Source organism: Narcine bancroftii, chromosome 14, assembly GCF_036971445.1.
Source record: "Narcine bancroftii isolate sNarBan1 chromosome 14, sNarBan1.hap1, whole genome shotgun sequence".
Lineage (NCBI taxonomy): Eukaryota > Metazoa > Chordata > Chondrichthyes > Torpediniformes > Narcinidae > Narcine > Narcine bancroftii.
Window position 1 is genome coordinate 32,565,896 of NC_091482.1, and position 72,089 is coordinate 32,637,984.

General features: G+C 42.5%; 1 protein-coding gene across 1 annotated transcript; it reads left to right on the forward strand.

Annotated features, from left to right (window-relative positions):
* The first annotated feature begins 18,183 nt into the window (after positions 1-18,183).
* Positions 18,184-53,548, forward strand: LOC138749324 (CAP-Gly domain-containing linker protein 2-like). The gene is made up of 9 exons (XM_069910540.1): positions 18,184-18,258; positions 19,970-20,073; positions 32,089-32,149; positions 43,154-44,068; positions 47,824-47,881; positions 47,976-48,059; positions 49,312-49,468; positions 51,045-51,204; positions 53,342-53,548. The coding sequence occupies exons 1-9, from the start codon at positions 18,184-18,186 to the stop codon at positions 53,546-53,548; spliced, it is 1,821 nt and encodes a 606-aa protein (XP_069766641.1).
* The last annotated feature ends 18,541 nt before the right edge of the window (positions 53,549-72,089 follow it).

Genomic DNA, 72,089 nt, shown 5'->3' on the forward strand with positions numbered 1-72,089 from the left:
TAGATCTCCAGTGAAACTGCTCATGTGGAATCCACATTTACATGTAGAACTCTAGTGAAACTGCTCATGTGGAATCCACATTTATATGTAGATCTCCAGTGACACTGCTCATGTGGAATCCACATTTATATACATCTCCAGTGAAACTGATCATGTGGAATCCTCATTTATATGCAATCTCCAGTGAAACTGCTCTTGTGGAATCAACATTTATTTGTAGATCTCCAGTGAAACTGCTCATGTGGAATCCACATTTATATGAAGATCTCCAGTGAAACTACTCATGTGGTATCCGCATTTAAATGTAGATCTCCGGTGATACTTCTCTTGTGGAATCCACATTTATATGTAGATCTCCCATGAAAATTCTCATGTGGAATACACATTTATAAGTACATCTTCAGTGAAACTGCCCATGTGGAATCCACACTTTTATGAAATCTTCAGTGAAACTGCTCATGTGGAATCCACATTGATATGTCGATCTACATTGAAACTGCTCATGTGGAATCCACATTTATATGTGGATCTCCAATGAAACTCCTCATGTGGAATCCGCATTTATATGTAGATCTGCAGTGAAACTGCTCATATGGAATCCGCATTTATATGTAGGTCTGAAGTGAAACTGCTCATATGGAATCCACAATTATATGTAGAATGTCCACTGAAACTGCTCATGTGGAATCCACATTTGTATGTAGATCTCCCGTGAAACTGCTCATGTGGAATTCTCATTTATATGTAGATCTCCAGTTAAACTGCTCAAGTGTATTCTGCATTTATATGTATATCTCCAGTGAAACTGCTCATGTGGAATCCACATTTATATGTGGATCTCCAGTGAAACTGCCATTTGGAATCCGCATTTATATGTAGATCTCAAGTTAAACTGCTCATGTGGAATCTACATTTATATGTTGATCTCCAGTGAAACTTCTCATGTGGAATCCGCATTTATCTGTAGATCTCCCGTGAAAATGCTCATGTGGAATCCACATTTATAAGTAGATCTCCAGTGAAACTGCTCATGTGGAATCCACATTTATATGTGGATCTCCAGTGAAACTGCTATGTGGAATCTGCATTTATATGTAGATCTCCAGTGAAACTGCTCATGTGGAATCCACACTTTTATGCAATCTTCATTGAAAGTGCTCATGTGGAATCCACATTTATATGTCGATCTACATTGAAACTGCTTATGTGGAATCCACATTTATATGTCCATCTTTAGTCAAACTGCTCATGTGGAATCCGCATTTATCTGTAGATATCCAGAGAAAATGCTCATGTGGAATCCACATTTATAAGTAGATCTCCCTTGAAACTGTTCATATGGAATCTACATTTATATGCAATCTCCAGTGGAACTGCTCATGTGGAATCCACATTTATATGTAGATCTCCCGTGAAAATTCTCATATGGAATACACATTTATAAGTAGATCTTCAGTGAAGCTGCTCATGTGGAATCCACACTTTTATGAAATCTTCAGTGAAACTGCTCATGTGGAATCCACATTTATATGTCAATCTACATTGAAACTGCTTATGTGGAATCCACATTTATATGTCCATCTTCAGTCAAACTGCTCATGTGGAATCTGCATTTATATGTAGATGTCCCGAGAAAATGCTCATGTGAAATCCACATTTATAAGTAGATCTCCAGTCAAACTGCTCATGAGGATCTACATTTATATGAAATCTCCAGTGAAACTGCTCATGTGGAATCCACATGTATATGTGGATCTCCAGTGAAACTCCTCATGTGGAATCCGCATTTATATGTAGATCTCCAGTGAAACTGCTCATGTGGAATCCGCATTTATATGTAGAACTGAAGTGAAACTGCTCATATGGAATCCGCAATTATATGTAGAATGTCCGCTGAAACTGCTCATGTGGAATCCACATTTTTAACCATCTCCAGTGAAACTGCTCATGTGGAATCCACATTTATATGCAATCTCCAGTATAACTGCTCATGTGGAATTCACATTTATATGTAGATCTCCCGTGAAACTGCTCATGTGGATTCCACATTTTTATGTACATCTCCAGTGAAAGTGCTCATGTGGAATCCACATTTATATATAGATCTCCAGTGAAACTGCTCATGTGGAATCCACATTTACATGTAGAACTGTAGTGAAACTGCTCATGTGTAATCCACATTTATATGTAGATCTCCAGTGACACTGCTCATGTGGAATCCACATTTATATACATCTCCAGTGAAACTGATCATGTGGAATCCTCATTTATATGCAATCTCCAGTGAAACTGCTCTTGTGGAATCGACATTTATTTGTAGATCTCCAGTGAAACTGCTCATGTGGAATCCACATTTATATGAAGATCTCCAGTGAAACTGCTCATGTGGTATCCGCATTTAAATGTAGATCTCCGGTGATACTTCTCTTGTGGAATCCACATTTATATGTAGATCTCCCATGAAAATTCTCATGTGGAATACACATTTAACAGTACATCTTCAGTGAAACTGCTCATGTGGAATCCACACTTTTATGAAATCTTCAGTGAAACTGCTCATGTGGAATCCACATTTATATGTCGATCTACATTGAAACTGCTTATGTGGAATCCACATTTATATGCAATCTCCAGTGAAACTGCTCATGTGGAATCCACATTTATATGTGGATCTCCAGTGAAACTCCTCATGTGGAATCCGCATTTATATGTAGATCTCCAGTGAAACTGCTCATGTGGAATCCGCATTTATATGTAGATCTGAAGTGAAACTGCTCATACGGAATCCACAATTATATGTAGAATGTCCACTGAAACTGCTCATGTGGAATCCACATTTTTATCCCTCACCAGTGAAACTACTCATGTGGAATCCACATTTATATGCAATCTCCAGTAAAACTGCTCATGTGGAATCCACATTTATATGTAGATCTCCCGTGAAACTGTTCATGTGGAATCCACATTTATATGTAGATGTCCAGTGAAACTGCTATGTGGAATCCGCATATATATGTAGATCTCCAGTGAAACTGCTCATGTGGAATCCACATTTACATACAGATGTCCAGTGAAACTGCTCATGTAGAATCCACATTTATATAGATCTCCAGTGAAACTGCTCATGTGGAATCTGCATTTATATTTAGATCTCAAGTGAAACTGCTCATGTGGAATCCACATTTGTATGTAGATCTCCCGTGAAACTGCTCATGTGGAATTCTCATTTATATGTAGATCTCCAGTTAAACTGCTCAAGTGTATTCTGCATTTATATGTGAATCTCCAGTGAAACTGCTCATGTGGAATCCACATTTATAAGTGGATCTCCAGTGAAACTGCCATTTGGAATCCGCATTTATATGTAGATCTCCAGTGAAACTGCTCATGTGGAATCTACATTTATATGTTGATCTCCAGTGAAACTTCTCATGTGGAATCCGCATTTATCTGTAGATCTCCCGTGAAAATGCTCATGTGGAATCCACATTTATAAGTAGATCTCCTGTGAAACTGCTCATGTGGAATCCACATTTATATGTGGATCTCCAGTGAAACTGCTATGTGGAATCTGCATTTATATGTAGATCTCCAGTGAAACTGCTCATGTGGAATCCGAATTTATATGTAGATCTCCAGTGAAACTACTCATGTTGAATACGCATGTATCTGTAGATCTCCCGTGAAACTGCTCATGTGCAAACCACATTTATATGTAGATCTCCCGTCAAACTGTTCATGTGGAATTCACATTTATAAGTAGATCTCCAGTGAAACTGCTCATGTGGAATCCACACTTTTATGCAATCTTCATTGAAAGTGCTCATGTGGAATCCACATTTATATGTCGATCTACATTGAAACTGCTTATGTGGAATCCACATTTATATGTCCATCTTTAGTCAAACTGCTCATGTGGAATCCGCATTTATCTGTAGATATCCAGAGAAAATGCTCATGTGGAATCCACATTTATAAGTAGATCTCCCTTGAAACTGTTCATATGGAATCTACATTTATATGCAATCTCCAGTGGAACTGCTCATGTGGAATCCACACTTTTATGAAATCTTCAGTGAAACTGCTCATGTGGAATCCACATTTATATGTCAATCTACATTGAAACTGCTTATGTAGAATCCACATTTATATGTCCATCTTCAGTCAAACTGCTCATGTGGAATCTGCATTTATATGTAGATGTCCCGAGAAAATGCTCATGTGAAATCCACATTTATAAGTAGATCTCCAGTCAAACTGCTCATGAGGATCTACATTTATATGAAATCTCCAGTGAAACTGCTCATGTGGAATCCACATTTATATGTGGATCTCCAATGAAACTCCTCATGTGGAATCCGCATTTATATGTAGATCTCCAGTGAAACTGCTCATGTGGAATCCGCATTTATATGTAGAACTGAAGTGAAACTGCTCATATGGAATCCGCAATTATATGTAGAATGTCCGCTGAAACTGCTCATGTGGAATCCACATTTTTAACCATCTCCAGTGAAACTGCTCATGTGGAATCCACATTTATATGCAATCACAAGTAAAACTGCTCATGTGGAATTCACATTTATATGTAGATCTCCCGTGAAACTGCTCATGTGGAATTCGCATTTATATGTAGATCTCCAGTGAAACGGTTCATGTGGAATCCACATTTATATGTAGATCTCCAGTGAAACTGCTCATGTGGAATCCACATTTATATGTAGATCTCCAATGAAACTGCTCATGTGGAATTCGCATTTATATGTAGATCTCCAGTGAAACGGTTCATGTGGAATCCACATTTATATGTAGATGTCCGGTGAAACTGCTATGTGGAATCCACATTTATATGTAGATCTCCAGTGAAACTGATCATGTGGAATCCTCATTTATATACAATCTCCATTGAAACTACTCTTGTGGAATCGACATTTGTTTGTAGATCTCCAGTGAAACTGCTCATGTGTAATCCTCATTTATATGTAGATCTCCAGTGAAACTGCTCATGTGGAATCCACATTTATATACATCTCCAGTTAAACTGCTCATTTGGATTCCGCTTTTATATGTAGATCTCCTGTGAAACTGCTCATGTGGATTCCGCATTTATTTGTAGAACTCCAGTGAAACTGCTCATGTGGAATCCACATTTTTATTCATCTCCAGTGAAACTGCTCATGTGGAATCCGCATTTATATGCAATCTCCAGTAAAACTGCTCATGTGGAATCCACATTTATATGTAGATCTCCCGTGAAACTGCTCATGTGGAATCCTCATTTATATGTAGATCTCCAATGAAACTGCTCATGTGGAATTCGCATTTATATGTAGATCTCCAGTGAAACGGTTCATGTGGAATCCACATTTATATGTAGATCTCCAGTGAAACTGCTATGTGGAATCCGCATTTATATGTAGATATCCAGTGAAACTGCTCATGTGGAATCCACATTTACATGTAGATGTCCAGTGACACTGCTCATCTAGCATCCACATTTATATAGATCTCCAGTGCAACTGCTCATGTGGAATCCACATTTATATGCAGATCTCCCCTGAAACTGCTCATGTGGAATCCTCATTTACATGTAGATCTCCAGTTAAACTGCTCATGTGGATTCCGCATTTATATGTAGATCTCCAGTGAAACTGCTCATGTGGAATCCACATGTATTTGTAGATCTCCAGTAAAACTGTTCATGTTGAATGCACATTTATATGTAGATCTCCTGTGAAACTGCTCATGTGGAATCCTCATTTATATGTAGATCTCCCGCGAAACTGTTCATGTGAACTCTACATTTATATGTATTTCTCCAGTGAAACTGCTCATGTGGATTCCACATTTTTATGTACATCTCCAGTGAAAGTGCTGATGTGGAATCCACATTTATATATAGATCTCCAGTGAAACTGCTCATGTGGAATCCGAATTTATATGTAGAATCCAGTGAAACTGCTCATGTGGAATCCACATTTATATGTATTTCTCCAATGAAACTGCTCATGTGGAATCCTCATTTATATACAATCGCCAGTGAAACTACTCTTGTGGAATCGACATTTATTTGTAGATCTCCAGTGAAACTGCTCATGTGCAATCCTCATTTATAGGTAGATCTCCAATGAAACTGCTCATGTGGAATCCACATTTATATACATCTCCAGTGAAACTGACCATGTGGAATCCTCATTTATATGTAGATCTCCAGTGAAACTGCTCATGTGGAATCCACATTTACATGTAGATCTCCCATGAAAATTCTCATGTGGAATACACATTTATAAGTACATCTTCAGTGAAACTGCTCATGTGGAATCCACACTTTTATGAAATCTTCAGTGAAACTGCTCATGTGGAATCCTCATTTATATGTCGATCTACATTGAAACTGCTTATGTGGAATCCACATTTATATGCAATCTCCAGTGAAACTGCTCATGTGGAATCCACATTTATATGTGGATCTCCAATGAAACTCCTCATGTGGAATCCGCATTTATATGTAGATCTGCAGTGAAACTGCTCATATGGAATCCGCATTTATATGTAGGTCTGAAGTGAAACTGCTCATATGGAATCCACAATTATATGTAGAATGTCCACTGAAACTGCTCATGTGGAATCCACATTTTTATCCATCACCAGTGAAACTGCTCATGTGGAATCCACATTTATATGCAATCTCCAGTAAAACTGCTCATGTGGAATCTGCATTTATATGTAGATCTCCAGTGAAACTGCTCATGTGGAATCCACACTTTTATGCAATCTTCATTGAAAGTGCTCATGTGGAATCCACATTTATATGTCGATCTACATTGAAACTGCTTATGTGGAATCCACATTTATATGTCCATCTTTAGTCAAACTGCTCATGTGGAATCCGCATTTATCTGTAGATATCCAGAGAAAATGCTCATGTGGAATCCGCATTTAAATGTAGATCTCCGGTGATACTTCTCTTGTGGAATCCACATTTATATGTAGATCTCCCATGAAAATTCTCATGTGGAATACACATTTAACAGTACATCTTCAGTGAAACTGCTCATGTGGAATCCACACTTTTATGAAATCTTCAGTGAAACTGCTCATGTGGAATCCACATTTATATGTCGATCTACATTGAAACTGCTTATGTGGAATCCACATTTATATGCAATCTCCAGTGAAACTGCTCATGTGGAATCCACATTTATATGTGGATCTCCAGTGAAACTCCTCATGTGGAATCCGCATTTATATGTAGATCTCCAGTGAAACTGCTCATGTGGAATCCGCATTTATATGTAGATCTGAAGTGAAACTGCTCATACGGAATCCACAATTATATGTAGAATGTCCACTGAAACTGCTCATGTGGAATCCACATTTTTATCCCTCACCAGTGAAACTACTCATGTGGAATCCACATTTATATGCAATCTCCAGTAAAACTGCTCATGTGGAATCCACATTTATATGTAGATCTCCCGTGAAACTGTTCATGTGGAATCCACATTTATATGTAGATGTCCAGTGAAACTGCTATGTGGAATCCGCATATATATGTAGATCTCCAGTGAAACTGCTCATGTGGAATCCACATTTACATACAGATGTCCAGTGAAACTGCTCATGTAGAATCCACATTTATATAGATCTCCAGTGAAACTGCTCATGTGGAATCCGCATTTATATTTAGATCTCAAGTGAAACTGCTCATGTGGAATCCACATTTGTATGTAGATCTCCCGTGAAACTGCTCATGTGGAATTCTCATTTATATGTAGATCTCCAGTTAAACTGCTCAAGTGTATTCTGCATTTATATGTGAATCTCCAGTGAAACTGCTCATGTGGAATCCACATTTATATGTGGATCTCCAGTGAAACTGCCATTTGGAATCCGCATTTATATGTAGATCTCCAGTGAAACTGCTCATGTGGAATCTACATTTATATGTTGATCTCCAGTGAAACTTCTCATGTGGAATCCGCATTTATCTGTAGATCTCCCGTGAAAATGCTCATGTGGAATCCACATTTATAAGTAGATCTCCTGTGAAACTGCTCATGTGGAATCCACATTTATATGTGGATCTCCAGTGAAACTGCTATGTGGAATCTGCATTTATATGTAGATCTCCAGTGAAACTGCTCATGTGGAATCCGAATTTATATGTAGATCTCCAGTGAAACTACTCATGTTGAATACGCATGTATCTGTAGATCTCCCGTGAAACTGCTCATGTGCAAACCACATTTATATGTAGATCTCCCGTCAAACTGTTCATGTGGAATTCACATTTATAAGTAGATCTCCAGTGAAACTGCTCATGTGGAATCCACACTTTTATGCAATCTTCATTGAAAGTGCTCATGTGGAATCCACATTTATATGTCGATCTACATTGAAACTGCTTATGTGGAATCCACATTTATATGTCCATCTTTAGTCAAACTGCTCATGTGGAATCCGCATTTATCTGTAGATATCCAGAGAAAATGCTCATGTGGAATCCACATTTATAAGTAGATCTCCCTTGAAACTGTTCATATGGAATCTACATTTATATGCAATCTCCAGTGGAACTGCTCATGTGGAATCCACACTTTTATGAAATCTTCAGTGAAACTGCTCATGTGGAATCCACATTTATATGTCAATCTACATTGAAACTGCTTATGTAGAATCCACATTTATATGTCCATCTTCAGTCAAACTGCTCATGTGGAATCTGCATTTATATGTAGATGTCCCGAGAAAATGCTCATGTGAAATCCACATTTATAAGTAGATCTCCAGTCAAACTGCTCATGAGGATCTACATTTATATGAAATCTCCAGTGAAACTGCTCATGTGGAATCCACATTTATATGTGGATCTCCAATGAAACTCCTCATGTGGAATCCGCATTTATATGTAGATCTCCAGTGAAACTGCTCATGTGGAATCCGCATTTATATGTAGAACTGAAGTGAAACTGCTCATATGGAATCCGCAATTATATGTAGAATGTCCGCTGAAACTGCTCATGTGGAATCCACATTTTTAACCATCTCCAGTGAAACTGCTCATGTGGAATCCACATTTATATGCAATCACAAGTAAAACTGCTCATGTGGAATTCACATTTATATGTAGATCTCCCGTGAAACTGCTCATGTGGAATTCGCATTTATATGTAGATCTCCAGTGAAACGGTTCATGTGGAATCCACATTTATATGTAGATCTCCAGTGAAACTGCTCATGTGGAATCCACATTTATATGTAGATCTCCAATGAAACTGCTCATGTGGAATTCGCATTTATATGTAGATCTCCAGTGAAACGGTTCATGTGGAATCCACATTTATATGTAGATGTCCGGTGAAACTGCTATGTGGAATCCACATTTATATGTAGATCTCCAGTGAAACTGATCATGTGGAATCCTCATTTATATACAATCTCCATTGAAACTACTCTTGTGGAATCGACATTTGTTTGTAGATCTCCAGTGAAACTGCTCATGTGTAATCCTCATTTATATGTAGATCTCCAGTGAAACTGCTCATGTGGAATCCACATTTATATACATCTCCAGTTAAACTGCTCATTTGGATTCCGCTTTTATATGTAGATCTCCTGTGAAACTGCTCATGTGGATTCCGCATTTATTTGTAGAACTCCAGTGAAACTGCTCATGTGGAATCCACATTTTTATTCATCTCCAGTGAAACTGCTCATGTGGAATCCGCATTTATATGCAATCTCCAGTAAAACTGCTCATGTGGAATCCACATTTATATGTAGATCTCCCGTGAAACTGCTCATGTGGAATCCTCATTTATATGTAGATCTCCAATGAAACTGCTCATGTGGAATGCGCATTTATATGTAGATCTCCAGTGAAACGGTTCATGTGGAATCCACATTTATATGTAGATCTCCAGTGAAACTGCTATGTGGAATCCGCATTTATATGTAGATATCCAGTGAAACTGCTCATGTGGAATCCACATTTACATGTAGATGTCCAGTGACACTGCTCATCTAGCATCCACATTTATATAGATCTCCAGTGCAACTGCTCATGTGGAATCCACATTTATATGCAGATCTCCCCTGAAACTGCTCATGTGGAATCCTCATTTACATGTAGATCTCCAGTTAAACTGCTCATGTGGATTCCGCATTTATATGTAGATCTCCAGTGAAACTGCTCATGTGGAATCCACATGTATTTGTAGATCTCCAGTAAAACTGTTCATGTTGAATGCACATTTATATGTAGATCTCCTGTGAAACTGCTCATGTGGAATCCTCATTTATATGTAGATCTCCCGCGAAACTGTTCATGTGAACTCTACATTTATATGTATTTCTCCAGTGAAACTGCTCATGTGGATTCCACATTTTTATGTACATCTCCAGTGAAACTGCTCATGTGGAATCCGAATTTATATGTAGAATCCAGTGAAACTGCTCATGTGGAATCCACATTTATATGTATTTCTCCAATGAAACTGCTCATGTGGAATCCTCATTTATATACAATCGCCAGTGAAACTACTCTTGTGGAATCGACATTTATTTGTAGATCTCCAGTGAAACTGCTCATGTGGAATCCACATTTATATACATCTCCAGTGAAACTGACCATGTGGAATCCTCATTTATATGTAGATCTCCAGTGAAACTGCTCATGTGGAATCCACATTTACATGTAGATCTCCCATGAAAATTCTCATGTGGAATACACATTTATAAGTACATCTTCAGTGAAACTGCTCATGTGGAATCCACACTTTTATGAAATCTTCAGTGAAACTGCTCATGTGGAATCCTCATTTATATGTCGATCTACATTGAAACTGCTTATGTGGAATCCACATTTATATGCAATCTCCAGTGAAACTGCTCATGTGGAATCCACATTTATATGTGGATCTCCAATGAAACTCCTCATGTGGAATCCGCATTTATATGTAGATCTGCAGTGAAACTGCTCATATGGAATCCGCATTTATATGTAGGTCTGAAGTGAAACTGCTCATATGGAATCCACAATTATATGTAGAATGTCCACTGAAACTGCTCATGTGGAATCCACATTTTTATCCATCACCAGTGAAACTGCTCATGTGGAATCCACATTTATATGCAATCTCCAGTAAAACTGCTCATGTGGAATCCACATTTATATGTAGATCTCCCGTGAAACTGCTCATGTGGAATCCTCATTTATATGTAGATCTCCAGTGAAACGGCTCATGTGGAATCCACATTTATATGTAGATGTCCAGTGAAACTGCTATGTGGAATCCGCATTTATATGTAGATCTCCAGTGATACTGCTCATGTGGAATCCACATTTACATACAGATGTCCAGTGAAACTGCTCATGTAGAATCCACATTTATATAGATCTCCAGTGAAACTGCTCATGTGGAATCCGCATTTATATTTAGATCTCCAGTGAAACTGCTCATGTGGAATCCACATTTGTATGTAGATCTCCCGTGAAACTGCTCATGTGGAAACCTCATTTATATGTAGATCTCCAGTTAAACTGCTCAACTGTATTCTGCATTTATATGTAGATCTCCAGTGAAAAATCTCATGTGGAATCCACATTTATATGTGGATCTCCAGTGAAACTGCCATGTGGAATCCGCATTTATATGTAGATCTCCAGTGAAACTGCTCATGTGGAATCCACATTTATATGTAGATCTCCAGTGAAACTTCTCATGTGGAATCCGCATTTATCTGTAGATCTCCCGTGAAAATGCTCATGTGGAATCCACATTTATAAGTAGATCTCCAGTGAAACTGCTCATGTGGAATCCACATTTATATGTGGATCTCCAGTGAAACTGCTATGTGGAATCCGCATTTATATGTAGATCTCCAGTGAAACTGCTCATGTGGAATCCGAATTTATATGTAGATCTCCAGTGAAACTTCTCATTTTGAATACGCATGTATCTGTAGATCTCCCGTGAAACTGCTCATGTGCAAACCACATTTATATGTAGATCTCCCGTCAAACTGTTCATGTGGAATTCACATTTATAAGTAGATCTCCAGTGAAACTGCTCATGTGGAATCCACACTTTTATGCAATCTTCATTGAAAGTGCTCATGTGGAATCCACATTTATATGTCGATCTACATTGAAACTGCTAATGTGGAATCCACATTTATATGTCCATCTTTAGTCAAACTGCTCATGTGGAATCCGCATTTATCTGTAGATCTCCAGTGAAACTGCCATGTGGAATCCGCATTTATATGTAGATCTCCAGTGAAACTGCTCATGTGGAATCCACATTTATAAGTAGATCTCCCTTGAAACTGTTCATGTGGAATCTACATTTATATGCAATCTCCAGTGGAACTGCTCATGTGGAATCCACATTTATATGTAGATCTCCCGTGAAAATTCTCATGTGGAATATACATTTATAAGTAGATCTTCAGTGAAACTGCTCATGTGGAATCCACACTTTTATGAAATCTTCAGTGAAAATGCTCATGTGGAATCCACCTTTATATGTCAATCTACATTGAAACTGCTTATGTGGAATCCACATTTATATGTCCATCTTCAGTCAAACTGCTCATGTGGAATCTGCATTTATATGTAGATGTCCCGAGAAAATGCTCATGTGAAATCCACATTTATATGTAGATCTCCAGTCAAACTGCTCATGAGGAATCTACATTTATATGAAATCTCCAGTGAAACTGCTCATGTGGAATCCACATTTATATGTGGATCTCCAGTGAAACTCCTCATGTGGAATCCGCATTTATATGTAGATCTCCAGTGAAACTGCTCATGTGGAATCCGCATTTATATGTAGAACTGAAGTGAAACTGCTCATATGGAATCCGCAATTATATGTAGAATGTCCACTGAAACTGCTCATGTGGAATCCACATTTTTATCCATCTCCAGTGAAACTGCTCATGTGGAATCCACATTTACATGTAGATGTCCAGTGACACTGCTCATCTAGCATCCACATTTATATAGATCTCCAGTGCAACTGCTCATGTGGAATCCACATTTATATGCAGATCTCCCCTGAAACTGCTCATGTGGAATCCTCATTTATATGTAGATCTCCAGTGAAACTGCTCATGTGGAATCCACATGTATATGTAGATCTCCAGTTAAACTGCTCATGTTGAATGCACATTTATATGTAGATCTCCTGTGAAACTGCTCATGTGGAATCCTCATTTATATGTAGATCTCCCGCGAAACTGTTCATGTGAACTCCACATTTATATGTATTTCTCCAGTGAAACTGCTCATGTGGAATCCGAATTTATATGTAGAATCCAGTGAAACTGCTCATGTGGAATCCACATTTGTATGTATTTCTCCAATGAAACTGCTCATGTGAAATCCGCATTTATATGTACATCTCCAGTGAAACTGATCATGTGGAATCCTCATTTATATACAATCGCCAGTGAAACTACTCTTGTGGAATCGACATTTATTTGTAGATCTCCAGTGAAACTGCTCATGTGCAATCCTCATTTATAAGTAGATCTCCAATGAAACTGCTCATGTGGAATCCACATTTATATACATCTCCAGTGAAACTGACCATGTGGAATCCTCATTTATATGTAGATCTCCAGTGAAACTGCTCATGTGGAATCCACATTTACATGTAGAACTCTAGTGAAACTGCTCATGTGGAATCCACATTTATATGTAGATCTCCAGTGACACTGCTCATGTGGAATCCACATTTATATACATCTCCAGTGAAACTGATCATGTGGAATCCTCATTTATATGCAATCTCCAGTGAAACTGCTCTTGTGGAATCGACATTTATTTGTAGATCTCCAGTGAAACTGCTCATGTGGAATCCACATTTATATGAAGATCTCCAGTGAAACTACTCATGTGGTATCCGCATTTAAATGTAGATCTCCGGTGATACTTCTCTTGTGGAATCCACATTTATATGTAGATCTCCCATGAAAATTCTCATGTGGAATACACATTTATAAGTACATCTTCAGTGAAACTGCTCATGTGGAATCCACATTTATATGTCGATCTACATTGAAACTGCTCATGTGGAATCCACATTTATATGTGGATCTCCAATGAAACTCCTCATGTGGAATCCGCATTTATATGTAGATCTGCAGTGAAACTGCTCATATGGAATCCGCATTTATATGTAGGTCTGAAGTGAAACTGCTCATATGGAATCCACAATTATATGTAGAATGTCCACTGAAACTGCTCATGTGGAATCCACATTTTTATCCATCACCAGTGAAACTGCTCATGTGGAATCCACATTTATATGCAATCTCCAGTAAAACTGCTCATGTGGAATCCACAATTATATGTAGATCTCCCGTGAAACTGCTCATGTGGAATCCTCATTTATATGTAGATCTCCAGTGAAACGGCTCATGTGGAATCCACATTTGTATGTAGATGTCCAGTGAAACTGCTATGTGGAATCCGCATTTATATGTAGATCTCCAGTGAAACTGCTCATGTGGAATCCACATTTACATACAGATGTCCAGTGAAACTGCTCATGTAGAATCCACATTTATATAGATCTCCAGTGAAACTGCTCATGTGGAATCCGCATTTATATTTAGATCTCCAGTGAAACTACTCATGTGGAATCCACATTTATATGTAGATCTCCAGTGAAACTGCTCATGTGGAATCCACATTTATATGTGGATCTCCAGTGAAACTGCTATGTGGAATCCGCATTTATATGTAGATCTCCAGTGAAACTGCTCATGTGGAATCCGAATTTATATGTAGATCTCCAGTGAAACTTCTCATTTTGAATACGCATGTATCTGTAGATCTCCCGTGAAACTGCTCATGTGCAAACCACATTTATATGTAGATCTCCAGTGAAACTTCTCATTTTGAATACGCATGTATCTGTAGATCTCCCGTGAAACTGCTCATGTGCAAACCACATTTATATGTAGATCTCCCGTCAAACTGTTCATGTGGAATTCACATTTATAAGTAGATCTCCAGTGAAACTGCTCATGTGGAATCCACACTTTTATGCAATCTTCATTGAAAGTGCTCATGTGGAATCCACATTTATATGTCGATCTACATTGAAACTGCTTATGTGGAATCCACATTTATATGTCCATCTTTAGTCAAACTGCTCATGTGGAATCCGCATTTATCTGTAGATCTCCAGTGAAACTGCTCATGTGGAATCCACATTTATAAGTAGATCTCCCTTTAAACTGTTCATGTGGAATCTACATTTATATGCAATCTCCAGTGGAACTGCTCATGTGGAATCCACATTTATATGTAGATCTCCCGTGAAAATTCTCATGTGGAATATACATTTATAAGTAGATCTTCAGTGAAACTGCTCATGTGGAATCCACACTTTTATGAAATCTTCAGTGAAAATGCTCATGTGGAATCCACCTTTATATGTCAATCTAAATTGAAACTGCTTATGTGGAATCCACATTTATATGTCCATCTTCAGTGAAACTGCTCATGTGGAATCTGCATTTATATGTAGATGTCCCGAGAAAATGCTCATGTGAAATCCACATTTATAAGTAGATCTCCAGTCAAACTGCTCATGAGGAATCTACATTTATATGAAATCTCCAGTGAAACTGCTCATGTGGAATCCACATTTATATGTGGATCTCCAGTGAAACTCCTCATGTGGAATCCGCATTTATATGTAGATCTCCAGTGAAACTGCTCATGTGGAATCTGCATTTATATGTAGAACTGAAGTGAAACTGCTCATATGGAATCCGCAATTATATGTAGAATGTCCACTGAAACTGCTCATGTGGAATCCACATTTTTATCCATCTCCAGTGAAACTGCTCAGGTGGAATCCACATTTATATGCAACTCCAGTAAAACTGCTCATGTGGAATCCACATTTATATGTAGATCTCCCGTGAAACTTCTCATGTGGAATCCTCATTTATATGTAGATCTCCAATGAAACTGCTCATGTGGAATTCGCATTTATATGTAGATCTCCAGTGAAACGGTTCATGTGGAATCCACATTTATATGTAGATCTCCAGTGAAACTGCTATGTGGAATCCACATTTATATGTAGATCTCCAGTGAAACTGATCATGTGGAATCCTCATTTATATACAATCTCCAGTGAAACTACTCTTGTGGAATCGACATTTATTTGTAGATCTCCAGTGAAACTGCTCATGTGTAATCCTCATTTATATGTAGATCTCCAGTGAAACTGCTCATGTGGAATCCACATTTATATACATCTCCAGTTAAACTGCTCATGTGGATTCCGCTTTTATATGTAGATCTCCAGTGAAACTGCTCATGTGGATTCCGTATTTATATGTAGATCTCCAGTGAAACTGCTCATGTGGAATCCACATTTTTTGTAGATCTCCAGTAAAACTGCTCATGTGGAATCCACATTTATATGTAGATCTCTTGTGAAACTGCTCATGTTGAATCCTCCTTTATATGTAGATTTCCCGCGAAACTGTTCATGTGGAATCCACATTTATATGTATTTCTCCAATGAAACTGCTCATGTGGAATCCGCATTTATATGTACATCCCCAGTGAAATTGATCATGTGGAATCCTCATTTATATACAATCTCCAGTGAAACTACTCTTGTGGAATCGACACTTATTTGTAGATCTCCAGTGAAACTGCTCATGTGTAATCCTCATTTATATGTAGATCTCCAGTGAAACTGCTCATGTGGAATCCACATTTATATACATCTCCAGTGAAACTGATCATGTGGAATCCTCATTTATATGCCATCTCCAGTCAAACTGCTCTTGTGGAATCGGCGTTTATATGTAGATCTCCAGTGAAACTGCTCATGTGGAATCCACATTTATATGTAGATCTCTAGTGAAACTGCTCATGTCGAATCCGCCTTTATATGTAGATCTCCAGTTAAACTGCTCATCTGGAATCCGCATTTATATGTAAATCTCCAGTGAAACTGCTCATGTGGAATCCACATTGTCCTTTACATAGTGTTACTTGGTTCTTGTATAGTTACACTCCAGTATTTTCAACCTCTTGTAAATTCATTGTCTCTTTTCTTTTAAAATTGTTTTTAATTGAGTTTTGTCATACAACCATACATGAAAATCCCAAAGAAATTAAATATAATATATATTTGGATTGGCATGATCATAAAGGAATAATAATACATGGACGTTTATTTCCAATGTAAACATATAATCAATCAATAGTAAAAAAAAAAGAAAAGAAGCAGAGGGGAAAAAATGTTGCTTTGAACCCATCCACTAACGAAGGTTGAAACTGGATTCGATCAGACTTGAAATCTGACAAAACACGCCCATTTACTGCATCCATATTCTCTTTTGTGGTGTAATTGTAATGTTCACAATTAAACCTCCTCCCTGGATTATGATAAACACAGCTTTTTTTTTACTCGTACCTTGAGGAAGGGCTCGGGCCTGAAATTTTGCTAACATATCTTTACCACCTAGGGGCTGAGATCCTCCAGCATATCTCTGATGTGACCACAATCGCAGCATCTGCAGACTTTTGTGTTACACTGCCAGACCTTTGGTCTTTCTCTATATTAGTTGACAGTTCCATTTATTATACTATCCCACAGCTACGTTCAGTTGTTTAACAAGTTCTGCTGGGGGATCTCAGCAGGTCAAGCTGCATCACTGGCAGAAAAGCCTTCGATCAAGACTAATTAGATGTAGTAATTAGTAATTAGGTGTAAAGGAAAAAGGGTGGGCAAGGTAGAGGTAGAACATGACAGGCAGAGATGGAGGCAAAGGCTGGCATAACTGGTAAGAAGGGTGAGTGAGAATGGTGTAACAAAAAAAGAGACCAGATGGAACTGAAGGGGGTGGAGACCAGATGTAACTGAAGGGGGTGGGGGAATCCTATGGGAAATTGGAGATGTGGGGGAATGGATCCAAAGAGGACAGGGATGAAAATGGGTGAGGGATGAGTGGGTGGTTGGGAAGGGAGGGTGTGGGGTGTAGAAAAGCATACAGAGGAAATTTAAAAATTGTATGTTCATACCATGGGCCGTCAGCTGCCCAGGCAGATCAAGGTGTTGTTCCTCTAGTTTACGGACAGACAGGCCAGTGTGGGAATGGGAAGGGAAGTTAAAATGGCAGTTCAGCATGGTCTTTGCGGATAGAGCGAGGTTAGGTTATGCTCTCAGTGAGCCACGAAAGTCTGCAGATGCTGTGATTATAGTAAAAATACACTGAAATGCTGGAGGAACCCAGCTGGTCTTTCAGCATCCATTGGAAACAAAGATATATAGCTGACGTTTCATGCTGGCCGGGGTGGGGGGGGGGGGTGAGGTTCAGGCCAACGAAAGGTGTGAATTGGATATGACGAGGGGAGAGGTTAGAATTGATTATATCTGTGTGAAAGGAGACCAGGAAAAGGGAGAGAGACAGAGCTGGGAAGGGGGTGGGGGTTTAACGAAAACCATAGAAGTCAATGTTAATGCTATCCGATTAGTCAGAAGATGACCTCCCAGTGGCCACCCTAACCCCATCCCATTCCCTTGCCGACAGGACTGACCATGGTCTCATGCACTGCCAGACTGAGACCACATGCAAATTAGAGGAACAGTATCTCATCTTCCGACCGTGCACCTTTCAACTGGATGCCATTGATATCGACTTCTCTGACTTTTGTTAAAATTAAACCCCCTCTCCTCTTCCCCCACCTTTATTTTGGCCCTTGCAAGCAGGGAAAACACCTGTCTGTAGAAGCGGAGGTTCTTCGCCCTTACACCTAAAGATGTACCTTTCTGAATACACCATGGCCAGCTCCAAGGTGCCGATTCCAATCCTTCTCGGGGAAGAATCATTGGCGGAGCACTCCGCCGCCTGACCTGAATATACAACTGTGGGCTGATGACGCTGTCAACCCGTGCCCCATCTCCCCATTCACCCTTCTCTCTCCATACCCCCTCAAGGGCAGCAGGGGGCTGCCAGCATTGGCTGTGACAGCCTCACCAGGCCACTTTGGCCTTTGTGGCCGCTCTCTGTGGCTCAAAACGCGGTAGAGCAATGGCCATCTTCCCTACCCATAATCCCCTATTCAGCTGGAACTGTTCTGGGAACCACAGAGCGGTTCCAGTTGCATGGAGAATTATGGGAAGGGAAGACGGCCATTGCTCTGCTGCGTATTTATGACAGGTGGCGCTACAGCACCAGTCGCCCCCACCTCCATCGGCTCCGGAGGGCACTATGGGGCACCTCTGGATATGAATGGGACTGGAGCAGCCTTTTAGGGCTGCTGTCTGAAAGGCAAGTTTTAAGTTTATAGCCGGCCTCCAGGTGGAAGCCTGACATTAAATGGCTTTCTCTCTCCCTTTTCACTGTCTCCTTTTGCACAGACGTAATCACATAATCAATCCTCACCTCTCCCCTTATCGTATCCAATTAACACCTTATGTTGGTTTTGATCCTCCTCCAGCCCAGCATGGTCTGTTATCTGAGATTTCCAGCTTTTGGCTCATTCTGCTTATTCCTTGAAGAAGGGCTCAGGCCCGAAAACACCGAATTTCATGACTTGTTCATGACGATAAATTCTGATTCTGAAATGTATCTTTGTCACCTATGTATACTGAAAGACCGACTATTGGGCTCTGTTACAAGACTCTCCCATAAGTTGACTCAGGGGTTCAAATTCATCTTCAATTTTTTGCAATATGATATATAACTAGGCTTCTAAAAGTCTGTTACAGTGGCATTTTGGAAGCAGTGTTGTGTGCAGCCAGCAATATAGGTACAGTTTGGCACAAGGGACTAGGAACAGACTTCTGTACATCTCTGCTAATGCCCCATCTTCTCTCAGCAAGACCAGGTGCAGAAGTGGTCACCTCGATTACTTCATTGAAGACCTGAGGGGCATAAAGTGACCTGACCTTTTTTTTTAACTTTGCAGTATGTGACGGAGGCTGAGGGGAATCTTCAGGTTGTACGATCCCTGCTGAACAACGCCGAGAAACAAAAACAGGAATTGCTGAACACCCTGGAAGAAGAGAAAAGGTAATGTCATGGGGGTGGGCGGGGCGAGGGGGAGATAGAGTTACTGACAAAGGAAGGTGGTATATGTAAGGAAGCACGTTAAAGGAAGATTAGGAAGTTAAGGAAGTGAGGAGGAGGTGAGTATCTGTTATAAAAGCCAGAAACCCCTCGAGGCTTCCGCAGTCTAATGTTTAATTATTGTTTCCTTTAGACTACATGTTCAAAGCAGTGAGTAGATAGTTTTTTTTTGTGTCAGGGATTCTGTAACAAATGGTGTACTGCTGGGATTGGTGCTGGAACTTTTGCTATATAAATGGAGCACAATGTAATCGATCTGATTAGCACATTTGCAGACAATGCAAACAATGGTGGAGCTGCAGGACTAAGAAGGTTGTTTAGAGATCCAGCAGGACAATTTTTTTTTAGACTTATGGCCCCCACCCCCCAATTAACCTGCAATCCCCATACGTTTTATTTTGAAGGGTGGGAGGAAACCGGAGCACCTGGAGAAAACCCATGTAGACACTGGGAGAATGTGCAAACTCCTTACGGGAAACCCTGGATTGCTGTTCTTGTAACTGCATTGCACTCTCCACTAGGCTAATCGAGCCATCATGGATCAGCTGGATAGTTGGGTGGAAAGGTGGGAGAGAAAATTTAATTTGGATAAGTGTGAGGTGATGCACTTTGGGAGGTAAAGTTCTTTTAAGTCGTGTATATACATGGCAGGGACCTCGGGTGCAAGTCCCTTGTTCTTTGAAAGTGCTGAAAGAATAGTGAAAAGGGCGTTTGGTTCATTTACCTTCATGGGACATGGGTATAAGCATTGGGGCATCATGTTGCAGCTGCACAAACCATTGGTACCGAAGTTCACAAGTTAAAGGAGCAGAAGCAGGCCATCGAATCTGTTATGTGACTGTACACTAAGCTGAATTATGCACACACCTAGTTCCAATTTCCAGCCTTTTCCCAATATCCCTTGATACCCTCACTAATGAGATACCTATCCGTTTCCTGTTTAAATACTCCCAGTGATCTGGCCTCCACTGCTTTGCGCGGCAGTGAGTTCCACAGATCCATAACCCTCTGACTATAGAAGTTCTTCTGTTCTAATTGGACAACTTCTAATTTTAAGACAATGACCCCTTCTCCTTGATTCACCCACCAAGTGAAACATCTTATCCGCACTCATTCTATCAGGACCTTTCAATATTCAAAATGTCTCTATGAGATCCCCCCTCATTCTCCAATACTCCAATGAATACAACCCAAGAGCTGCCAAATGTTCCCCATAAGCTAGCCCCTGCATTCTAGGAATCATCCTGGTAAATCTCCTCTGCACCCTCTCCAACAACATCGCATCTTTTCTAAGATAGGGGACCCAAAACTGTGCACAGTTCTCCAAATGGGGTCTCACCAGTGCCCCATAGAGTCTCATTAACACCTCTCTACTCTTATACACTATTCCTCTCGATATGAATGCTGGCATAGCATTCGCCTTCTTCATTACCAATCCCACCTGGGCATTAATTTTTAGATTATTCTGCACGAGAATGCCCAGGTTTCTCTGCACCTCCAAGGATTGAATTTTCTCCCCATCCAGATAGTTCTCTGCTTAAAATGTAGAACCGAACACTTCTCAACATTGTACTTCATCTGCCATATTTTTGCCTAGACTCTCAATCTGTCTATATCCTTCTACAATTTTATGGTTTCTTCAACAGTTCCTGCTCTACCATCTGTCTTAGTGCCATCTGCAAATTTGGCCACAAAACCATTCATTCCACAATCCAAATCGTCAATATAAATTGTAAACAACAGCAGCCCAAGACCGACCCGTGCGGACCACCGCTTGTTACAGGCAGCCAACCTGAACAGGATCCCTTAATTTCAAACCTTTGTTTTCTGCCTATCAGCCAATTTTCTATCCAGTCTAATAGCATCCCTGTAATTCATGGACCTCCATCTTATTTATCAGCTGAACATGTGCACCTTATCAAAAGCCTTTTGAAAATCCAAATATACAACATCCACAGCCTCCCCTTTGTCTATCCTACTGGAGATTTCTTCAGAGCATCTCTAATAGGTTAGTCAGGCATGATCTACCCTTTTAAGAAAAACCATGCTGACTAGGACCAAATCTGTCATGCATTTCCAGGTATTTCATAACAAAACATTAGTCAGACTGCACTTGTTAGAGTTTTTTGTGCCCTCTGATAGCCACATTGCAGGAAGGATGTTGTCGCAATAGAGAGAGTGCAAAAGAGAATCACCAGGATATAGTTGTAAGGAGGGATTGGATTAGTTGGATTTATTTTCACTGCGGGCTTAGGAGGCTGAGGGGTGACAGGAGATGTTTGCAAAATTGAGAGGAGGACATCAAAATCTTTTTCTCCAGGATGGGAATCTACAATTAGAGGACAAAGATTTAAGGTGAGATGGCAAAGATTTCAAGAAGATCTGAGAGATAGGCTTTTCAAACAGGAAGTGGTGAATATTTGTAATGAGGTGCCAAAGGAGGTGGTGGGGGCAGCTATTACTACATTTATAAGGCATTTGCATAGGTACTTGGAGAAGAAAGAAGTAAAGGAATATGGGGTTTTCATTGACAGTATGGATGTGGTGAGACAAACGGGCTGCTTTTTGTGTGTTGTCAACTTGGCCAGTGCTAAGTTGAAGCAGGACATTCAAATGTAAAAGTGGAAAGATTTTCCACAATTTGACACTAGTGTCCTTCATCTCAGAGAACACAAAATCCACTGCAGGAACTCCCCACAAAATTGTGGTAATTTTTGTAAGGTTTTTGGATGATTGCAGATGGAGGAGGTTGGTTGTATTTTGCAGAATGAGGAAGATTGTCTAAGACTAGAGCAGGATGCAGATCAGTTGGAAAGTTGGGTGGCATGATTGCACAGAGAATCTAACACCTACACATGTAAAGTGATTAACTTTAGGAAGTCAAATCTAGGTAGGGTGTACACTGGAAATGCTAGGGGCCTAGCAACATTGGTGAACAAAGAAATCTTTTGGTGCAAATCTCAGATTCTCTGAAAGTGGTGGCATAGGTAGATGGGGAGTGTTAGGTCTGCTTTGTTCATGAATGAGTGAGACAAACACCAGACTGAGTCGAAATCAGGGTTCTTTGTTCTTTATTACCGGATTGTAACACTTGCAACTAACAAAGTTAGTCGGAGAATGCATTCTGCCGTTATCAACAAAATGGTGTTTTTTTATACCTCAGGATACGTACTTAGTAAATTATCATACCATGACATTGTCCAATGAATAAACTGTTGCTACCCTTCTCTGTTAGTCTGCTGCTCATCATTATTGTTAGTGCAAAGCTTATCTTGAGTGTACAAGGTCACATCTGCATTCTGTTACTCCTTAGTACTGGGTGACTCCTTCTCCGGTCCCATCTCATGATGTTTTTACCTTACAATCCCTCCTTTGTCCTCTTTAGAGGACAATCTCGCCCTGACTATGCTACCACCGCGTTACATTAGTTCGCCTATTATTGCCAAGCTCTATACGGGTTCTGTTCACAGGGTAGTTCGGCTGGTGGGCGAGGGCTCCCCCAACCCTCCTTTGCGTACACCCCCCATCCATCACCCCGATCCCATTGCCCGTTTACAAGTTTCATCCCATTTGCCCCCAAGCAAAAAACTAGCTAACCCCCCGTACATTAGTAAATTCCCAAGTTAACATATGGTCTACAATCTAATTCATAATACTTGTTCTACAATCTGATTAATAATGTTTGTGTTACAATCAATGTTATAATATTTGTTCTACAATCAAGGTTATAATATTTAGGTTACAAGCAAGGTTAAAATTATATGTGTAACAATCTAATTCACAATCCCTCCTTCCCATCACATTCCCCTTCAGACTCCAGATCGATCTCAGCAACTTTCTCCGCCTCCTGTAATGTGAGATAGTCTTGCTCCACAGCCTGCACAGCTTGATATTTCGGAGGCAGTTCATCACGGTCAGCAAAGGCTCTCTCTATGGTCCTCGTGACCAGCGTTCGAATGCATGGAATACAACAACAGCCACAAGTGATAAAAATTGATACAGAAATGAACAAACCCAGCAAAAGTTGTCCTAACAATGTGCTCCATCTCCCAAACACTCCCTGTAACCAGGATAAAACAGGATTGGAGACTCCAGACTGGGCTTTTAATTCTTTCGCCAATGCCCTAAGTTTCGTTAACCCCTTAGTGAGTGATCCATCTGGCCCTGTGTTATTAGAGATAGAAGTGCAGCATAGATCTCCAAACATAGCACACACTCCACCTTTCTCTGCCAGGACCATATCAATCGCTATCCTATTCTGAAGTGTCATAAGGGAAGTTTCTGACAGTTGTTGATGTATTGCCTCAACAACGTCCCTGGTCAAATTTGCAAGGCGCTGGACATTATAGTGAATAAGGTTGATCCTATTAACATTTTTATTTACAGTGATGGGAAAAATTGCACTAAAAACAGGAAAGCTTTCAAACCCAGCTGCAATCTCATCGGCTAATTTAAATTCGTCCGGAATATTCCGGGCTTGGCCAATGGCATCAATCCATACCCCATCAGGGTTCCTTCCTCCCGGCCCCAAGAGTCCAACACTCCTCCTTTTTCTCCACAGCCAACTCTCTGTGTGGCGCAATTCTAGGGAATCCTCGTCTCCCTCCTGCCTTTTGACAATCAGCACTGGCGCATTAAGGGTTACTAGAGCACACCGACCATCCCAGTTAGCGGGGAGCCAGTTGTACAGCACTCTTCCTCCACAAAACCACCAAATATCCGCCCTAGCCTGGGTCAAGCGGGTTGCACTACTGCTATGTGAGAGATCAACATGAGTCCTGCACGAGTCGCTGGGCAGCCAACCCACATGGAAAACGTGCGCTGCTGTGTTGTTGTTGGCAAAACAAGTAACATTAGTTATGCCTGTGGATCTAAAGACAGGGGGAGCTACATTAGCCGGAGCTATGGGAAACGTCTGTTCCCATATCAGACACCTATTCAGTGGGTCGGATTCTGACATTAGGTTCAAGGCGCAGTCCATAGCATCTGTCTCCTCAAAAATTGATCTGCTCATCCGTAATAATGGCCTTCCTCGGGCACAGACCCAGCAGTTCCCATACCCTGCTTGGTCCGCATATTTACCCATCTGATCTATCCAGGAGTTTGACTCATCAATACCTGTCTCAATTGCTATCTTCTCTCCCCTGGTCATCTTCGTACTATCGAATTTTCTCACTTCCCCCTCTTTCGAAGTGGGTTTAATTATGTCCTTTGTGTATGTTTGTAAGTCGAACCTCACCACTCCCCAAGGATCTTTTCCATTAATAGACACTCCAATCATTAGATAGAAGAGGTCTCCGACACCATGTTCTCTCCCTGTGCCTCCCTCGCATGTCTTGTACTGTAGTAGGTTTTCGATACCCTAGTATCATTTCTCTATGTGCCTCAGACATGGCCGTACCGTTTTTACCCACGAGTCTTCCTAGGAAAGTTACCACCCTCCTTCCGACCTGACATTTCGACCTTTTTACTTTAAATCCAGCCTCGCCTAACCCCTTGAGTAAAACTGCTGTCCCTGTCAGGCACTCATGTGGCGTTTTCCCTGCTAATATTAGGTCGTCTACATACTGAATCAGTGTAACATCTTCCGGGAGTTTTAATTTCATTAGGATTTTGCTAAGGGCCTGATTGAACAGTCCTGGACTGTCCTTATAACCCTGAGGTAATCTAGTGTATGTGTACCGATGTGCTTGGTAAGTGAAAGTGAACCAGTCTTGGCATTCCTCAGCTAATTTCAAGCAGAAGAATGCGTTTGCCAGATCAATGACAGTATAGTATTCGTGCTCCGGACTCAGAGCCCTAAGTGCTACATATGGGTCTGGGACTGGTCTCCCGATGGTCTTGGTAGCCAAGTTAATCTCCCGGAGGTCGTGTACCATCCTCCAGTCTTTTCTACCCTGTTTGGGAACAGGCATGATGGGCGAGTTCCACATACTGTCAGGTGCCGCCCTTAAAACCCCTGACTCCATTAACCCTTCTATCGTTCCTTTAATACCCTCCTCCTGACTGGGCGACAAGCGGTATTGTTTTCTCCATATTGGTTTCTGCCCGGGGTTGGCCAATTCTAGAAATACCTCTCCTTTTATTACTCCCACATCATAGGGCCCCGTTGTCCATATATGTGGACTCAGATTAGAAAGATATTTGTCTGAGTCTCTGTGATCAATATTTTCTCCTTCTATGGCTCGGTCTCTTTCTACTTTCTCATTCACAACCTGGTCCCATGCTTCAATATTCAGTCTGACAAATTTTCCTCCCTCCGAGGTGGAATATCCCGGGATTTCTGTCTGCCTGTATTCACACCCTATCGCTTCCTTTACCATCGGACCCAGCTGTCGAGCGTGATGATCTTTGGCAATACCCAAGGTCACATGAGGCACACTTTCTACTCCTAAGCAGAACCACTCCATTTGTTCTTCTGTCATGACAACCATAGCAGCTATTCCCTCCTTACCTACAAAGATAAATGGACAATGTATCGTTTCTGTCTTCCCTTCTTTTAGAGAGTCCCACCTCTCCTCATATTCCTGGTCCGGGTGGATGGTGTAGTTTAATGTAACATGCATAGGATCTAGTGGATAATGGTAATCCCCATACCGAGGAATACTGGCCCTCCACTCAAAAAACTGTTTAATCAGCCCTGGGCCTGGTTCATCATACAGTAGCCGACTCCAGAAAATACTAACCTCCACAGAGTCTTCTGAAGCGTTAGATGGGGTCATTACTATAAACTGTCCTCCCCTTCTTATTGTATCCCCTGGGTATGTTAACCGAAGGCCCTTCTCAGAACATTGTATGGTTATTCCTAGTTTGGTAAGAATGTCCCTTGCTAATAAATTAATGGGGCAACTTGGCACAACCAGGACAGGCGTTTTAACCCTTTGTCGTCCAAATGTCATGTCGATGTTATCTGTATAGGGCTGTGTTTCCCTTATCCCGGAGAATCCTATTGTAGATAATGTTTTGCCCGAAAATGTGCTCCCTGGGGGTTTTTTAATCACTGTCGTAACTGCTGCCCCTGTGTCAACCATAAATTCAATTTTTTCTCCATTTACCGTCCCCCAAATTTTTGGTGGCTCCCAGGGAGGCGTGATTTTTGATTCTCCAGGGCACCTTCAATAATCAACTTCAGCACCTTCCTCAATATAGTCATTACACTGAGGTGCCTGGACTTGTTGATCACTCTGCCACCCCCCGATTCTCTGGGGCCCATCAATGTGTCCACCCCTACCCCTTGCTTGTCCTCTTAAGTTTCCTCCTCTTCCCCGATAGCCTCTAATAGAGGGTAATCTTTTTCCCCTTGCTCTCCCAGCCTCCGGACAGTTCCGCTGGTAGTGTCCAGGATTTTGGCAGTACCAGCATACTGCATGTTCCCCTCTATACATTGTACCTAGCTGTCTTTCCCAACCATTTCTTACTTGGGGTCCCGGATTTATCACTGGCCCCATGACCTGTGGGACTATCTGTTGGGCCGCTAATTTAACCCCTATATGTTCTATGGCTCTCACCAATTTATCGGTTGTCTTGTCCACCTCCTTCTGGGACGCACTTTCTGACTTAGCATGCTCTGATTGAAGATGTCGTTTGATTGCATGTGTCAGGTGTCTTTTCCACAAATCCTCTGACATTGTCTCTAATCCCACAATGTCCCTTAATTTTGCTTGAACCGTAGCAGGTAGTCCGTTTATTATCCCATTACGAAAGTGAGACCTTCCTAAGGGGCTGTGGTCGGGTCTTTCTCCAGTCCCTGTTTCCCATAAGTCCCATGCTCGAGTGAAATACTCGTGTGCAGTCTCTCCTTCCTTTAGTTGAAGGGTTACCAAGGCATCCAAACTATAGGGTGTAGGAAATGTTTCTCTAAGTGCTTCCCAAAATTTATTCCGAAGTGGGTTAAATTCTATTTCATCCCCCAATTTACTGCTTCTTACAATTCTCTCTATTTGCTTCAGGGCCCCTTCTGCCTTTAATTTTATCATGATAGTTCTGACATCTGCGAGTGCTAATTGTTCTTGGCAGGTTTCTCGCTCAAAACAAGAAATCCATGGACTAGCCCCATTACTCAACGGAGGTAGTTTTTTCATTAAACTCTCTAAGTCCATTCGTGACCAGGGTAAATATTTTTGAGTTCCCCGTCCCGTGATCAGTAATGGGCATTGATATCTCAATTTTGGGGATTTCTGCTCCTTCTTTACTCTTGGCATGCATTTATTTATCCCACCTTGTTCTGACTCTTCTTCGTCACTGTCACTGTCCCTATCAGCTTCCAATGTCTCAGGGTCAAAGGTATATTGGTCACGTTCATCTCTAAGATAATCTTTTCGGCCATAGTTTAGTTGTTTCACATCTTTCTCTTTTGTTCTAACTATGTCCAGGTAGGCATGTCTATTTTTCTCCCTCCCGAGTCTTTTCCTTTTACTTTCCTCCCATGGTGGATCGTATCTCGTTTCCTCATCTGTACTACACTTTTCGTCCTTTACTCCTATTACCATTCCTTCAGCTTTAATTTCTCCTGACAGTGTTGTAGTTATCTTTTCCACTTCCTTCAATACACCTACCATTAATTCTTTTTGATCCTCACTGATCTGCCCCAGCACATTAATATCTCTGGTTAAGTTTTTAATGTTAACCTGAACCTTTTTCATGTTCCATTTCTGTATCTCTAACTCCTTTTCTATTTTCTTGGACTCCAGAGGGGTCTCCACATCTATTACTCCCCCTTCTATTTTTATTAAAGGGGCCTGTACCTCGTCTGATGTGTCCCTATTCCCGAGGTTCTTGTCACACCCCAGTGTCTCAATATCTGGATATAAGAGACGTGACTCCAGGATCCCATCTGGGGTGTCAGGGGTACCTTGTGACTCCACATATGCATAGGGTGGGGGTCTATAAGCTATTTCTACAGGGGCCATAATAGGTGGGTTATCAGGGAGACCAAATTCTTCGAATATAGCTAGGACATCGCGGTACTGCATCTCCTTGTCTCTCACCCTCTTTTTTGCTGACTCGCGATTAAAGATTTTGTTTTCTGTGTCCCGTTTGTATAATTGTATAAGACTCACTTATAAATGATTTATTGTCAGAGTACATACATGACATCACATACATCCAGAGACTATGAGAGAGAGAGAGAGAGAGAGAGAGAGAGAGAGAGAGAGAGAGAGAGAGAGAGAGCATAGCGAGAGAAAGAGATAGAGAGGCAGATACACAGAGCACAAGAGATAGAGAGAGAAAATGCCTTGCACTGGCCCCACTGGGAGAAAAGTCTTCAGATTAACACTTTCGTTTCAAAGGTTTTAAAAGGTTCTCATCCTGTGATCACTGGTCTGGATCAGATTGGGTCTCCCACCACTGGGAACTATCACTCCTTCCTTCCCTCCCAGCTCGAGTGAGCTACACGTCAGCCCACAATGTCTGCCCTGATCCCGCAATGGTGGGGGTGCGGGAAAGAGGGAGGGAGAGAGGATAAAACAGGATCCCATTTGATGCGGAGCTGGAATTGTGGGCACAAAATTAAAACCAAATTGTATTTTTCTGCCCTGCCCAACCTGGGGATTTCAGGGCAGCACCGCCACAGATTGGGATTGGGAGGGGGAGTGGGTGAGAGAGGAGGGGGGGGAGAAGAGAGAGAGGGGGAGAGAAGAGAGAGGGGGAAGGGTGAAAGGAGGGAGGGAGAGAGCAAACCCGGACACTTCGTGGCTGGAAACTGGAAACAGGCACTTTTCCTTTCCCTTCTGTGTTTTGTTTCTTCCAGCTTATCTAAGCCTCTACGTTTTAAAATTTTGTTTCCCTCACCTGTCAGGAACATCTCAGTGCCCCCGGGTAACCAACCCCTCTTCCTCCAGCGGTCTACACATTTTCGGAGCATTTTTTGTTTTTCCAATGCCGCATTACTGGTATTTCGCTCCTCTAATTCCTGATTAATTTCCTTAATAACTTGGTCAAAAATCTTAGCAGGCAACTGTACAGCCATAGCTGCGGGACCGCTTTCTAATGCCTGTTTTAATTTAGGTTCTTGTCCGTTTAGGGGATCTATGTCAACGAAAATTGCTTTTAAAAATGTCTCCTTGCAAGCTGGATGACTAATATCTTTTAAAGGAACAGTCTAAGTCTTGTCCTCCAATTGACTTCAGACTGTCCTGTATACTCTGATTGCTCGTTTTCCACTCTCTGTTTTCCCAAAGGGGTCTGAAAGTTAAATTACAACTAGAAAACCAAATATTTGGGCTATACTTTTGTCCTGTTTCCCTGTACCAATCTATGAATTTACGTAACTTTATCTCCTTGGTGATGTTGGGAATACCCTCATTTAACTTATCAAAAGTATTTCGAATAAACCGGGTGTCTCTTAGGAGTTTGTCAACTTTTTCATTAATATCTCCTACCTGATCCAGACACAGCTGTCGCAGCCTTCTGTCATCGTTCTTGTTCACCAGGCAGGCGTCCCTGAGTACTTTTTTTGTTGTCTCAAGGTCTCTAGTGTCTGCTGTGGTATTCCACCACGGCGAATTGGGGAAATAAATTCTTAACTTCTCAAGTGTACAGACATTATCATACCTACCGGACATTTATAAGTCAGTCTCTCAGATACAATTGAGGCCAATAAGCCTGAACCTTTGTTTTCTTTCAAAGCCCAACCTTCACGTGGGAGATTTCTCCTCTTAATAACCAGTTTAGGGCAGAAAACTTAGGTCCTCAATTGTTTATAGACCACCTTCTCACTCTATTGGACTTTGCAACGACACAATAAAGACTTTTAAACTCTAGTAGTTTCTTGCGAAGCACTTAATAAATGTCATTCAAACACCTTAAGGACTTTTATCTTGTCTGTAATCACTTACGTGTTACAATCCTGGCATGCGACCTTCAATTGTGGTCGTCTAATTTGTCCGATCTCCAGTTCTTACTGACAATCATAAAGATTTTTTAAAAAAAAGAGAATTTTGTTAAAACAGGCTTCTCTGGACCTTTTTATCAGCCGGCTGAGATGATTGTCAGAAAAAACAGAAACCGTCGTCCAGTGTTCACTCACCCATCACGTCGGGGTCACCAAATTGTTAGGTCTGCTTTGTTCATGAATGAGTGAGACAAACACCAGACTGAGTCGAAATCAGGGTTCTTTGTTCTTTATTACCGGATTGTAACACTTGCAACTAACAAAGTTAGTCGGAGAATGCATTCTGCCGTTATCAGCAAAATGGTGTTTTTTTATACCTCAGGATACGTACTTAGTAAATTATCATACCATGACATTGTCCAATGAATAAACTGTTGCTACCCTTCTCTGTTAGTCTGCTGCTCATCATTCTTGTTAGTGCAAAGCTTATCTTGAGTGTACAAGGTCACATCTGCATTCTGTTACTCCTTAGTTCTGGGTGACTCCTTCTCCGGTCCCATCTCATGATGTTTTTACCTTACAGGAGGAATGATCACAATTACGTCCTCCAACAGTTTGGAGCGTTGAATAAGAGTTGGGATATCATGTGGAAACCACTGGTTAGGCTGCATCTGGAGTATTGTGTGCAGTTCTGGGCACCACACTATTGGAATTTTGTGATTGCACAGGAGGGAGTGCAGAAAATGTTCACCAGGATGTTGCCTGGTTTGAAGGGCATTAGTCAGAAAGAAAGATTGAATAGTCAGGGCTTGATTTCCCTGGAGCTAAGGAGGCTGTTGGTGACCTTCATAGAGCTACATAAAATTGTGGAAGGCATGAGGCAATAGAAGGGCAAGACAAAGAAGGATTGATGTCGACAGAGAAAATGTTTCCCAGGGATGCGGTGAATTGTGGGGCCCAGTTCTGGACTCTATCACCAGCCTTTTATAATTTGTAAGAATCTTTATCTCTCCAATTTTTTTCAAAAATCCTGTTATTTTCCAAGACGCTGACTCAAGGAATTGTGTGACCGTGTTTGAATTGGTGTGATTTTAATCTTACTCCCTTACCTTCATGGTTTCTAGGAAAATTGAGGATCTCCAGTTCCGAGTGGAAGAAGAATCAATCACCAAAGGAGACTTGGAGGTAATTGTGTTGAACACAGGCGCGATGATTGATGCCTTGGTATTCAAAATACATTGGGTCCGTCACCAGTACATCCAAGCTGGAAGGCAAACCTTGAAATTGCACTGGTCTTCTGGCATTTAACTTAGTTTTAGTGAGATTGGGTCTGGGTGGTCCTGCACTGGTCAGTGGATTGGTGGCTGTATTCAGGTATCACCACACTGTTAAAGAACAAAGGGAACTCAATATTTTAATTACCCAAAGATCATGGGTTTTGGTGGATTCACTGGCTGAATGCCAACATTTTGGTAAATTTGCAGGTATAAATTGGCAGCTTGTATAGCAAGTCAGCAAGATATGAAAAGCTTTCCTTGAATTAATTCCAAAATAACTGAGTGCAAAATAATGTTTGTTTTAATCTCTATTTTCCAACAACAGAGATTCTTTCCTTCAGTGATTCTCATAAAACAAGATCTTAATTTTAAGACCCTTCTTACAGCATATGACCATTCCCCTTCCAAGACAGGAGATGGCCAATTAGAATATAGACCACTACAGCACAGTTCAGGCCCTTATATTCATATATTCCTTAAAAAAATACTAAACCTTCCCTACCTCGTAACCCTCTATTTTTCTTTCATCCATCTGCCTGTCTAAGAATCTCTTAAATGCTCCTAATGTTTCATCCTCCACCACCATCCCTGGCAAAACATTTCAGGCACCCACTCTCTGCATAAAATCTTACCCCTGATGTCTCCCCTAAACCTCCTTCCCTTCACATTGTGTGCATGTTCTCAGGTATTTGCTATTCAAACTGGGAAACGGGCACTGGCTATCCACCCTATCTATAGCTCTCGCAATCTTGTAGACATCTATTAAGCCTCCTTTCATCCTTCTATGCTCCAAAGAGAAAAGCCCCAGCTCCATTAACCTTGCCCCATCAGACTTAATTTCCAATCCAGGAAACATTTTGGTAAATCTCCTCTGCACCCTCTCCATAGCTTCCACATCCTTCCTATAATGAGGTGACCAGAACTGAACTCAAGTGTCTCACCAGAGATTTGTAGATTTGCAACATGACTTCTAAACTCTTGAACTTAATCCCCCTATAAATTCTTCCCTGTGAGCTCATTTGAACGCTTTCCTCTGTGAAGGTGGATCGGAAAGAATCGCGACAGGTTAAAGTTATACTGTTGGAGGATGTAATTGTGATCATTTCCCCCCAACCTGCTCCCATCAAACTCCCCAAAAAAATATTGTGTCAACCTGATGTTTTACATTCTACGTGTATCATTTTGTAAATCAATAGATAGACTTACTGTTTTGACTGACTGTGTGTATAATTTTGTGTGATACATAAAAACATTCTCTGGTAACTTGTTGAATGAAATAGATACTGACCAAACTGCTGTGTTGCAAAAAAATGGGATAAATTCAGATTGTGCCAAAGTAGTTATTCCACTATTTCTGGACCATTTATTAATTGATTTCTGTCTTTTGAGTGTTTATTTAATATAGGAAGTGACCAAAGTAGCATAGAGTGGAGATCACCTAGCTGGCGTAGGTTTATCACTTGAATTGAATTCTCACTTGCACTAAGTTACTGAAAGTAACAGGTATTGTTTCAGCAATAATATTATTGTTCTCTCATTGGAAGTATGTTTCACTGACAAGCCAACATTTATTGCTCATCTCTAACTGCCCTTGACAAGGTGACAGTGAGCTGCTGCCTTGGAATGCAGTCTGTTTGGTGAAGTTGCTTCCACAATGCACACGGTAGAGAATTCCTGGAACACCGTTACATTTCAGAGGTTGTGGGAAAGGGTAGCCTTAGTAAGTTTGCCATTCTAGGTGGTACATGTTGTAATTAATGAACACTGATGGTGAATGAATGTTCATGATGGTGGCGAGGATGGGACTTCAGTTGTTCACGCTACATTCAAGTAAAAATGGAAAATATTCATCACATGGCCTGTAATTGGGTAATCACACTGGGGAATTGGGAGGTGATGCTCCTACTCAAGGGGACTCAGCTGTGATCACAGTATTTAGACAGCTGGTTACAGGTTTTTTTTTTAGATGGTCATTTCCAGCAATGTGCTGGGTGAAATTGTGTCTTGCTACATGGCCGCTGATCATGAACATTATACAGGTTCTGTTAGATGTGGGTTTGGTCTGTTTATTTTGTCAAAAGTTGTGAGTTTTGTTGAATGTTGAAAATGTCTTCACTCTGGCACCAGGAATAGAGGGAAGGTCATTGAAACAGCAGAAGATGCTTGCACCCAGGCCTCTGCCCTGCAGTGTTGTCCCTGGACTGAGATAACTCCAATGGTCACCAGCACCTTTGTGAAGGGTCTGGTTGATTTCCATCAACTTTATTTTAACATGGGCTTCTCATGGTCATGCACAGCCAAGCAGTTTTGATGTAAAGAACAGTCAGTTTCTCATCTGGGATTTGACTCCTGGGCCCAAACTTGGACTATAGTTATTTTTTAAATTTTAAATTTAGGCATTGCAGTGAACTGGGATTCACTGGGAGAGTGCTGTAGTGACGACAGGCCCCGCCTCCCAGCTCCACCCCTGTTTACCTATGGTTTCCCACCTAAACCGAGAACCCCTCTAAAGCTTACTTGTGAAACATGCCCGTCATGAAAAGCTAATAAAAGTGTTTGTTTCCCCATGATCTAATTGAATGGCAGACTGTGTTTGAGGGGCTGAATAGCCTGGTCTTGTTTCTACTTGGGTTTGACCTGATACTGTGGAACTTCATGTAGAGAAAAGTAAACGCAGAGGGCTTCTCGCTGACTCTGCCCTTGCCCACCCCTTCCCTGTGCCTTCCGTCAATCTGTATAACATTGTTCCAAACACCTCTGTATCCTTTGAAAGGACATACCCAGGAACCATGAGGGAGAAATCTGGAGCTTTTATTGAAATGAAATAATTCTGGACGTTTGGCTGCATTGTGATGTTTCCAGCTCATTCTCCAGTTAATTTCCAAATACTCATGATAAGGACTTTTGAGGCTTGATTTGAGTGCTGGATTCAACAATTGAGTGGTCTACCCTGTTTTATTCCTAATAAGGCTTATGAAGGTTTGATTCACCTGGCTTGTTGGGCCATTTCAGAGGAGAATTAAAAGCGAACTACGTGGTTGTGCATCTGTTGGTATCGGTGCCCATGATTTGGTGAAATGCATCTAAAATGCGTCTGTGAATTGCTGCCGTCTCCTTAGAATTCTATAATGAAGCTTCAAAACCACATTAATGTCAGACTACATTATTTTGGAACTTGTGAACAAACGCGATTGTTGTATTGTAAACTCTCTCCAGTTATATTTGAGGAAACCCCTACCAGAGTGAGATTTCTGTCTATCTACATATATACTGTTAAGGTGAGGTAATAGTTTGGCATTTACATGGAAAATTCAGCATCTAAAGTTCAATGTTGCTCATAACCACTAATTGTTCCTTTCCTCTAATGTTTAATTTTTAATGATGCAGTATGATTGAAAACTCTTTTGGGCATGAACCTACCAACCCCATATGTATTGGAGGGTGGAAGGAAACCAGAGCACCTGAAGAAAACCTACACAGATTATGGGAAGAAACTATAAACTTCTTACAGGCAGCACCAGATTCGAACCCAGGTTGCTGTAATAACATTTGATGTAATAAATTTTTTAATTTAATGGAGACATGGAGCACGGTAACAAGCCAATTTGGCTCTACAGGTCCGTGCTGCCCATTTTACACCCCATTAACCTACATCCCGGTATCTTTTGAAGGGTGGGAGTAAACCAGAGCCCCCGGAGAAACCCCAAGCAGACACGGGGAGAATGTGCAAACTCCTTACAGACAGCACGGGATTCAAGCCCTGGACCCGATTGCTGGCGCTATAAGGGTGTTGCAACCGTGCCACCCATAAAATTTATGGTTATATTGTGATAATGCAGGGTAGCAAACAAAAATAAGTGGTAGCTTACTCTTAAGTAGCTCTTATTTGATTCATTTTGAGGTTACTCTCTCCTCTGTTATTTCTGTAACCGAGGAAAGAGGGAGTGGAACCCTTACTCAAGGGACAGATGTGGTGGCGTGCAACACAGCTCTCATTTTGGTCACTGCAATGATCCTGCCATACAGGGACCTTCAGCACTGCTGGCATTTCAGTCTTGGCCTTGCAGCCTAGGGAGTTCTCCCTCTGGTGGGAAGAGCAAGAAAGGTTTGATGGGCAGCTTGCAAATGATTTATATGAAGGATCAGCAACAGATTGTTTGCACACAAAATGTTCCACTCTTTGCAGAATGCACTTTGCAAAAGATGAAACAGAGGTCTTGATCTAGAGTTTAACTTTTAACACAATTCCACTTGGCTTTCCTCTCCCTGTTGATCTCATTGTGCTGAGCTATTACAGCCTCTCTCTCTCTCTCTCTCTCTCTCTCTCTCTCTCTCTCTCTCTTTCTTTCCCTCTCTTTCCTTTTGCATCTTTTCCCCTTGGGACTAACAGACCCAAACCAAGTTGGAGACTGCCCGTATTCGGGAGCTCGAACACAGCCTGCTGTTCGAAAGGACCAAAGCTGGAAAACTCCAAAAGGAGTTTGAAGACAATCGGGTAAAACCAGTTGATGTGGCCTTCTGCCCACCTGTGTCAAAGTTTGCCTGAGGACAGCGTGGCATTACACAGTTTTGTTTTTTTTTTAAGCTGATTGGGTTTGGTTTGTGCCTTGCGCTTTGCATTGAGAGATAAATAATGAGATTTTAGTTTTACTTCTGTGTTTGCAAGCTTTTTTATTAATGCTTGGCACTGCTCTACAAAAGCTTGGCACATCCTCTAGTTTGCTAAATATGTGATAGGAAGCTGCCTGTTACATTCTCCAGCTTTGAGTGGCATTGGCTGCATGTGAAGCAACAGGATTTATGGTTTTCCATTAGAAGATGCTGAGTCATGCTTTTCTTGTTGTTGATGAGTTCTTTAAATTGGGTTCAAACATTACTGGTTGGTCTTAAAGTAATGATCTTAAAGATGGGTTAATTTATACTCATTTCTCACCGGCTTGGAAGGAACAATTAATCACATAAAAATAGAGGGGAGGCACTGGTGAGTAGAGGGGGGCACTTTACAGTGTGTGAGAAAGGATGAGTATTACAACAGTGCGGAAGTGTTATTGGGCTGGGGCTGAGGGAACCATATTGTGAGACTGAAGGTCATGTCTAAAGTTATGAGGACAGTAGATGGGCAATACAGAGCACCATGAATAACCTACAGATATCTGACTTTTTGCAGATTCACTGGTACATTTTCAAAGCATTTTTCAAGCTAGAAATAAAATATTTTCTGGTCTTCATCAATGATTGAATGTTCCATTAGATTAATTGTGGTAGTTTATTTAGGTGATATTTCAATGAAATAATTTTAACAAATATGTAAAGAGCAATTTTGATATGGGCAGCTCAAAGAAACGGATGTTTCTGGCAGGCAGAAAAATTGGCTAATGGACAGGTGTCAGGAATGGGAGCCCTTGTGTAACCAGGTCTGGGAGTTTGGGAAGTGTAATTTGATAAGAGCGCTGTGGGGAGGCATTATTGCTAGAGCAGGTGACAGAGATGAGATCTGAAGGAACGACGGTGGAGGAAACTGCTGAGAAGGGATCTACAGAAATGAACTGGAGCTAGGAACAGCAGGGCATGTTTGCACAGAGTGATTGTCATAGCGACGGGGAGGTGGGGTGCACGAGTCATTGGGGCTGATGCAGGTGGTGTTGGAGTGGAAAGTTAGAATAGAACAGGGGCTGGGACATTCAAGGATCCCAGGGGGATCCTAGTCAGGTTGGGAATCTGAATTACAGGGGATGAGGGTGTGGAGGCGAGCCAGAGTTGAGGAAAGTTAGTAACCAGCCAGAGGAACAGGTCTCCGACTGCAACACTGAAGACTAGGTTGTCCTGCTCTTACCGAACAATAGGGCTTTGCACAGAGAATGATCCCTCGCAGACCTAATATGGATTGTGTCAGCCCCACAAAGGTAGGTTGCAGGCCCAATGATCCAAAAACGAATCACATTATCCAGTTCACTCCAGAAATAAATCTATTTTCAATTAAAAATGTTGAGAAAACAATGTTTTGTGATTTTTAGGCAGCTTGAGAAGGTTTGACTGTAATGAACCTTTATGTCTGGGATTCGACATGTGCCTTAAAAGTCCATCTCTTTGGAGAGCTTTCTTTTCTCGTGTTCTGGCAGAACATAGCCTATCCGGACTCGTGGAGTAGAGAAACACCTCACCAAGTCCAAACTGTGCATTAAGCACACAGTTCCCCTCCTATTTGCTTCATTCTCCCCACAATCCCATCAACTCACCCCATCCTCCCCGTTCCCCCAGCATTTACCCCTCACTAATTTGAAGACACCATTCATCCTATTAACTGGTACATATTTGGGATGAGCCCCAGATGGAAACCATGGGGAAAACATGCAAATCGTGGATGGAACCCGGGTTGCTGGAACTCGGAGGAGTGACTCTAAAATTGTTACTGTGTCACTGTATCGTCCTTGTCAGCTCTTGCCCTAGACCATATACCATTGACTCAGGTGGGGAAATGAGACCAAGTTCATTCCAAATCAGGGCTATTACCTATTAAGCTCTGATCTTTCTCTCTCTCTCTCATGAATATTTTTCAGTGTCCTTGACCTTCAACCTGATATATAACTGAGGATATTCTTTGAAATATGAACATTTTAAAAAGGTGATTACAGCAAAGAGGGTCATTTGTGCTGGCAAAGGAAAAAGATGAAGAGCAGGACAAAAGTAATGCTAAAGTGTTTCCAATCAGAGTGGGGGTGGGGGATGGGGGGGGGGGTGGTTGTAGGATGAGAAAAGCAAATGTTAGAGAGTAGGACAAAAAAATTACCAAAACAACCAGACCATGTTAGGTTGACTTTATCAAATCCATGTGTTTTTGGGTTTATTATCTTTTAATTAAAAAAAAAATTTAGACATACAGCACGGTAACAGGCCCTTTCAGCCCATGAGCCCATGCCACCCAATTATACCTGATTGACCAACATTCTGCAGTACCTTTTTGAACGGTGGGAGGAAACCGGAGCCTCCAAGGAAAATCCATGCAGGCACAGGGAGAACATACAAACTCCTAACAGACAGAGCAGGACTCGAATCCCAGTCCCGATCGCTGGCACTGTAACAGTATTGCGATAACCACTACACTTCTCATTCCACCCTGTAATAGGACTCGTTCATGAAAGTTTTTTTTTACTTAAATGAACAAATTATTTAACATAGCAAAAAAGAACTCTTATTAAAGGAGAAGTATATTCATGGAACATAAAGGACAATAGGACGGAGGGTAGATAGAATACAGCCTCTTGATTTATTGTGTTCATCAGTAGAGACATGAAGTATTAATCTGAAATCGTCCACCATGATTGTATGAGATATTCATGACATTCCACATCAGGTGTTTGAAAACCAACCATAGCTGGCCTTCAGAAAGCTGAGCCAAGGCTATTTCTGGAAATGGCACCAAATAGCCCATATCTGAGATGTTCATGCATTTTTCTTGATAAAATATAGAGCAGCGGAATCAGTTTCCAGGTCAGGCCTGTAAAATGAATTTTTATAAAAGGGACAGTTTTTAGTTGAGGGATGGAGTTGCACTTTTACAGACACGTTGAAAACCAGAGAAGGGATCAAGATTATCAGAGCAAATGTCCTTTTGCCCTTCTGTTCCCCTTCTCTTCATGTCCATTTTTTGGCCTCAGCCTCAGCCTGTTTCTTGGTCTGAATTTTGCTTGGTCTCAGCCTCGACCATTCTCCTGGTCTGGAAATCCGTTTGGATCTTTTTCTTAATCCTGGTTTTCCTGTGTTTCTGTGTTTCACAATCTCGGTCTGGTCTCTCTTTCTCTCACAGCATCATTAATGGTGAACACTTCACAATTTGTAATGAGAATGGATAACGACACATAAGATTAGACTGCTCTGGGTTGCTCATATCAATGGGAAGCCCTGGGAACCGGCCTTGGATAGGAATGGCCTTGGGATAATTTTGAACCACTGGCCCAAGTGTGGTTAATGAAATAGAATAAAAGACCACCAAATTGATTGGATGTAGTGAGACTATTATGCAACAGATATAATTGTATTACCTCCTGTCCTGGGTAAACTTGTACCTCTCACTTAGTTCATTTTAGATTGGTCACAGTGTTTGAGCTACCGAAAGAAAACAGAGACACACGCCGAGAGCACTTCACTTTATACAAATCTTTATTACTAAATCTAAAGCTGAATTCAAACTACAATATGCAAACCCTTCCCAATTATACTTATCAACGCCTGGACTGGTCCCAACTGCCGAAGAGAGGCAATGACCGCATATTTGTAGTAGGTTGTTGGGGTGCCGGTAGCAGCTTCTCCACCTCCCCCAACCGGGACGTTGGTTGGACACTAAAAGTTCTTATTCTAGCTGAGAGATGTTTCCACCCCTCAGAGAGTGGGACCATGGCTTATATTACCCAAAAACTGCTTACCCAAGCACCTATTCCCTGCACAAAAAAAAAGATAACCGAGCACCCCTCGGCTTCTATCAAATACCACAACTTTCTAGCTTATCACTTTGAATACAATGATTTACTTAGCTGCGAGGTCTCGCTTGTCAGTCTGCGACCAACCAAATCCCATCAATCTCAAACAGCAACCAGTTAATGAGCAGGAAGATTAAACATTCTTGTTACCAGATGTCTTTTTGTCAGATAACTGCATCTCTGGGCCCAATGGTAGAATTTAGCTTATGTCCATTGAGTCTCAAGCGGGTTACTGATTCTCAGCCTTGCAGGAGCAAAAAACATGGTTTAAATCCTCCATTACACCTCCATTGTACATACTAATTGGGACTATGCTAAGCACCACCATGAATCTTAGTTCTTAACTGTGCACTTACTGTAATTACATCGGAAAAAGTATCAGTCCTCCCTGGCTGCAAGGATGATGGCAGAGAATTGGAGGGCACATGGTATTACACAGGCAACCCTTGTTAAAAAAACACAAAATGCTGGAGAAACTCTGCTGGTCAAACAGTACCCTTTATGTAGCAAAGGTAAAGATACATAACCGACATTTTGGGCCATACCTTGATAGGCTCAAGCCCAAAACATCAGTTATATACTTTGCTACATAAAGGACACCGTTTGACCATCTGAGTTTCTCCAGCATCTTGTGTTTTTACTTCAACCACGGTGTCTGCAGATTTTCGTGTTTTAACCTCTGCGTTAATGTCATTTGTGTAACCAAAACTCATCCTTATAGAATTCACAAATCACTGCCCAAAAATTTGATCTGGGGAGCAAAATTTTTGTAGGGGAAAAAGTAAATAAACACAAAATTGATCCTTTCAACTCTCATTTCTTGAAGCATGTGCAAATGACATGGCTTCACATTACAAACAATCACAATGCAGAACATTCCTGGAAACATTCCACCCTTCCCCTAGTAACATGGGGTCACCAGTTTTTGTTGTTTTACACGAGGAAGGAATAAACGGAGGCTGCCTTATCTCTGGAATGATGTTTGAAAGCCTCAATATTTGTTAACACAACACCCTTCCTAACCAAGTGGATTCCATTTTTTTAAGTGAAATGGAGGGTTGATGAGGATAATGCATTTGATGTGCGCTCCTTGGATTTAAGCAAGACTTTTGAGAAAATCACGGATGGCAGAGTGGAAGTGACAGGTTATGAGATCTGAGGGTGAGTGGCAAATTGGATCCAAAATGATGAGAATGGTGAGTTCCGTGCATTGGGTTCAGTACCGTGACCTTATTATTATTTATATTAATGGTTTAGAAGTAACATGTAGAGGTTATGATGATAAAGAAGCATGCAGATGATGCAAAAATTGGCAGTGTGCTTAACAGGGAGGAGGAAAGTTTCACCGACAGGAGAACACAGATACTACGGTCAACAAGGCAGCAGAAAATGGAATTTAATATAGAGGTGTAGGTAAATTCACAAGACAGGTGGATCAAGGAAGGTGAATACAATAAAAAGGAGGTGATGAGAGGTTTGGAGGGATGAAGCAATTGTGGATTGTACATGCCTTGATTGTTGAAGCTAGTGGGACCAATAGATACATTGGTTAAAAAGGCGCAAAGGATGCTTTCCTTCAATAGCTGGGACATTCAACGGAAGAGGGAGTTCATGTTGGAACTCTATGCAATAGGTCACAGCTTGAGCACTGCATTGACTTTCAGTCACCAACTTACAAGAAAGAGAGGGTCAGAGGAGATAAGATAGAGGGATGTGGCCAGCATGGGAAGACTGGATAGGCTGGGGTTATTTTCTTGAAATCAGTGAATATTGAGGAAGTATTTCATTGAAGTGTGTACAGTGAGATGCTTTGGCAGAGTTAATAGGAAGGATCTCTTCCCCATAGCAAAGGGATCAAAAACTAGGGGACATATATGTCATAGAATTGTACAGTCGACCTTATCCATGCAGACTTCTGCGATTCCCATGTGCTTGCTTTAGGCCCGTATTCCTCTTCTTTCCTATCGAAGTAACTGACCAAATGCCTTTTAAATGTTGTAATTAAATCTGCTTCCTCTGACCTCTCATTCCAGATTTAAAGTAAGCAATGGAAGGGTTAAGGAGTGACGAGGAAAGACAGACCTCACCCCCCCTCCCCCGACAAGAATATTATGGGGATCTTGAACTTGCTGCCTGAAAGGGTAGTGAAGGCAGAACCCCTCAGCATGTTAAAACATTACCTGGATATCTACATCAAAAGCTGTGACCTGCAACACTATGGAGCCTCATCCTGGAAGAGTGTGTAGCTCTTCAACTGTTGCAGATACAGTGGGTCCAATAGCCACCTCTTGTCCTGAATATACTAGGCCATATTTATAATAGAAAACATCTGTCAGTCACGATATTGAAGATAGTCAAGTTACAAAACACTGACAGAAGCTGCCAGAGTGGCTGTATGACTGGGCATTAACTTTGTTTTCTCTGCTTTCTGACTCTAGCTTACAACAGTGGCTGAAAAATCTAGAATCGCACAACTTGAAGATGAATTGAATTTACGCAACAGTGAGATTGAGGAGCTGCAACAGAGACTGAGAAACTCCAATGCCTCAGGCACTGCTGAGCAGAGTCTCATTCTCCAGTCAGAGGCCCTCAAGTTACGTGAGCAACTGCTGTCGGCCAACAAGGAGCACCAGACGGAGAATATCTTGCTGAGGGAAAAGTACGAGGCCAGGTTACAGGAGTGCCAGCAGGAAATGGAAAAGTTAAAGGCCAGCAATGAAAAATACTCCCACGATGTCAGTGAGCTGCGGCAGAAACTCCATCAAGCGACCAAGGAGAACATGGAGATGATGGACAACTGGAAGAAAAAATTGGATATGATGGTGTCTGACCACCAGAGATCTCTTGAGGAACTTAAGGTTTCATTCATCTCAGGTACTGATGTTCAGAACAGCGAGCTGGTTGAGCTGAGGGCCACCATCGAAAGCCTGAAGATGGAACACCAGCTGGAGTGGGAGAACCTAAAAACCAAGCGTGAAATTGAGATGGCCCTGCACATAAAGGAAAAGGAGAGCTTCAAAGCCAAGCTGCAGGAAGCCAAATGTGAACTGGAAGAGTGCAGTTCCAGCTGGCGAAACAAGTTGGAGGCTGCAACCAGTCAACACAGGCAAGAGCTCCAGGCAGCCAGGGATCAGCTCCGAAACACAGAATTAAGGCTTAGTGAGCAGGAGAAACTCCAGCTTGGATACAAGGACCAAGCTCAAGCCATTGGCTTCTTAAAAGAGCAGATCTCAGTGGCTGAGAGAAAAATGATGGACTATGAGGCACTCCAGAAATCCGAGATGAAACACAAACAAGAATTCAAGACCCTGCAGGAAAAGCTGCAAGCGATGGAAGCTCGGCACTGTTCCGAAGTATGAGAATAAAACACACAAAAAGAAACAATTAAAATATCTCTGGTCTGTTTATGCTTGGAGAAATCATGTTAGCCCTATTGAACTTTTAGTAAAACCAACTCAGAATATATCAAGGATAAGTTAACAAAGAATTTAATTATCCAGGCTTTAAGCATATTAAAGTAATAGACCAATTAAATGTTATGTGCTGTCTTTACATTGAGTTGAAGTTGTGTTAAATAACTTTCAGGAAAATGTGTTTGCTTACTTGAAATGTAGTTTGAAGGTTCATTACTTCTCAGCACAATTGTTCTTGGAGATGGAGATCAGCGAGCCGATTGTCCCACGGTTTGACTTCCACTCTGGGGCCCTGGTTGTTCACCAGGCAATGGAAGCCATGTTTTGGTAACTGTTTTAAGGAGTAATAAATTGGCTAGGATCCCTACCCCAGGGACAGTTCTGTGACCAGTGAGGGGGGGAATTCATAGTGGATGCTCGTACTCCAGATGGAATGCCCGGTGGAAAAGAATCAGTGCTAAGGGGCAGTAAAAGATAATGAATGAGGAAGCTATTTTTGTTAAATGTGGGCTTTAGATAACTAACCCTGGTTCTGATCTCCACTCTATTTCCATCTGTCTACCACAGCCATTGATTTGGGTGCCTCTGGCATGTTATTGCCTCAGGATGTCCACATTATTTCCACCTAACCCCCCTGATGGATAGTTATTTTGGATTAATGTCTCACCTGAAGGATACTTTTTTGCTTGCCTTTACTAGAACACACAAAATATTAGCACTGATGAGCAGACAGGGTACATTTGTAAGGTGGGAAACTCTGGCCTCATCAGGCCCTGAGTGCCTTTACATGTGCAAATTTAGGAAACCCAGTGTTGATGAGCTGCATCTCAATGTCTGCAAGGTGCTCTACATTGCACCTGTTCATTGCCAACCAGGCCATGCAGTTGCCCCAACCATGGCAACCGATTGGTGGATTCTGCCAGCCTGTTTGCTGTGCATCTCTCCCATTGGCACACCTGCCACAACGTTGTGGGTTGGCTCTTTTCACCTACAGTGGGGCTTGAACCCAGAACCTTCTGATTCTGTGTTAAAAGTGCTGCCGCTGCCCCCACCTGCTGGAAACCTGCTTAAAGACCGCGGCTGGGAATTATTCTGCTGGTTCTGGATTGATACAGGAATTATTTTGAAGGATTTGAAGCCAAAACGGTTTGGGAATCACTAGCATTGCACTTGACTCATTATGCAAACCATCCAGTCATTCCAAAAGTTTTTTCTATATAAAGACCCTGCAATAGAAGCTGTATAGATTCTGCGATTAAACACAGTGGCTAATCATTTGTTTTCATTTTATTGAATAAGCAGAGGTTTCCCAGAATCCTGCCAGTGTCTTGAAGTCAGACAATCTCCTTCCTCGGAGTCCATGACTGACTTGTGCCACCTTGTGCAGGCTTGGTGCTGCCTGCAGTTGTTAACTTAATGGCTACCTGAATTCAGGGTCTCCTCAGTTTGGCACTGGGTGGATGGGTGGTGGGGCATGTGGACTTGACAGGATCTCCTTGGCACAGTCCGCAGCCAAAGCATCAGCAGATCTTGACTAAAGTTCAGACTTTGATGTGCTTGTGAATTCAGATGGACCTTTTCCCGAGGATGCAGGCAATCCATCCTCTCTGTGATCACCTACTTAGTAAGTACGTACTATGAAGCTTCATCTGGAGCGTCCTCAACATTTCAGATGTGCAAGTGCTCCTAATCAGACAGAAATCAGGCATTTGAGCAAGAAGATCACCTGAATTGATGGGGAATTCTGAAGACTTGCTTCAGTTCTGTAGAGGGCAGAGAAGTGCTGTAACCAAGTACATGTTAAAACAGGACTGCTGCTTTGAAGAGTGTTTCAGTGCTCTAAAGCCACCGCATTGGTCGGATTTGTTCATTACATCACAGCGAAGGCACATATGCCACTGTCACATTCTCCAGAGCAGGGAGGGAAGCATCAATTTGCAGAACAGTGAAAGGCCATTCACCCCAAGAGTCAAGAAACTAATGCTTGTCTACTCCACAGGTATCTCTCTTTTCCCCACCCCCTTCACCTACCAACCCTAGGTGACCGTTGATCCTGGTCTGCTGCCTTTTTACACCTTCCACCATGCAGATTCTGAATCCCAAGCATCCACTCGGCGAACTTCCTCTCTGCAAGTTCTCTGTGAATGAGAATACATGCACCAGACGTGAGCATTGCCAGCGCGGATTTTTCATTGAGGGTGACAAAGGACGTTGCAGGCAAACCAATTCCGTTCAGTTCGCTGCGGAAGAAGGCTTCATCCACAAGAAGGGCTGAACGACTTCCAGTTTTCACCTTGTGATTTTTACCTCCAGTTTCTCTCGACTTTCCTTTCTTGATGTCTATTTCAGGCTCCTCTGATGTGACACTTTTTGCTATTTTTTGAACCCCTCAATGACCAACCAGGACCGAAGAGGACAAACAACATTTGGTGAGATTCATCGGCCCTCTAAACTAACAATATATGTTGTAACTTGCATGGCTTTGCTCCACCACTACTACATGTGGACTGTTCTGGGGACTATAACGACTGTCTTTTCCTCTCGTCCTCTTGTGCTCATGCTTTACAACAAGCTTCAACCTCACTTACTGAACGGCTGCACGTCCTTCTGATGCTTGCTAACCACACTGCTCACTGCAGCAAGCAACATGCCAACAAGACCTTGCGCAGGAACAACAAATCGTTTGTGCTGAACGTGAAGGCACTTGGCGACCACTGTATTTAATCTTGCCTTTTATTTTCTGTGAAATGAACTCTTAACCAAAGATCTGCCTCTTCATGCTTCCCAGCTCCTGGATCTATCATATTTTCTTCAACTTCAGGGTTGCATGATGAAGCCGAGAATAGGCTTAATTGGATGATGATGATGGGGTGTCTTCTTGCAAGGATTCTGAGCTCCGTCTACTGCCCACTTACCAACTTTGATGGCCGAACAAGAATTTGCCTTTGTAATCTGCTCGTGGGCACCAGAGGGGCATGGGGTGAATTGACCTGGGCCATTGAGCTACCATTGATCCTTACAACTGAATTCCCACGCTCAAACTCCTGTCAGTAACTTCAAGCAATCATATCCAAACCAATGAGAGTTTTGAACAATGCTCTAGTTCCACAGAACTATAAAACTCTACAGCACAGAAAGAGCCCTTTGACCTATCTAATCCATGCCAAACTCTCTGGTTCCAGATATTGCAGAGGTTAAAGGGACTCCATAAGAGGCAACTGAATCATGGATTCATTCACGCCATCTTGACATTCATTCGCTTCTCTCTTCCAAGGGGGGTTGTCTTCCTTATCAAGAAACACCCCACTAATGACAAGGGTTAAAAAAAACCCTGCTCTCCCTGATAACTTCCTGTCCACGTGAGACGCTGCCCAATTCCAGTATCCATGTAAAGATTTCTGAATTACCATGTCATTGCAAATAATTTGCAACAATTAGATGTTCCCACCAAATGGAACAGGTCATGAATAGTTTCTGACCCTGTGGAAACAAGGGTTGGAAATTATCATGGGCTTCCAAATGCTCAGCCCGTTGTATGCAATTGATTGCTCCTGGTGCCAAATTTCACAGTGCACAATTTGTTGCTTGTTTTCTGAGAGCATTAGTTGTATATTTCCCACTTGAGCCCTGAGGGAAAAACAGAGAGCTTGAGTGTTACCTGTTCTGCCTCAGTAATGTCATTGATGTATTTCCAGGCCATCAACAACAATAACATCTTGAAAGAGAAAATGAAAATGAAGCAGGCGATAGAAGGTGACTTGACATGATTTAAGGTTTTGTTGTGGAAATTTTATCTGGAGTGATCGCCCAGCCTTATTTTCTCTACTTTTTGCCTTGACCCCTTTAGATTTGTTAGACAAGCTCAGTAAAAGGGAAAAGGACGTTTCTTCAATGTCGTCGCAGATTGAGTTATTAAAAACACAGATTGTGGGTAAGTCATTTGAAGATGATTGACATTATGAATTATGGTGAGAAAAATACTATTTTTCTGTCATTTAAATTATTTATATATATATAAAAATGAGAAAATTTGCAAGGAAGGCTTGCAGTTTTCATCGGCAAACTTTCCACTATTTCCTCCTGTGGGTATTTAAATAATGTAATTAATGGAACCACGTTACCCTCGGTCGGCACGGTTAGTGTAGTGGTTAGGCAGATCCTGTTGCAGCGCCAGCATCTGGGACTGGGGTTCGAATCCTGTAAGGAGTTGGTATGTTCTCCCTGTGTCTGCGTGGGTTTTCCCTGGGGTCTCCAGTTTTCTCCCACCATTTGAAATGTACCAGGGGTGTAGGTTAATTGGGTGTAAATTGGGCAGCACTGACTCATGGGCTGAAAGGGCCTGTTACTGCGCTGCATGTCTTTTAAAAAAATTAACTGAATGCATTTGGGCAAAAAGAACGATATTTTGTGCTTCACGGGAATAACGTTTAATTCTCAAGTTGGATGCAGGTTGCTGGAGGAACCAGTTGATCTTGACTTAGATTCCTTTTATTGTCTCCCTTTCCTGATTTCTGTCGCTTGCACCAACAACACAACTTGATACAGCCCTGTGCTCCTTAATCTCTGGTTTCTTGTGAATCGCAAGCATTCTTCTCCCTCTCATTGGTGACGATGCCGTTAGCCACCTGAGCCTCAGAGAATTGGCTCCTCAGTCCTCTTTGTAACTCCATGTCTTCTTGAAGAACGTCACAATCCTCTGGAGGAACTCAGCAGGTTGAGCAGAGGTCCTGACGAAGGTCGAAGGTTCTTTTTATGCCTCACAGACACTGCGCGACCCATTGAGTTCAATTTTAATTTAGACACATAGCATAGTAACAGGCCCTTCTAGCTCATGAGCCCGCACACCCCAGTACGTTTTAAAGGATGGGAGGAAACCCATGTAGACACAGGGAGAATGTAGAAACTCCTTACAGACAGCGCCGGATTTGAACGCGGGTCGCGGGCACTGTAATAGCGTTGCTCTAACCACTGTCCTAACCGTGCTGCCCTAAACTCTTCCTCTGTGAGCATTTGCCAACTCGTGTGCCTTTAAGAACTTGTTCAACTTGCGTAATTGGTTATAATTGTATTTCACTGCATTCGAGCTTTACAAAGGGGATTTGATTGATTACATAGAATAACTAAGTATGAAAATTTTTATGAAGTAATAAGTTGATAATATTAGCCTCTCTTTGATTCCACAGCTCTGGAACACAAGTCCAAATCTTCCGAAAGAAAGTTTGATGCAACAACGAAGGAAAAAGTCAAACTGGAGATGGAGCTGGAGGCTTTGACCCGCAAATCCCACGATGCCTCCGGTCAGCTGGTCCTCATTAGTCAAGAGCTGCTGAAGAAGGAAAGGTGAGAGTCTAAAGTCAGCAATGACGCAAATTGTGGAGGAAGGCAAGGAAGGAGTTCACTGAGTGGCAGTAATAGCTGGAGAAGGTGGTGGCTTTGGGGTGAGGGGTAGAAGGAGCACGGCCAACCGTGAAAAATGTTAGCAGAGTAAGGATATTTGAACAAAAGTCACTGCTGAGTCTTCAGGAGAGAATTCACGTCAGTCCGCAAGAAACAAAAATGGACTCGTGGACTCCATTCCAGAGAATTGTGAACAGAAATGCGACATGTTTACTGGGAGGTTAGATGAGAAATGGTGCCATGTTCTGAATGATGTAACAGTGACTTAAACATCCAGAAGTAGTGCAACTCCGATTATCTGAAATGGTCGTGACCAGACTGAATTTTTCAGAGAACTGGTCATTTTTTTAAAAACAGCCCAATAGCAACAGCAAATCATATATCAATGTTTAAGCATTAAAATAATGTTTAATTCTCACCAAAAAAAAATACTGGCCGCTGCTAATCCCTGACACGTCCTCACCACTGCTGTTGATCATCAGGGAGGCTTCCAGGCCCAGTAGAACATCCACTGGCAAGTCGGCAGGCTCTTGTCTCCCCATGGGCTCATTCCTGCCGGGGCTGTTTCGGCTTCGTGTCATCGTTGGAGCCCGACACAGACCCATTCTTCGCCTGCGCATACTCCCCCTCCCAAATGCTGCTGACAATCACCGACACCTCCACACCAAGGTCCCCACTCCTGCCCAGGAGCCTGAGGTCCCGCTCCTGCCCAGCAGGGTCACTCTCCTTGATGACACTGGGACAATGGATTCTTCCGACCGCTTGTGAGGTCAGTTCGCCTCCAAACAAATTTTGAATAAAAGAGGACTTCTGATTAGTATGGGATATCCTCAGTTATCCAAAGTTTTTCAGAGGTGAACAGACATTACTTCTGGGTCCAAACTTTTGTTGGATAAATGAGGATTTTGGATAATCGGAGTTGGACTGTAGTTGTGGAGAAAGCATCATACAGCTTAAGTTCATTCTCATGTTCCTTCCTCCATCAAGTAGCACTCTGCCCAGAAGGCATCTCCCACACACGGCCTTTATTTCTGCCAGGGGAGACAGTGAGAAGCGGCACTCAAAGGTTTCTGTTTGAATTGGTGACTAAGGGTTAGAAAAGTTGATTCACCCCTTATAGTTCATTGCTGAATCACCAGCAACTTGGACTGTTTTACACTTTAATATTTATAGAATTTCTCAGCAGGGAGACACCTTTCAATTCACAATTTGATTTTAAACTTGGGCTAGACTAACAGCATGGTTACATTCTCCCCATATCTACGTGGATTTTCCCCAGGGGCTCGAGTTTCTTCCCACCCTTCAAAACCTAGTGGGGGTTGTAGGTTAATGGGGTATTTGGGTGGCACGGGCTTGTGGACCAGAAGGGCCTGCTACCATGCATCTTTTTAAAAACGTGAAGTTATGTGATGGGCATCCACTACCAAAATGCTTATTCCTTTCCAATTGCTTGTGTTTTTCCATTTGTGGCATCCACCTGCCTCTTGTCATTGAACCTTTCGATCATCCCTGAAACTAGGAACCTGAATGAACTCCGCTCACTGTTACTGGAGACCAATCGTCACACTGGTGCAGGAGAAAAGGACCTCAGCCGGGAGGTTCATAAAGCTGAATGGAGACTGAAGGAACAGAAGCTCCAGGAAGATATCAAGGTCCTCCGAGAGAAGCTCTATGTTCTTGTGAGTGAGCAAGTAGCTTCTTGCACCAGCATTTACCTCCAGCCTCGAAGATGCAGCTTAGATTTGGAGCAATAAATACAACCATTGGTTAGCTTGGGGTTTTTTTTATCGATCCTTAGGGCTAGATCCACAGATCGTAAGCCACATGCAACTCTTTGACATATAATGTGTGGAATACGTTGGCTGTGACAGGAATCGTACGAGCTGTTGCTCACAATTGTATGTAGCTCTTGTGTCAAGCAATTTTGGGAAGAGGGATGAAGAGGGTATGGAGGGAAGGCAGGAACAGGGTGCAGATGATCACAGTGAATCGTAGAGCAGGCTTGAAGGGCAGAATGGCCTGCTGTATTCTTACTTGCAAATCCAAAGTCATCTTGAGGAAAAGTTTCTTCATTGAATAAATGTAATTTATTTTCTTTTCAACAAGGTAATCCACTTTGATTGATTTGGGGTCTGCAGTGGGCTCCCCCGATTACATCAACATAATGAGCCAAGCCACTGGGTTGTCCTGGGAAGAGCAATCTCATTTTCAGCAGTGAATGTCGGAGCCAGATGTGGGCGACCATAGAGGAGGGCTCCGTCCATGTTGGCTTGTTCAAGTTTATTATCATCTAATTGTACATATACAACCCAACCAAACAGTGTCTCTCCAAATCATGGTATATGCACAAAAACACACCATGACCACATAAATAATCAGAAATATTTGGGGTGATTTACACGGATACAGGACACTGTTCATCAATTTCACAGCCTGTGGGAAGAAACTACAACCTGGTCTGGCAGTCTTGATTTTGATGTCCCTGTACCTCCTTGATGGTGGTGGGTTAAAGATACCGTGGGCTGGATGGAAAAGGTCTTCTATAATAGAACCTCCTGGTGATGGTCTTCAGTGATAAAAGCAGAATTGGAAATAGCACAGTAGTAGTTAAGGCCTGGAAATTTGTAGTTAGTACATCTTCCTCCCCGTTCAACAGTTTGTATAAAGATCGCTCAACTTTGAATCCATTGAGTTTGGAAGCGTTTGTGGAAAGTGCAGGCACAGATTATTTTTAATTACTATTTTGGTCACATGTTGTAAGCATGAGAGGACTTCTACATTGGGAATGAGTGAGTTTCTACTTTATGCATGTTATACCAGAATTGAAGCACCTGTCAATTTTGACCAATTACATGGATATTTTAGGGGTGAAAGAAAGTTGACTCTGGAAATTATAATACATTTTATAGATATTGAATTGGAACAGAAGAATTATTCTTGTATTGTATTGTTGTCTAGATCAGCTACATATCAGAGAGAGACAAAGAGAAACAAAGGACAGCCCAGTATATCAAGGTATTCCTCAGTGATGCTGAAGGATTTCTGATGGAATCCACAGTAATTCCCGGATTGCATCAGAATCTTTAATTCTGTTGTCTATTTCATAAATCCTACCCAGCATTCACTGTCTGCATCAGAAATATCGCTCAGAGGTTCAGAATTTGGGCTGCAATACCATTTTGCTTTGCTTTTTCTTGGTACCATTGGCCATGCGGTGATTTGGTCACCCTCTGGATGCAAAAGGTGTTGCCTAAATTCAGGTTTTTTCTTCTGTTGACAGGATTTTTGACTTTGTGTTTTTAAAGTGCTGCACTTTTAATTCTGCATTTTTATTTTGCTGATGTGGCTTTTTGTATGTAAATTTACAATGTTAGATGCATTTAAACCTATCAAGCACTCAATCGACTATGCTCACGGATCTATTTAAAAGTTACCAGGTCCGTGCGATAAAGGACAGACATGCATTGAAAGTGATACTGTGATCAAATTACCATGGGCTACAATGCTGTTTCTCTCTCGCTGTCTTTATTTGAGCAAACTCATCCTCTTGAACCCCTCCCCACTTGGAGGTAACAGGGGAAATTGCAAATGAGGTGAATAAAATTAATGAAGAAGGTGAAGAAGTTGAAAAGAAACCAATTTCACGCGCTGTGTGGTGATGCCCACCCGCTGTGAATCATTATTGGACACTAGTGAAATCCTTGACTGACCAATTTTCCTATTTAAGTTCTACTGTATTGAAGAACAATCAAGCTTTAATTTGAAGAATTGCTCACCACAGCGCCACACGACGGTGATTTTCTTGCTATTTTCTAGGGAACTGAAAAGTACAAAGCAGACCAGAAAAAGCGCCCTGTTTCTCTGCAAGACACTGAGACGGACACAGAGATCTCCAAATTGCAGCAGAGGCTAGTCAACACTGAAGAGGCCTTGAGGAGTGCCCTGGAGCAGAACCAGCAGATGGAGAAGCTCATGCAAGCCATGCAGGCAAGAGCCCAGATCCACCAAAAATCCCTCGATTGAAGCCTCTCCCTTAAAATGAATGACTTTGGCCGAGCTTTTTTTATCTTCTGTCGTATGTTGTGTGGCTCACAGCGAAACTCGCTTGATGACGCTCCTGTGAAGCACCTTGGCAAATGCACTTGCCAGCTGGTCAAGCCCGGATAAGTATGCAATACACTAACAGAATATTACAGCACAGCACACACCCTTCAGCCCTTGATGTTGTGCTGACCTATATATTCCTACCAAATCAATATTAAACCTTTCCTCATAACCTATTTTTCTTCCATCCATGTGCCTGTCCTCCACCAACCCTGGCACCCACAACTCTCTGTGTTTTTTAAAAAATACTTCCCCTTGAGGTATCCCCTAAATTTCCTCCCCTAACTTTGTACAGATGTCCTGTGATGCTTCCTACTCCTGCCCTGGGGAAAAAAGGCACTGGCTGTCCACCTCTATGCCTCTCAGGATCTTGTAGCCCTCTGATATGTCACCTCTCATCCGCAGATCACATAGAAGGGTAATAAAGGGTAAGCCTAACCCTAACCAATGTCAGTTACCTTTTACTGCCCATGGATGCTGTGTGACCTACTTATTTTCCCCAGCATGTTTGTGTATTGCACTCAACCCCAGCATCAGCAGATTTTCTTATTAACTCCAGATAATTTTGCATTAGATTCTATCAGAATTCTGATCCAATGAATTCACAGCTGTGAGAATGCTTAGGAACATAGAGTTATTTCATTCAAGCCATACTCACGGACAGTGTCATCTCTTGCAGCTACATATTGGGGAGTTCAGGCACTAAATTACATATTTTTATTTCCATCTGTGAAATTATTGTGTAAGGAAAGTGAGTTTATAAAATTATCTCAGCATAGAATATTGAGTGATATTCACCACATAGAGATATCAGTATAACAGGCAGGGATAACATTAGATTAGCCTATTTTAATGCTTTTTATAACCTTGTTTCTTATGTCTTTTGGCCCAGTCTGGCCTGCTCCAGTTCCATTTCCTATCTATTCCCTGGTACCAATTTTCTCTCACCAGCTCCCCCTGTTCTCCTCCACTCAAGTTAAAAGTAGCCAATTAACCAACCAGCACATCTTGGAGAATTGAAGCTGGAGCATGTGGGGAAAACCCATGTGGTCACAGGCAGAACGTGGAAACTCCACACAGACAGCACCAAAGGAGCAGTTAGGCATAATATTACCTTCTTTGCCTATTCTTCACTTACTTTAAAGGAGTTTTTTTTATTAAATGGTTAAATGTCTGGTTCTTGGTAACTCTGAATATGTTTGCCTTGCTGTCACAAGAATTCCATATATGTCGATGTGTGGGACGACCCCCAGATTTTTCACCTTAATGTAGATTTTAAATTATATCCTTTGTATGGGATGAACCCCCCCCCCCCACCCACCCAAAGTCTGGCACTTACCACTGACAAGTGGAGTGATAATGTCACAATATTTTAATACCAAATTACCCTAGAATTTTATGAGCATATTTTAAAATAAACCACCATCATCTCCTGTAGCAGGCCATTTAAAGGCTGTACAGAGCCGTCAACAGTCAGACTGGATGGATGGACCCTGCGAGAGAGCGTGGAGATTTTGTTGGACATACACAGGTTTTCCCCGCTGAACTAGCCGCACAATGCGCGCGCTTTCATTTCACTGTTGCCTCTTGCGAGGAGGTGAGTTGGGTTGTTGGCACAGGAAAGTCATGCCGAGGGCCTGACTGGGACACGTGGTGGAGGTGAGCCGGGTTGTTAGCACAAGGAAGGTGGTAGAGTGTGTCTAGGGCCTGACCGGGACACTTGAGTCGGAGCCAACAGGATAGGGATAAGATATGGAGGGGAAAGATGGGTGTGGTGTTGAGACTTCAATGTCAAAGTTCGGATTTTAGACCCAGTGTTTTAGACGACCCTGATTTTGAGGTGACATTTTAAAATTTTGGATCATTCTATATGCTGGCATATTCGGTCGTTTAGACTTTGAGTAGTTAGCTTGCTGGTTGAACGCAACAGGCCCAAACTGTAAATCATCCTTCACTTCCTCTGGATGCTGCATGACCTGCTGAGTTTCTCTGGTACATCTGTGTACTGCACTCTGGAGATGCTCTGCTTTATAATTGCTTTATATTTCTCTTCACAACAAGTGATTTTTTTTTCCCAAGTGCTTAGCAACCTGAATGAATATAAAACCAGATTGGGCTCATCGTCCCTTTGAATGGAAATATGTACAACTGCAGATCTGAAATAGAAACAGGAAAAGCTGGAAGCAATCGGTTGGCCTAGTAATTAGTGCAATGCTGTTACAGTGCTGTTCAAGTCCAGCACTGTCTGTAAGGAGTTTGTAGGTTCTCTCTGTGTCTGTGTAGGTTTCCTCCAGTAGGGGGGGGGGGGGGGGGGGGGAGAGGAATCCAGTTGCCTCCCACTGTTCAAAACATACCAGGGGTTGTAGGTTAATTGGGCGGAACGGACCTGCTACCGTGTTGTATGTCAAATTTTAAAAAACAATCTGCAGTCAGGCAGTATTTATACAAAGAGAAGTAGAGCTCATGAGAGTTGATGCTTCAGGTTGAAGACCCTTTGCTTCAACTGAGAAAGGGAGAATACCAGTTAATTTTCAGTCACGTTTAAATTTACTGCCCTCTTCTTGCCACCCAATTGACCTATAACCCCCAGTACATTTTGAAGGGTGGGAGGAAACCAGGGCACCCGGAGGAAACTGACACAGACACGGGGAAAGCGTACAAATGTCTTACAGTGCAGGATTCGAACCCCGGTCCCGATCGCTGGTGCTGTAATAGCATTGTGCTAACTGCTGCGATATCCGTGCCACCCTAAAGGAGTTCTCTGGCAGGATTTCGATCTATCTCCTTTGCCATCTAAACCCTGCCTTCTTTTCCCACTGTAAAATTAATTGTGTTCTACCTTCCTCAGTTTCGAGGAAGGTCATGAGATGTTACCACTGTTGCTCTTGCCATAAACGCCGCCTGGCCTGCTGCATATTTGAAGCACTTTGTGTTTTTATGACCACCCCAGTTATCTTCTTACTTTTCTTAACCTTGCACTTTTAATGTGCTGTTTTTGGAGAGGGTACACAGGGTGGGGGGGGATGCTTCCTGTGCTCCTGTTCATCTGTACCTGATCTCTTTCCTGTTCTTTCCATTTCACAGACTCTGGATAGTACCAGTTCTGCAAATGGGGTTCATCAACGGAGTCAACTTGAAGCTATGACAGACAGCAGATGCTTCAAGCAAGAGGTAAGCTCAAACTTCAGCTTGTTAACAAAACGTCTCTGTGCTATATAAAAAAAAACACAGCAGCTTGATGTTATGCTTAGTCACACAAAAAAAGACAATTTGACCAGTCAGATTCTCCCTCTTGTACTCTAGGCTCCAGCTCTCCAGCTAGTTGCTGGAATCTGGGGCTTCCTTTCCTCTAAGCATTGCCTCCCATAATTATTCCCTCGTGTGAGAGAGAGAGGGGACCATTACAATGCACACATCATTCCACTAAAGTTACTTCACCTTCTAAAATATCCTATAGTATGGTGCCTTGAAGTGCTGCAGTACTCCAGGAGTTGTCAAGTTCCACTGCTTTGGTCTCTCGGCCAGACGGGGGCCAGCCTTGCATTCACCTTGTCGATTGCTTCCTGTACTTGACTGCTCTTCTAATGATCTATGTCCATTCTCATCCGATCACCCATTGTTTCTATCTTTTTACCGTTTAAGAAGTATTACATTCTAACATTTTAGATCCAAAATAGGTGACTCACCATTTTGCCAACATTAAATTCCATTTTCCATAAATTCACCCAACTGTTTAATCTATTTATGGGTAATTGCATCTATCTTTCCACATCATCTATCGTCCTGCTGTCAAGCCTGAGTTGATGGCTTTCTATTCCATCAGCTAATTAACTTAAAATACATTGAGTAATTTCAGCCTCGACACAGTTCCTTGCAAAGCCAACTTCCAATGAATGAACCTGCCTGTAATCTCTTGACTCTGCCTCCTGCCCACTCGGCCTTCAGTTTCATGAGCTTCAACTTTAGCTCTACCAGTAAAAGAAAACGCAGTCTAATTTCTGCTGATACTCCCAGTGGGAAAGTGTGGGAACCAATGGGAAGCGTTATCATGTAGAATTTTACAGCACGCAACAGGCCCTTCATCCCAACTTGTCCGTGTTGACCAAGTTGTCTTCCAAGCAAGTCCCATCAAGTGTTGAACAGAATTCAGGTCAACACTAATTATTAGAGGAAATGTGTAAAAAGCTGAATATGGAGCAGCCAACACTCTCTGTTTGCTGTACATTAAAAACAAAGGAATCTTTAAAACAAAATAAGTTAGAACATTAATATACTTTTTAAATATCTTTATACGAGTGCTATGCTATGAGTGGCTGCAGCTGACTGGCCACGCTTCCCAAGACTGATCCTACCCATGGCCCCTTGCATACTCCCCATTCCACTCTGCCTGACCAGTCAATGACGTTGACGGCTGTTCCAGTCTATAGTTAATAAAAGCCTGATAAGTTTCACAATTCCAGTCTTTTGTGTTTGTTGATGGTGCATCAATGACAGTAGCCAAAATCCTTCCCTGGTTGAGAGCAGAGAGTGGGTGAAGGAGGAATAGGATGGCCAATTGTCCAATATTAAATGGGTTTATCTGACTGCCTCAAAAGATAACAGGCATTCTCACTCATTGTTTTCCCTGCTTGGGAACCCGCTGCCCTTGAATGGACTCCTGAGCCAAACCAGAGCTGAATGACTCCAGGACAGCTGTGTGACAGAGATGCCACAGAGCTCAACGACCCTAGACTTTGTGCTCATTGTCAAATCAGTTGACATTCACCATAGAGTTGGCCATGGGGTAGGTCCTTCCAGGATCCACCAGAATGTGACCTTGTTGAAAAGAGTAAGCTCCCACCCCTCCAGGGACCCTACTCATATCTGCTCCCTTGGTTCTATTACAACGTCAGCAATTCTGCTTTGAATAATATTGAAAGACGTTGAACACTTTAAAAGTTTAAATCAAAAAATAACGCAGCCTCAAATTCTTTTGGTCCACCTCCAGCAAAACCCTTCCCTTTCACAATCACACGTGACGAGGGGCTCAGACCCGAAACACTGGTTACTCTTTAGAGGCTGCATGACTTGCTGAGTTTCTCCAGCACATTTCTGTAGTGCACTTGGCTCTAGAATCTGCAGTCAAAAATAAAAACACTAGAGTTCCTAAAATGAAAATTTTGGAAAACATCAGGACTATTAATTGAATGAAAGCCTCCAATCACTTCCCTGAGCGTGGACGCCTCATCCGCTACTAGACCCTGGAACGGGCTTTGTATTGGAGGCGTGAGAAGGACATGGACTGCTGAGGCGAGGATACCCTTTGACCCTCCACGGATTGGCACGGGCTTACCTTGGCACCACAGTAGGAGTCATTCGGAGCTCACCGCCTTAATGGTGAGCTGAAGCCCCTGGTGTCAGAGTTCAGCTACCCTGTGGCAAATCTTTGGTAGTGCCTCCACAACATGCGATTTAAGGACACGGACATTTCTGTTGGTTGCTCAGATTCATGTTGGTGAACACGGACAAAAGGCCTTGTTATAGGAAGGACATTTGGAGAGGAACACAAGAGGTGATTTAACAGGATGTTGTCTGGATGAGAGAACATGTCTCATGAAGCAAGGTTCACAGAGCTACAGCGTTTCACATTCGAGCATCCAAGGGTGACTCAATAGAGATGTATAAGATTATGAGATGAATAATTGCGTTTCCCCTCCCCTTGTTCCCCACGCTCCCTCACTCACAGTGACCCCTTCCCTTCACTCCCTACTCCCTCTCCCCCTTGCTTCCTGCTTTTGTTTTCTCTCCCTGTGTCCCTATCCCCCTCATTCCCTTTATGCCCCCCCCTCCCTGCATACCCCTCCCCCTCCCTTGTCCTCCTCCCCCCCATGCGACCTGCATCTCCTCCACCTCGCATCACCCTCCCCTCACTCCCTCCATTCCCCCCTCACCCTTGGGTCCCCCTTCCCCCTTACATCCCACCTCCCTTGTCTGCACTGTTCCTCACTCGCTCGCTGTGTCCTTCTCCCCTTGATCAGCCTCTCTTTCCTCAAAGAGCATATTCTCCTCTTGCATGATGCTAAAACATTGCACTCATTGTTGTTTTACAGTTTAAAACTGCGATGAAATCAAAATGAATTTATAACTATTAGATTATTTGATGACAGCCGTATGATAACAATTGTAAAAATGTTCAGTTATATTTCACTCTATTTTAATTGTCAAGCTCAGTGACTGATGCATTTTTCATCTTCCATTTGTTTATTCTCAGAATATCTGTTCACTTCAGTTTTCTAATATCTGCCCTATTATGCTTTTGTATTTTTTTTTAAACCTCAGTGACTTTATCTCCCACGTTTCTGTCTCTTGCCAGGAATACTCGAGGCCACGATCCCCCCAGCGCCAACATGACCCCAGTCGAGCAAAGCAGCTGCTGGTGACGGAGAACCGGAGGATAGAAAAGCTCTTCAAGGAAATGTGCGAACCTCTGTGGTGCTCAGCCCGCTGCTGGAAGTCGCTGCAGGTGCTGAAGCTTCGGCCCAGAAGCTCAGCACCTGACACCGGCGTGCGCACAAGACGGCGGTTGGATGGCCTCGTCTCATGACCTCAGCTGGTTGCTGGGTGGACGTCAAGGCCAACCCATGCAGCAGGAGGGTTGGCGACACTCAGTTTCCCCTTCCATGGGTATTTGTTGACTGGGGCAAATAGGGCTTCTGCTACTCAAGTGCTGTTCCCCCCCATGCCCCCACCCCCTCCCCTCACCACGAGAGGCACGGGTGTCAGCAGATGCTGGAATCTAAGCTGAACACTCTCCTGGGGGTGTTAAGCAGCATCAGTGGGAGATAAAGAAAGGTCGGCATTGTGAGTCAGAACCCTTCATTGAGGCTTGATGAACAGCTCCAGTTCAAATCATTCTTTGCCCCCACTGACGCAGTTTAACCCATTTGTTTCCCCAACAGAATGTCTTTAGTCCCTCTCACTGCATCTCCCCTCTTCAGAAATGGACTTGGGCATCAGAGGAAGTTCTCTCAAAAGCATTCCCTTTCACAATCACACGTGACGAGGGGCTCAGACCCGAAACACTGGTTACTCTTTAGAGGCTGCATGACTTGCTGAGTTTCTCCAGCACATTTCTGTAGTGCACTTGGCTCTAGAATCTGCAGTCAAAAATAAAAACACTAGAGTTCCTAAAATGAAAATTTTGGAAAACATCAGGACTATTAATTGAATGAAAGCCTCCAATCACTTCCCTGAGCGTGGACGCCTCATCCGCTACTAGCAGTTAGTGCCACACCATTACAGCACCACACTGTTACAGCCCCACATTGTTACAGCCCCACACCGTTACAGCCCCACACCGTTACAGCACCAGTGACTGGAGTTCAAATCCGGCACTGTCTGTGTGTTCTCCCTTTGTCTACGTGGGTTTTCTCAAGGTGCACTGGTCAAAATGTACTATTGTATGTCATTTAGATGTATTTGACCAGCATGGGCCTGTTATCGTGCTGTATGTCAGAATTAAAAAGTTAAATTAAAACTAAAATTGGAGAATCCACCTATGATCCCAGAACTGCTGACCTGTTTTAAGCATTGTTTAGTTTTGAAATTAATACCAAATGTTTTAAAGGCCTGTTTGCCCTAGTCACTAATGGATTTAACACACTTTCAGTCTTATTTCTTTGTGGGAACCTGCACTGAAAGCCATGTCTCCCAGACGGAAATTGTTTGGTCCTCCTTCAGAAGGAAGTCCTTTATTTGGCTGCAGAACAAGTGAATGAGAGCATAGAAAGAGGGCCTGCACTCCCTGTGGCTGTAAAAGAAAAGCAAAAAATCTGCAAATGGGACGTAGATCAGTGCAGAGTGAAACATGAAAGTGCAGACACGGTGATTGTAGTAAAAACGCACCAGAATGCTAGAGGAACTTAGCCGGTCTTTCAACGTCTATAGGAGACAAAGATATATTGCCACAGCTTTGGGCCTGAGCCCTTGTTCAAGGAATAAGATGAATGACTATAAAGCAGGAAATCTGAAAATACAGACAATGCTGGTTGAGGGAGCAATCCCAACCAACAAAAGGTGTTAATTGGATATGAAAAGGGGAGAGGTGACAATTGATTATGTTTCTGCAAAAGGAGATGGAAAAGGGAGAGAGACAGATCTGGGAGGAAGGCACTGGGGGAAGAGGTGGGGTGGGGGGGCTGGTGGGCTTGACAAAACACAGCGAATCCGGTTAGAAGGTGACCAATCAGGAGATGAGATGTTGTTTCTCCATCTTGCGGGTGGTCTCAGTCTGACAGTACATGAGACCATAGACAGACATGCAAGGGAATGGGATGGGGAATTGAAATGGGTGGTCACTGGGAGATCCATGTTATTGTGGTGGACAGAGTCAGGGTGCTCAAAGGAGCAATCTCCCAGTCTGTGCCCAGCCTCTCCGATGTAGAGGAGACTACAACAGAAGCATTGGATGCAGTCGATGTCCCCTGCAGATTCACAGGTGAAGTGTTGCTTCACTTGGAAGGAATGTTTGGGGCCCTGAACAGAGGTGAGAGAGAAGGTGTGGGCAGAAGTGGAGCATTTCCTCTGGTGGTCACAGGGATAGGACACAAGGGAATGATTGGTGGAGATGGAGGAGTGGACAGAGGGAGCCGTCCCTGCAGAAGGTGGAGAGGGGAATATATGTCTGGTGGTGGAAATGGCAGAGGAAGATGTGTCGGATGCAGAGGCTGGTGGAGTGGTAGGTGAAGATGAGAGAAATCCTGTCCTTGTGTATGGGAGCAGAGGGGCCAGGGCAGATGTGCGGGTAATGGAGGAGATGCAGGTGAGTGCCAAGTTGATGGCAGAAGGAGGACATCTCTGATGATCAGTGGAGCAGCCCCTATGCCCCATGTGTCTATAGCTAGCATGATGTTCAAGTTGGGCTCAAACTCTGCTGCTTGCACATCACACATCTTCCCAGTGTACTCGGGTGTCTACCTAGAAGACTTTTAGATGCTGTTGTTGTATCTGCTTCTATCATTACTCTTGGTAGCCCCATTCTAGGCTCGCCACTCCCTGTACAATAAAGAAATCCGCTTTAGACATCTCCCTTCAATCCACCTCTCCTTTCCTTAAATGCATGTCCTCTAGTCCATGACATTTTTATCCTGGGAACATGATTCTTTCTGTTTACCCTTTTAATACCTCTCATAATTTTATGAAGTCCTAATAATGGATCCTTGGCCTCTGACACTCCAGAGAGAACAACCCAATTTAAAAATTTTAAACTTAGACATGCAGCACGGTAACAGGCCCTTTCAGTCCATGAGCCCATACCGCTCAATTAACCTACAACCCCTGATACATTTCGAACTGTGGGAGGAAACCGGAGCCCCCCTGGGGGAAAACCCATGCAGGCATGGGAACAACGTACCAACTCCTTACCCCGGTCCCGGTCACAGGCGTGGCGTTGCACTAACTGTGCTGCCCCAACCTTTTCTTTTGGTTGAATAACAATTTTGCCCAACCTTTCCTTGCAGTTCATCCCACCCCCTCCCCCTCAAATCCAGACAACTGATTAGATACTGCAAATCTGAAATAGAAAATACTGGAAATGCTCGGGTCAGGCAGTATCTGTGCAGAGGGAAATGGAGGTAGCATTTCAGGTCAAAGCCCTTGCATTGGAGTTCTTGCTCGCTGCTTGAACGACTCCAAACCAGCCACATCATCTCAATCCTCACCCACAACCTGCATCTTCCTTTACCTGAGGCATTGATGCCAGTTTCCTGTTCTACCAAGCATCCCTGTTTGGTGTCTCATTGCCAGCTGGAAGCTGGCACCTTTCACTATCACCGATTCTCTGATAAAATAGCCTTCCTTCATCATTCCATCAATGTAAATGCATATATTGTTCTTCTTACCTGCTCGAGTAGAAAGAATGGAGTTAGAGGTCCCTTGCTACTGAAAAGAAAAAGCATTGTTGAACCATCTAAACTATTTCTATTTATCCCCACATGGTCCATTGCTCTCTGTGTGTTCACACTTCGTGTTTAAATGTTGAGAATCTCTGCACCAACCATCCATTCACTCTGTGTGTGTGTGTGTGTGTGTGTGTGTGTGTGTGTGTGTGTGTGTGTGTGTGTGTGTGTGTGTGTGTGTGTGTGTGTGTGTGTGTGTGTGTGTGTGTGTGTGTGTGTGTGGAGGGGGGGGGGGGGAAATCCACCCTCAGATTCCTCCTAAATCTCCCACCTTTCACCAAAATCCTGAATTCTCATCTCTCCTACCTTTTCAGTTTCCCACCCACTCTACCATCCGAGTTGACCTTCACTGCATTGTGTGTGCAGGTTTCATTCGCTACAATGGGCCACCCAAGCTCCACATTCACTCTGTAATTTCCCCAGTTAGAAGTCTGACCTCTTTGAACTGGTCCATTTATAACAGTGAAGGTACATCCTGACTGAATGAAATCAGGCTTAAAAGAGTGACAAAAGATAAGAAGGGATTCAACAAGTAATAATTCTGTTTATAGAGAGGGAACCGTGAGAAGCTTGATGTAGAAATGAGGTATGTTGGAGGACATGGGTTGCCCATAATGGCCTCTCCCCTATTTCTAAAGAGACACATTCTTGCAATCTTAGAAAGGAACTGTCTCACTGGATACCTTTGAACGATCCACCTCTTTTGACGAATATGTGTTTCTAGTTCAAATACAATGCTGGAGAGACTCACTTTATAAATGTAAAGAACACTGTTTGACCTGCTGAGTTTCTCCAGCGTTGTTTTTACTTCAACGACAGTGTCTCCAAACTTTTGTGTTTTGAACGGGTACACCAGACTTCTGAATTATTTATGTCAAGGGCCTTCTGATTTGCTGATTGGATGAACTGACAATCTCCTAATAGTTCTAATTGGTCAAAAATTGATATTTTGATTTTGTGTAATACTATCTTTTATCCTCACCCCTTTAAAGAACATTAATCTCAGCTCTATGTGGGAGATGTAGTTACAAAATACAGTAGCCCAGGAAATTTTTGTTAAAAAGTACCTTCCTGCTTCCGTGAGTCTGAGACATAGAGAGATTTATAAAAACTAAGTTGTTTGTGTTAGGACTGAATGATTAAAGGGTTGTTTCTATGTCTCTCTATACAGAGAAGAGATGAGCATTTGTGCTTCCCCCGAATCGCTCCAATTGAAAGGCTCGGGAGATCTTCCTGGCAGACAATCCACATCGACTGATTGAAGCGAGACAACAGAGAAGGTCAGGGATCCATTGCAAAAATAAAGTGTCCTGATCTTGTTGATAAACAAGAACAAATCAATAAACTCAAGGATGGTTTGCCATGGTAGTGAAATGATGTGTGGTGCTGTTAGGCAAATTCACAAGAGTTACAGTGTGACTGGTTTGGTTTGTGGAATCTGGAGGGGAGGGGGATGTGGGAGCAGGGTTAAAAGTTCCATGTTTTGAGACAATGTGAAATTGCAAGCCCTGATATTCTAATGTGTTAAGATTTGAACAGCATACAATGTCAGGTGGAAGGAAAATGCATTTAGAAGGCTGGCGCTCAATGTCCAGGACATTACAGGACCTTCAGCCCTCAATGTTGTGGCGACCCTATGTAAACCTACAACCCCTACTACGTTTTGAACTGTGGGAGGAAACTGGAGCCACCAGGGGAAAACCCACACACAATTAATCCTTCTCTCCCTCACTTCCCATAAACCTCCATTTTTCTGACGTCCATGCGCCAATGGAGGATTCCTTTAAACGTTTCTATTATACCAGCCTCCACTACCACCCACTGTGGTGCATTGCAGCCACCCAGCATTCACTATGTAAAGATAAAAAGCTACAGCTGTCAACTCTCTTTCAATCTTTTTATTGAGTTTTATAGAACAAGAACACACTATATAGAGAAAACAAGGTTACCAAATGTGAAGAATATAGGTACATTTCCAAAAATAAAGCAATGATGATAAACCCCTTCCCCTACAATGTTGTTAGAATGACAAAAAAAAAATTTAAAATGAAGAAAAGAACTCTAACCCACCCCCCCCCCATGAGAAAACCTGGATGTTTTGACTTAGTTCTGCTGAATCTATAACACATTACTAAGTGAAGAAAAAACCATGTACATTAATAAATAAATGCATTCAATGATCAAGACAAACAGATTTAATGAGCATGAAAATAGTCCATAAAAGGACTCAAATTTTATGAAAATTAGCATTAGCCTATAACACGGGACATCTGATCTTTTCTAAATTAAGACAAGACATGATGTAACCACTGAGTACTAGTGGGTGGAACAGGATCTTTCCATTTAAGTAGGATGGCTCCATGCTATAAGAGTTGGAAATAGTACCACTTGACGATCAGATGGCTCGTTAATGTCATCCAACACTCCAAACAAAGCCGTTAAAGGATTAGGTTCAAGATTAACATATAATATTATTGACAAAATAGGAAAAATCTCCCTCCAATAAGATTCAAGAACTTGATAAGACCAGAACACATGTATCAAGGTTGCTTCGTTACATCTGTCACATCGGGGATTTAGATCAGGAAATACATGGGATAATGTGTCTTTAGACATGCAAGTCCGATGTACAACCTTGAACTGAATAAGAGAATGTCAAGCACATAGTGAAGAAGTGTTAACTAATTTAAGAATCAAATCCCAATTTTTGTCTGAGATTGAAAACTGTAGATTATGCTCCCATGCTCTTTTAATCTTATCGATGGAAAACCTCTGTTATCTCTCCTCTACTCACCTTAAACAGATGTCCTCTGGTATTGGCCATTTCCACCCTGGAAAAAAAGTGCTGGGCGTCCACTCTGTTTGAAGCCTCTCCTAATTTTTACATCTCTATTCAGTCACCTCTCATCCTCCGTGGATCCAAAGAGAAAACCCCTAGCTTGTTCAACCTTTCTTCGTAAGACCTGATTTCCAATCCAGGCAACATCCTGGTAAAACTTCTCTGCACCCTCTCTATAACTTCCACATCCTTCATGTACTGAGGTGACCAGAACAGAATACAACACATAATAATGGTTGTGGAAGATTGTAGCATACTGTGAGAGAGGGTGAAGTGTAAATTGTAACACATCTCTGTGCTGATTCTTCAATGGTCGTTGGATCTTCTTTGGGGACAAGACACTCCTGCCAGTGTATCGCGTTCCAACACAAACTGATGAAGGCAGTAACAATTGACTCCTCCATGAGCAATTACACTGGACAACAAATTTTTTCAAAAGGTTTGCTTCCTGAAAAAACATTAGGGATTATGATAGACAACTTCAATCTGAACAAAAAGATAATTTCAGATTTTCCGTATCACGTAGGAAGTTGGACACCTTGCATTAGTTCGAATGACCTAAAAGTGTTTTTCCACTAATTTTCGTTGGTACTCAGCATCTCGTGTCGGAATCCAACAATCCAGTTGCCCTGATACCGCTTTTCCATGGTCACAATGTCCTGGGAAAATCTTTCACCCTGTCCGTCACTGACTGCACCAAGATCAGCAAGGAAGAAGTCCAAGTGCGAATGTAGAAAATGAATTTTCAATGACACCTCATGGTTTGTATGCTTGAAGTAGACTTAAAATATGACAGAAAATCACAAAATACGTTGTACCAAAAAAAATAGTTACAATGGGAAAATTTTAAGGTGATTTTCTTTTTGTGATCAGCAGCCCAAAATCCATAAAATGCACCCAAAAAGTGTTCAGGAAGTAAAATCTTTGTTGTCTAAGTGTTTTATGTGGGGGTCCGTCTTCAAATACTGCATCACCACTAGAAGCGTGGCATGGTAGAGGAAGCTTCAATCACCATTCCCCAGATTCAGTGAAAACACAGTGACCATGGATGTCTGCAGTAATGATCACCAACATAAGATGGCAGCAGCTGTCTGTGACAATGTGAACAGAATCCATACAAAAACTGGTCTTAACCCTGTTTGTGGCCCAGCCTTTAGGGATAAGATGATGGGGGAGCTGACAGGTCTCCTGCCATTTCTCTTGACCTGATATCCCGTGTGACCACCATGGATCTGCACCTAAACTATTCCCCCTTTATTGCAAGATGCAATATTTAATTTTCCTCTCTTTGCAACACAGCTTAGAGCTATCCTGTAGTAAGCAGAGAATAGCTAAGAGAAAAGAAGGTACTTGGCCACCTGTTATAAAGTCAGCACACCTCCAATAGACAACATCATTCTCCATAGACCTCCAAGGTAAATGTGGCTTTAGCAGATACATTTTCTGATCTAATTTCTCAAGCCTTTCTGTCTTGCTTCAGTCAACATTGGTGAGTTCGCTCCACTCACCCACCCCCCCCCCCTCCCCACCATGTGCTCCAGTTTACTCCCTATCTCAGAAACATGGAGATGGGTTCATTGGCTGCTGTAAATCAGGACAGATGACGGCAAAAATAATGGGGGGAGTTTATTGGCCTCTGTAAGAGCAAAGAAGTTGCAGGGAAATGATGAGGGGAAAACTGTGGGCTGGCATGGAACAATGGGCTGAATGGCCCCCTTGTGTCATTAGTGAATAAGACAAGTGAATTCTTTTCTCTGCCACACATTAAAACTGAGGCATTCTTTCCTCCCCAGACTCCATCAACCCACCCACACTACACCATGTAGTGAGCCGTATGCCCCTCCCTCATTGACCTACTGCCCAACCCACAATAAACATAGTGTCCTGACCCCTGGGAGATTGAGCAGGGTACCGGCTGAGGGCTGGTTGAGAATGAACTTGCCAGCCCAGAGGTCTTGGCTTCCCTTCCCCAATAGGTTTCGTTCTCTTACTTGTTTCTTCTCTCTTTCTCTCCCAGGTCCAGCGCGGATGCAGGATGGGACATCAGCTTGCTCTGCGCAGAGAACCAACAGCTGCTCCAACTGGAAGCTCCTTGTGTGTGATCTTAACTGCTTCTCATTAGCAATCAATCTGGGAAGCCCTTGTGCCAAGCCTGTGGCTACAAAAACCACCTCTAGGACCAGGAAGATGCTGGCAGGCAGTATCCACCTGTAATACTGCGGACACAGGCAGCAGTCCACACTCACATTCCTGCTCAAGTGGCATGTTAATCAGTTGTCCAGTTTACTGGCAAGTTTTTTTTTGTGTTGTGATACTCACAAGAAGGATTTTATTTTTTATTGGTAATGAGGCTAATAAGTAGTGTTTATTAAGAGGGCTAAACCTTATTGTACCCATTTTCGTCAGGCTGGAGTTCATTGCTGGTCACCATATTCTGGTTCACCCTACCTGTCCTGGAGGTGATTCCCATTGATTTTATTCCCAGGTTCTCTGATCTTGGAGGAACACTGAGTTGAGTGGTGAGATCGTCTCTGGAAAAACTCATTAAACCCAGTCCAATCTGACACGGTGAGCCATCTCTCGGACTGATGTTTGCTTCACCTACAAACACAATTACAGCTCATTAGCTATTCACTCTGGAAACTTGGATTTGAGGCGCTTGGCTGGGTAGAAAGCTTCACTCTCCCCAGAACCCATCACCTATCCTAACAGCCCAGGGCTCTGCAACCATTAAAGTGCAGTGATGCCCCTACTGTTGTAAGTGGTACACCAGGTGATCCTTCTGTGGATCTTGACTGAAGGGATTAAGATTGTCCAGGATACCATCAGGGGCTTCGTCTTCCAATTGATATTTTGTTGCATCTGTTGCCAGGCTTGGTGAGGCATCTCACCTGAGACTCAGGGCATCTAACAATGTAACACTGGTAGATGCCATCTTGCACTCAGGTCTGGAGAAGCCAGGACTCAGTCACACCTAACACCAGGTGGGATGTTTCGAGTCTGCTCTTCATCAACCCAGTAAGGGGTTATTGAAATGAGGTTGCAGTCATCCCGCCCTAGAGATGGAATTAGACCTGGGTGTGAGGAGACCACATAATCCTGCTGCAGGAGTTTCTGTAACAACCAAGAGAGGCCTTGATTGTTCGTCCTGCTGATGGCCAGAACCTCCAGTGCAGTGCTCTCTCGGGTCTCCACTCAGATGTATGCCTTTAGCACCATCTTGAACCTACATCCTTCTGGTGCAATGAACCAATTGGGATCTTGGAGCAGACCCTCGGTGCTGACGATGGTGCCAAAGGAGGAGATGCACCGCAGCTGCTTACTCTAACCACACTTGGCCCAGAGTCAGTGAGAGGTGTGAACTGAAGGTGGGGGGAGGGGAATTGGTTTCTTTTGGGGTATCAGTTGTTCACAGGTTGCAGGTATCTGGTCTGGTAATATAAAGAAATGGTTTCATCATTAAGGTGTCCATTTTTTAATAATTTAATATCAGACATAATACTGCTACAATTTCAACACAACACACTCTTATATTTGTAATTAACCACATATTGGCCACCAATAAGATGGTTCATTAAGGAGTGCCAAGAAAATTAAAAGATTCTGCAGGTGCCAGACATCTGAAATAAAATGCAGGAGACACAGCAAGTCAGGCAGCCTCTGTGGAAAGAGCAGCAGGCAATGCTCCAGGTCATAGACCCTCCATCAGAGACCTTGCTGAGAAAGATCTTCCATCTGAAACATGAGCTGTTAATCTCTCCGCAGCCGCTAAGCGGCAGTAGCATTCCACGTTTATCAGCAAGGCTTGGGATTCTGGGCTCCAGTGTGAAGGACGGGCTTGTACCCATCATGGTTGGACGGACCTTGGGTGAAGGAAGTTTGCAAAGAATAGATGGTCAATCTTTTCATCAAGAACAAAGGCACTTTGCTCTCATGCTTGTAGTTGACTGAAATACATCATCTGGAATGTGACACTTATGGTTCATGTTCTTAGAGTACTAAAGGCCAAGAAGCTCTTTTCAGGGGCTAGTCGCCATCCACATTACCTCAAGCACCCCCCAGTGGGAACACTGTTCCTCATCAGCTAGGCTCAGAGTGAGCCTTTCATCCCAACACGTGCAGGTGGAGAACAAAGTCCACCAACATAGCAGCTGGAAACACAGCAAATACATGTAGTTTGCTACCTGAGCTTTATTCAGCAAGCAAGCGCATGCCTCCACTATCTTCAAAGCCATGGAACAGACGTTCACTCTTGGAACCCTTGCCACATGATGGGTCATGCTGTGACCCTTTGATCTCACTGAGAAAGGTTCGACTGACCAAGTGGGGAACCTTGGAGTCGAAGGGGGACTTGGCTGCCGCCCAGAGCTTCCAAAGTGCACTGAGGGCACTCCTGTCCTTGCAGTCAGCTCCTGTCCTGAGAGCCATCTCTTCTGGCCTCATCGCTGGTTTTAATCTCTCTAGCTGGCAGACTCTGTGCCTACTTTTCAGATTTGCATCCTTTATACCTTTCCACTTTCTGCCCTTCCACCTCTTTCTTGCCCTGTCAGACTTTCTTTGATCGTTTATTATTATATTGTCAGCGATAAATTCATTGTCGAAGTTCACAAAGGATTTTATTCTGAAGTCAGTTTTAACGTTATGAATGAACCAGAGCTAGTTTAATGTTTTCCTTGTCTGTTCCCTTTCTCGGCATCTCTTGATCTTTACTGGACAATTTCTATTTAACCAGCATCGGATTGCAACAACCACAGCAGTCAATTCCCACACTGCATTGCAATCATGTACTTGAGCTGACCATTTTAATTTAGATATATGACACAGTAACAGGCTATTTCAGCACATGAGCCCATGCCGCCCAATTACACCCAATTGGCCTACAACCCCTGTACGTTTTGAACAGTGGGAGGAATCCAAAGCCCTCATGGAAAACTCACGCAGACATGGGAAGAACGTACAAACTCCTTATAGACAGTGTGGGATTTGAAGCCTGGTCCTGATTTGCTGGCGCTGCAACAGTGTTGTGCTAACTGCTACGCATACCATGCTGCCCAATATGTCCCCATTATTCCATAGGTAGACCATGAGACATGTGTCACAGAGCCAGTTGGTGAAATGACATATTTTGGGAAGGTGTAAAATATAGTGAATTTTAAATTATAATGTTCCTCACGATGACAAAAATAGAACCGTCCAATCCGTCATCCACATTAATGAGCAAATTTGCAATACTTTCTGGAAACGTTCTGAAATGTATTGAAACAATACCTATAATGGTATTATGGTCTCTTCCACCCTTGAGCCTCACAGTGTGCTGAAATGAACAGGTAAGGGATGTGTGCCCTGCTCCAGGGTTGGCCAGTTGACCAGTTACAGTCCAGTTGCCACCCATCCTAAACGCCAGAGCTGCTGCTTCAGAAGGTGTTCAGGTCCCTGGCATTAGTCTCTTTGGACACAGCTGCCACAGGAATCACACCTTCCTAGTCTACGTTGCACCTAGCTCCTCCCTTAAAGGAACACTGAGACCAGGAGGGGTGCAGTTCAACCTTCCAGATCTTCACCGTTCAATGGTTTTTTTTCAGATCCGGTTACTTTGCCTTGTCCTTTTGTTTAAGGATCATCAGGTCAAACAGTGTCTTTTGTGCGGCAAAGATAAACATACGTAACCATCGGGCTTGAGCACTTC

What these genes read in the sequence shown, in the direction of transcription:
- LOC138749324 (XM_069910540.1), top strand. Translation starts at nt 18,184, where the DNA reads ATGGTCTTTGCGGATAGAGCGAGGTTAGGTTATGCTCTCAGTGAGCCA. An exon ending in TCACCAAAGGAGACTTGGAG is followed by an intron (nt 32,150 to 43,153) that starts GTAATTGTGTTG and finishes TTCTGACTCTAG; the next exon opens with CTTACAACAGTGGCTGAAAA. An exon ending in AAGCTCGGCACTGTTCCGAA is followed by an intron (nt 44,069 to 47,823) that starts GTATGAGAATAA and finishes ATGTATTTCCAG; the next exon opens with GCCATCAACAACAATAACAT.